The sequence below is a fragment of the Mastigoproctus giganteus genome, chromosome 4 (genome assembly GCF_048544385.1).
Source record: "Mastigoproctus giganteus isolate SK-2022 chromosome 4, ASM4854438v1, whole genome shotgun sequence".
Lineage (NCBI taxonomy): Eukaryota > Metazoa > Arthropoda > Arachnida > Uropygi > Thelyphonidae > Mastigoproctus > Mastigoproctus giganteus.
This window is the reverse complement of record NC_143578.1, coordinates 232,439,484-232,511,572: the sequence shown is the minus strand read 5'-3', so window position 1 is coordinate 232,511,572 and position 72,089 is coordinate 232,439,484. Positions and strand designations below refer to the sequence as shown.

The 72,089-nt window shown below is 37.7% G+C and overlaps 2 protein-coding genes across 2 annotated transcripts; one reads left to right on the top strand and one right to left on the bottom strand.

The window, feature by feature from the left end:
• The first annotated feature begins 12,357 nt into the window (after nucleotides 1-12,357).
• Nucleotides 12,358-14,501, top strand: LOC150087485 (trissin receptor-like). The gene is made up of 2 exons (XM_090372505.1): nucleotides 12,358-12,544; nucleotides 13,240-14,501. Exons 1-2 carry the CDS (start codon nucleotides 12,358-12,360, stop codon nucleotides 14,499-14,501), a joined length of 1,449 nt encoding a protein of 482 aa, XP_090228631.1.
• A 26,404-nt stretch (nucleotides 14,502-40,905) lies between these two features.
• LOC150087484 (trissin receptor-like) lies at nucleotides 40,906-57,240 on the bottom strand. Its single transcript, XM_090372100.1, has 3 exons — nucleotides 57,077-57,240; nucleotides 50,694-50,986; nucleotides 40,906-42,219 (listed from the first exon to the last, which is right to left on the bottom strand). The coding sequence occupies exons 2-3, from the start codon at nucleotides 50,923-50,925 to the stop codon at nucleotides 40,979-40,981; spliced, it is 1,473 nt and encodes a 490-aa protein (XP_090228226.1). The 5' UTR covers nucleotides 50,926-50,986; nucleotides 57,077-57,240; the 3' UTR covers nucleotides 40,906-40,978.
• Between the last annotated feature and the right edge of the window lie 14,849 nt (nucleotides 57,241-72,089).

Here is a 72,089-nt window from a genome sequence, read left to right as displayed (position 1 = left end):
ATATATATAAAGAAAGAGAACTGTTATTTGTACAAAAAACACTGGGCCATCTTGCACCTATCCTAAGGCGAATGAGAGAAAGCAAAGAGAAAAGCAACAAGAGAGAGAAGAGTAAGGTTGAAAGAGAGCCAGAAAAAGAGAGAGGGAATGTATGAAGAAGAATAAAAGACGGAAAGAAAAACAAAGAAAGAAAAAAAAGAACGAGTGCAAACGAATTATCGGCAGAAAGAGAGAAAAGGATAAAGAAAAACAGAAAAGGAGTACAGAGAAAGATTGAGGAAGAAGCCAGAATGACAAACAAAGAAAAGGAGAAAACAAAGAGAAAAAATAACGAGAGAATGAAAAACAGGCAGAATGGGATAGGACGACAAACACAGAGCGAATGAAGAAAAGAAATAGAAAGACAAAAAGTTCTGAAAATTGTAATCTATAGAAATTCAAATCTAATGTCAACAAGTGTCTTCTTTCATCTTCTTCAACCCACGCAGAGTACTAAATACTACACTGCTCGACAAAATTAACAGAGCACGTAAAAAACATGGTGTAACTCATAGAGCTTGCATTGATGGAATGGGATAAAATTTGGTTTTATGGTAGACCATGGAATGACGATTAAATGAGGAGACAGTGAGAATCTCGGACATTGGTAAAAGGGACATGTATAGGAATTGTATAAAAATGGTCACATGAGATCAGCACGGGGTATAAATCCCCCTAACGGCTAAACAGGCCTGACAGTGGTGAACCATGCTCGATATAAGGGTGTCTATAAGATTCTGTGGACAAATCCTATTCTTCCATCAGCGCAGACCTTAGCTCACCAAGTGACCGAGGAGTTCGCTTTCGACGCGCAATGCGATGGCCAAGGGCGTCCCACACATGTTCGATCGGATTTAAGTGTGCTGATCGTTCTGTCCACTGCAGTCGATGGATATTGAGCTCTATGCAGTGGCTTATCAAAAACATGAAGATGGATCATTGTTTATCATTGTTGATCATTATTCTGCCCCACACGAGAACACTGTCTCCACCGTACGAGTCCCTTTCTCTGATGTTCGAGGGATGGTACCGTATTCCTCGTTGTCTCCAGACTAGAATTTGTGTGTAGGCTAAAACAGGACTCATCCGAACAGAACTGTATCCCATTTGTCAGGGCTCCAAGTCACATGTTCATGGGCCCAATTTCGAAGAGCCCTGCTTTGGTTTGGGGTTAATGGGATACAAACCACCAGCTTCCTTGCGTAAAATCCACTTGAATCGAGTCTTCTTAACACAGTCCGGTTGGAAATGTTTTCACCTGTGGCCACAGAAACCTCAGAAGACAGTTGGAGACAGGACATTGTAGGGTTCTGTCTTGCTGTTAGAGGCAGATGGTGGTTTGTTCTGGTTGACGTAGCCCTCGGGCAACCTTGGCCAGCTCTTCTTGTAATGGATCCTGTCTCCTGAAACTCCTTCCATCGTTCCGAGACGACACTACGTCGCACATTACGCCAACGTGCCACCTCCGCCTGCGACTACCCAGATTCAACTCGTCCAACGTTCTTCCATCTCAAAGTATCATCTGAAGGACGATGACTTGCTATCCTGAGTACTGGACATGTGGCTATCCCACTGAGCAAGACAAAAAAACGGGAATGATGCGATACGGCCACAACTTGTGTTTTTATAGGCGTAAATAATTTGCATAATGTGAGGCATTGTAAGATGGTAGAGATCGATTTCTATTGGTTACTCGGTATATGAATTCCAGGATGCCTAAGATATCAAATAATCTACTTCTGTGATATTGTTCACAATAACTAACTACAGATATTGTTCACAATAACTAACTAACTAACTACAAAAAAAACTACAGATATGCGGTTATCCTTTATAAAACTATTGTACTGCCAATCCTTGAATTCAGTTCCCCCATCTGGAATCCTCACACAAAGACTTTAACTAACAAAATTGAAGCAGTCCAAAAAAAACTTTATCCGTTACCTTACGTACCGCAATCCTCTATTCTATCACTCAGTGTATTATGAATCGCTGTGTGATTACTTTCATCTAAGGCCTCTGTGCACTAGAAGAGTTACTGCTGACATCGCCCTCCTAGCCAAAGTAATCACTGGAATTTATGAAGCATCTGATATCCTGAGTAAAATAAACTTCAATGCTCCCTGTAGACAAGTCAGGAACCTTACACCGTTTCGCCTTGACTCTGCCAACACGGACTTAATGAAGTTCAGTCCACTGAACAGAATCAGCAAATCAGCAAATGACTCTCGCATTGACTTCTTTGACAACTCCCAATCACTGATGAACTCCATCCACAAGTTTGCCTCTTCACTTAAACTGCAAAGTGACTAGCTCACATCTAATTATTGTAGCTTATTATTTGTTATATTATTTTTCTATTCTCTAACGGATTAATTATTACTTGTTTTACCGGTAACTTAACTTAATACAATCCTCTTTTGTACATATGCTTTATTGTTTGAATTTGTATCAATGTTTATCGTCCTGTAGAATTTCACATTATTGTTATTATGTTTATTGATCTGATCTCAGATACACTGTTAATGGTTACCTGTTGTGTATCTTTTTATTAATAAAATAAAAAATAAAAAATAAATAAAAATAAAATATATATTTTGTTCTGTTAATTTTGTCCAACAGTGTATAAGTTCTAATACCTTTCGTATTTTGGGGTTTCATAAAAAAGAGCGAGAGAGAGAGAGAGAGAGAGAGAGAGTGAGAGAGAAAAGATTCCTTTCTCGGATCCATTCTAATTAATTAATCTCTGGTCTGGAAGAAATTAATAAGTCTTAAGCAATCTTTGCGTTTACTCTTTACTAATGAAGGATACATCCACAGAACACAATTCTGTTGAAGTATTAATAGAATGAAACCTGCACTTAATCATGTCCATATTTGTCATAATTAAGGCAATTATGCCATTGCCCTGGGTCCAAACAACTCACTGATGGTCCAGGAATCAATTTTCATCAATCTAATGAGAACACGCATCTTAAAAATACAGAAAAAGAGACTACCAATTAGTGAAACGAAAGCAAAGAACTGGAGACCAACGGAAGGGGGCACCACTGTCTAACATAACGTAGTTTGAAATAAAAAAAAAAAGTGTCCGCTCCTTAATTTAGAACATGCGCGGTATTTATGGTTCGTTGGTTCCATCAGATGAACAGCTTTTACAATGAGTCAAAAACTGCCAGCAGGAATGAAAGAAGATCTCAATACCGCATGTATTTGGATTTTGTGTGTTCCTTAATGGATTTGTGGCTAATCTGCTTGCAACATCATCAACCGCGCTAGCAGGACCGGACATAAAATCTTTCACTTTGATAGCTTATCTCGTAAAAGATGTCGGTTCAGTATCATAAAAACAACGTTCCCCTACACTCCGAAATCTATTTATGGTGAAACAAAAAGAAGTTTTCCAAAGAAATCAATGAACGCAGCCGCTACGATATTCAATCTTCCATTTGAAAACCTCAGCGTTTCAAAATCCATAACGAAGAAAAGTGACCCCATACGCCACTCAGATGCGAAAAATTTAAATCCAACTTCTACCTTTGATGTATCGTAACGACGTTATGCAAATGTCAAACTCATCTGGCTTGAAAAACCATTCTAACCTTCACAGTATGACAGCGCAATTGTATCATTACAACAGAACTAAATTCTTAAGCCAACCAAAGTTTGTACATTAGGAATCATTATGATAACATCCCATATTATAATATCCTTCACAGCAAGTTGCCTTCCTCTTCCCTGTTAAAGACGTCAACTGTTACTTATTCTCAGCTGAGTACCACCACCCATATGGTAGGTCTTGTCCACACCTCTGGACAAGACTTTACTTATCAGTTGGGACACAGCGAAAGATTTATCACTACCACTTTGTGATCAGTGATGGGGTACAGCAATGTTGAAATGGGTTTCTTGAATAAACAGAAGTTTTATCTCAAGTAATACCATCATCTTCCAATGAGTGTTGAGTATGGCATTGGGCAAAGCCCCGCACATCGAGAATGCATGCGTCACGTTAACTCTGACCTTTAAGTTTAATTTATTAAGATTGTTGTTGTTGGTATTAGGTTTAACGATACAAATGCTACTAAGGCCAAATTGTGTCTTTTATTAAGATAACTTACTACTTATCTTTATTAACTTACCTTTAAGTTATATTTAATAACTTACTTCTAAATTACCTTTAATAACTAATCATTAAAATATCTTTAATAACTTACCTCTAAGTTACCTTCAATACTTACTCATTAAGTTATCTTTAACAACTTACCTGTAAGTTGCATTTAATGACTAATCATTAAGTTATCTTTAATAACTTACCTTTAAGTTACCTTAAGATTATTTTTAATAACTTGCCTTTAAGTTATGTTTAATAACTTGCCTTTAAGTTACTTTAACAAGTTACCTCTAAGTCAACCTTAATAATGTATCTTTAATAACTGACTTTTAACTTTAATTTATTAAAGATAACTTCGGACTTATGCTTAACAGAACACACCGCGCTAATTCAAACCCTGAATTTTTTGGTGCTCTTTAGGGACTGAAGGTGCGTTCTATCTTAAAACTTTATTTTATCGCGGTATTCTGACAGCGTAAGTTTTGCAATGAGTGGACGCACGTGTCTGTAGCTCTAACTCGTTTCGTATTATATAACTGCGCTCATGTGCAAAAGTTAAAGAGGTCATTAGTTATGCAGCTGTAATTATATAACTTTTAAGAAAACAAAATTGCTAATCGATTCGTGTTCTTGATTCTGAGTACAGCTGGTGTTTACTTCGAAGGGATTTGATCTCGATAGCAATGGACCTTTGAGTTAAAGGGTAATTACCCCGGCAGAAGTCACTGCTACTGCATTCTCTATGCACAACACGATAATTGCATCTTCAAGGATTTTGAACAGACTTACTTGGTGATTTAGCAGGTTCTGCTGTCGCTTATGGTTTTTTAGCTTGTTACTGAGGAGTTATTTAGGAAAAGACATTTCAATGAAAGGAAAGTGGAATTCTGAGCAAGTATTTAATTATTTACAGTTGTTGTCAATTGACAAAACTCTAATACTGGTCCAAATAAACATAAAATAAACCTTATCTACTCTAAATCACCTTTTTGGATGGTGTCAACTTAATGTTCAACTTTTTGTTTACTGTTTAATAGATCTAAATAGCTGCGTTTCAGTGATTACTACTGTAGCAACTGAAGATGTCAAAACTTGGTGCAAAATCATTTCTGAAGTATCTGCTGTGTATCAACCAGAATTTCCGAATTTAATTAACCCTTCTGGTTACAACTGTCCTAATAAGTTACAGTCCTTATACGCTTGGTGCACCGGAGTTTCATAATTGGGTTAAGTTTTGTGGAAATCAGTTGAATCGCCTAGCACTGATGTACGTGCACGTATTCTAACTCTTAATTACCCTAATGCAGCCAATGTCCTTGTTCCGTGATGGCCCCCCAGCAGTTCTTGAAATCCTTAGCCCTTGCTTTCTAGGCTGCTGCCCCTCCCCGAAACTAGCAGTTTTCTCACCCATCTATCAGTGCCTCATTAGCATCAGCAAATATTCTTGTCCCCATTCTATTAATTTGGGTCATTCATCGTTCTTGAATTAGATGTTTTGATTTGAGCTCGGGTTTTTCATCCAAGAAAGAAAATCGACTATACAACGCACGCAAATTACAGACACTTTACACTTTACAACAATAAAGCCTTAGTGGTCGACGTCCCTAAAACCCCACAGCAACCACAATAACAAAAACAATTCAGAACACTGAAACAGATTGCGCAAGCAGTAAACATCAAAGATACGTTTTTCTTCAGTACTTCTTCAACCATTTTCTTCAGTTCGCCCTGATAATAAGTGCTTTCAGCGGAATTGATCCCAGGTTACGATTTAAAATTTGCTTCTTTGTATTTACGGTCAATTGCACTTTGCTAAAAGATAAAATGCTGAGTCTTGAAATTCTTTTAAAAGTTATGGCAATCGATATCTGTTTTCTTACTACGATTTCTCTTCCATTGATCGGATCGCAAGGTCCCAAAGAATTCTCCTTACATGACTATTGAAATAAATTAATCCAGACATGCTCCCAACATACGACAAATTTTTCAAGTATTTCTAAACCAATGGCCACGACCCTCTCACGCTAAAATGAATTTTGGAAGCGCTGATGTCTGACCTTTATTGAGAATTGGAATTCTATTTTATTCCTTTCATTTGTATAAACTATAGTCACAAACTTCCTTCATGTGTATTTTCTATCTATTAAAATTGCAGAAATTGAAGTCCAAACATAATTTCTCAATTTTTCTTTTTTTTTTTTTGAAACTTTGCTCCACTCTAAATGAGTTTACATCCCATAATTATTCATCGTGGGTAGGATAGTTGGTAGGATAGCTGTCCTCCCCCACACCGGGTGGAAAAGACTTTAGTTCCAATCCTGTTGATTAGCCGAGGAATTTTTATGGGCTTTTTCAAAACTTGGCCGAGTTAGTCGGTCTCGGGTAAAGGTAGGATGATTTTTCTCCCAGAAACTTAGATTTTTCTTCCAACAAACAGAAAATCGGCTACAGAACACACCAATTTACAGACAATACGGTTTTAGTTGCTGATGCTCCCAAAGAAAGCTATCTACAACAACATATGATAATTTCAAGGATCATTTTATGCACCTGCATTTTTTATATTCGTATTTTTCAAGGATTCGAAATGTTTCTGCCAGCGAAACCACTACCAGAACCATAAAGATGGAGAGATAAGCACCCACTTCGACTTCCTCCTAAATTAGCGACAATATATACGCAGATGGCGTAAGAATTAGAGGAAATACCAACAATTTGTCGATGCAGGTGTTGTCAATATTGAGGAAATATGCACGTTTATACAGATTTTTAAAGATAATTTATAATGAACTCTCTTCTTTTCGCAATGTCAGATTTCATTAAAGTCTCTTTATTGCCAGACACCAGACTAATTTTCAGAATCAAAAGATAGCTCCAAGGAGGAATCAATACCTTAAATCATAATTCGTTTGTCACTAACAATTACTGTCATTTCGATGGTGTTTGATATTAATAACATTTATGCCTTGGGCATTCATAATTCGATAGAAAGATCTTTCTTTTTCTAACTACTTATAAGGAAAAACATTTATCCCAAGTACTTGCGATTTTTCTCAAGAGGTATACTGTATCTCTTTGATTGCTAAGCTCATGATGATTGACATCATGGCTAAAGATGTTTTCTCCTGATGTTCTGACTTGTCTTTTTGTATTTGTGTTAGGCGCCAAAGCAACTAACACTATGAGGTGTCAGTATATTGTATTTAAAATGTTGTGCGTTCTATAGTAAATTTGTCTTTTTTGCCGGACAAAAAACTAACTCGAATTTCGAGAGAAAAAAACCAGCCATTTTCTGAGACCGAATAACTTGGGCACACTGAAAGATTTCCAATAAAAATTCCTCCTCGTTAATGACAAGATACGAAACTAGGCCTTTTACACTATATACATTTTTGCTACCTGCGAGGGCTTCGTGTGTGTTACAGGGATAAACTTTGGGAACACCAGTTTGAATCTGAATCCAACACTAACACGGCTGTCAGTGGAACATTACATTATCTCAGTATCCCTCATTTACAGCACTGTGATTGATGGTCTCCCTCACCGATGGATAAAGCGTTTTGACCTTGGTGTTGATTAAATTGGACAGGAGCTTGTACCGATTGCTGGTGCACATAGCTTCAAGCTCCTTTTCCTGTCGGCATTTTCCTTAACTTTAACTTGTAAGATGTAGATCTTACAAATCTAAGAAGATAGAAAGAGATAAAGGTGAGTAAGGTTCTATGTTCTATTCGTAATCTTGCAAGTGTGACTTCTTCCTTTCGGTTCGACCGGAAACTAGATGGCCAAGACTGGAGTTTCGGTTTAATCCGAAGAAGGAGTTTGTTGCCTTCTTGGTTTTGCCAGATGGTTTACCAGTAATTCATACTTCGCTTTATTATAAGACTTTATTATATAGTCGGTGAAAGGATTGGTTGCACAGTAGATTTGGCTGCCTGGTCATTACTCTCATTGCCTGGTGTGCCAACATGGCTAGCGACCCAACAAAATTTTACTACTTTCGTGTTCTTAGCTAGATCAGCCAGCAAGTTTTGAATATTACCAAGTAGGTAGTTATGATGCTTTCTTGGTTGCTGTAAAGCGAGAAGGGCACTAAGAGAGTCGGTAAAAATAATATTATGGGTATACTGATGCAATTTTATAGTTCTAAAGGTAACTGATTAGAGATTATAGATGATGGAAGAACAACAGCAGCACCGACACGGTGATCAGTTTTGGAGCCAGATATCAGGGAAAGTATTTTCTGTGAAAACCCGGTTATATAGCTGGACATAGTGAATTCACTATGTTTTGAGCTGTTAAGAGCAAGCCGTAGTTCAATTATGGTAAAGGGACAGTTGTACATTTGATGGTGGTCTATGTTAAAATTTAGGGTCTGCTTTTCAGCAAGGGACTTTAATTTCTGAAAGTTTGGCGAGTACAAGGATACGGCAGAGGTTTGAGCAAAGGATTCTCCGAGAGTGTTAGCTATGTCTTGAGGTAGTGAAACATCATTGCCGTTTACATTCAGTATTGATAGATGTTTTTTGCAGGATGCAAAAGGGAGGAGGGAGCTGAGATACAACAGTTTCAAGATCAGTGTAAGAAATGTCTTGGTTAGGGGAAAGATATAAGGAGACAATGGTAAAAGAAAAACGAAAGGATATTCGAGCAGCTACTGCTTCTAGATTTCTTTGTAACATTAATGGTTGGGAAGGGACAATGGAGCTGACTACAAGTGCAACCCCTCCATGAGCCGAATTGCTTACATGAGAGACTCGATCTTTTTTGTAGATAACATGATGTTTAAGTGAGGTAGTAACAGAAGCTGTTAAGTTAGTTTCTTGGGGCAAAAGGTAACTGGGTTATACTGAAGAAGGAGATCCCGAATGTCATCAAGGTTGGTGCGATACTCTCTACAATTCCACTGAAGAAAACTGGGCATTATTTGGGTGAAGTGTGGTCCTCAGTTTCTGTCCGAGGTACCGTTGGCTTATGCTGACCAGAATTTCTTTTCGGGAAGTACGATCTTCCTGTTTCCAACTCTTCTCCTTGGAAGAGATTGAGAACGGGTTCTTCGTGGTCAGTGTTTCCTTCCATTTCTTTCCAATCAGTTTTAGTAGTATCACCACTTTTTGAGTACATTGGGTTATTGGTAGTATGCTGAACAGTGATTGGCATGTTAACAGCCTTGTTTACACGGTTTAGAAAGGGGCACAGCTTCTAAAATTGACCGAGCCCAATCTCATATTGAGCTGTCTGGGGAAAACGTTACCTCAGTTTGAGTACTAGTCGTTATTGGTCTTTGCACAGTACTGGTTACCGCAGTTGGCTTTTGGACTACTTCTGGGTCGAGTGTTAAATTGAGCCCGTACAGATTTTTAGCTTCTTGGTACGAGATGTTTTTTTCGGCTATGACCCGTTGAATGTTTTTTTTTTTTTTTCCTTTTTCCATAGGAGCAAACTCTGGAGTAGGTAGTATATGGGCCATTACAATTTGAGCATTTGTGCTGCTCTGCTTTGCAGTCAGAGTGATTGTGCTCGCGGGAACCGCAATTAGTACAAGTGGCTAAACCTCTCTACACACGTTTTGGGAATGCCCAAATTTTTGGCATTTAAAACAACGTGTTGGGTTAGGAATGTACAATTTTATCTGACAATTCAGATAGCCTGCTTTGATGGATGCTGGAGGTTTGGGACTATCAAATGTTAGTATTGTATTCCGAGTTGGAACTAGAGCATTGTCTTCTTTTGTGTATATGCGCTTTACATGCACAATTCCCTGGTCTTGCAATTCATTTTTCAACTCTTCTTCTGAGAGATTTATGAGATCCCACTCAGCTATCACACCTCTGGAGATGTTTAGAGTGGTATGAGGGGAGACAGTAATCGATAAGTTAGTTGCTAAGGTTGAGGCAATTTGTTATGAATGTTAATGATTATGAAATAACGTAACTGTGGTGAAGGGGATAACTAGAGAGTAATTAAGGTAGAATGGGTGATCTATAATGAATATTATTGAGGCAAGTGGTAATACAGTTGTAATACATTTTGGTAATACAGTTGTAATACATTTCATGGGCTAAAAGCTAAGAGATATTACAAAATATATAAAAAAAAGTAATAAGAGTTGAAATGAGTTTTTCTGATGTAAGTGATAAAAATTGGTAATGTAAGAGAACTATTGAGTAATCATCGAGGATTCATATTTAGTAAGATACAAACTGATGTTAATAATATGAAAATTGAGAATAGTTCATGAGAGAGAGAGAGAGAGAGAGAGAGAGAGAGAGAGAGAGAGAGAGAGAGAGAGAGAGAGAGAGAGTGTATTGTACTAGTACGAATCTAGAATTTTCTGTGAATTTCAGTCGGATTTGCGTTTTGTGGACTGTTTGAGACCTCAGTAGGGTGGAGGTTTGCCAAAAAAGGGAAACCAAAAACTTAACCCCCAAAAACTGAATGCCTTTTTTGTGTGATTTTTTTCTATTCTTTCCAATCCTCTTTGGTAGTTTCGAAGTTCAATTAGAAGTAGATTTTAGCAGTAGAGGCCCATCGAAACTCAATTAAGAAGTTCTTTCCAAGTCCTTACCAGATTAAGGATTAGTCCGAATTAAATGTGTGGCATGCCGAAAGGCCATCTGGGAAATCAGAGCTCGTCTCCTCATATAACAAGAAAAACTGCAAAAGACGTTACACTCATCGCAATGGATGTAATCAGTGGAAAGTAATTGGACATCAGTTTACATCTTTGCAGGATGAATGACACAATACAAGTGTCCATGATTGCTCATGTTAGTACAACTTTCTAGAGAGAGAGAGAGAGAGAGAGAAAGATATTTGAATTAGCAATCAGCACCTACTTAGTTGCACGCTATCAGTAATATGCGAAGTATCCAAAAAGCTGCAATATTAACCGATGCGAATAATAGAAAGCGTCATTGTCTCTCACTTGAAAACAGTAACAGTACAAACAACCACATTCAACCTAGTCAGATTTGGAAACAGATTAAGAGATATAAACCGCATTAGACAGATCTCTCCCTCCTATTTAGGTTAAAATAGTAACAGTTATTACGTATCCAAATTTAGTGTATAATAAACATTAAGCGGCAAAGTTTTTCTCATTTTGTTCGCTTCAAAATCCACCTGGTGGCAACATTTCAGGTTAGTAATTTGGCCCTTATCTGGGTCTTCGTTTTACAGTACCGCAAAGCCAAAGATCAACTTTTAGAAGTAGTTATTTGATCATCGGAGAAATGGTTAGAAAGATCCACTCACGTGCTCACTGAAGCGCATGTGCACACACACACACAACTCGTCTTCTTAAGGAAAAATATTGACTTTGGACTTTGAGAGTATCAAAGACGAACACGCCTCGAAGAGTAGCTGTTAATTCTATTTTGGTCCTGCGCTGCTCTCGTCAATAGCATTTCGAAATTGTTGAATATGCGCAACGGTGCAGAAATCCCGTTGAATATTCTCCCTCTGAAACGACTACCTGACTTTCGATTATTACCTACAGCCCTAAATGACGTAAATCGATCTCGTTCCACGTATACGGAACAGGAATGCTATTACCATCACTGAGGTCAGACATCGAGGTTTAATTGAGATAGTTATGCCATAGTAAGCGATACTGCACGTTGTGTAGGTACAACATAGACGCAGTACAGATACAAAATTGTAAAATATGAAGTACCTCTAGCCGTTCCCTTCTGAGGGAAATTGAAGATGGAGAAGGTCATATTAGAGTCTAATAATCTCATTCGAAACGGTAAGAGATCATAATCGGATTTTGTAATTGCCCAACACCTTCATTCATCATGAATAATGAAGCTTTTTATGTAATATACACTACCATTCCAAAAATATAGATTTTTCTTTACATTTATTCGGTTTGTGGTTTTGTAAACAATATTTATAACTAAAGAGATTGTAAACTCATTGGCCAAATGATTAGAAACCGAAGTCAATCATAACCATATGGTCCTTGGTATCAGATAAATTCTGGGGTGATCTTTCTGATTTTCAGAAAGGCGTTATTGTTGGAGCGCGTTTAGCAAGAGAGAAAACAAGGAAATTTTGAATATAGGTTTCAGAATTTTGGCCAGTGAGTTTATAATACGCAATAGATGGTGTGGACTCTTCTTTATTTATGTACTTAGGATTTAAAGTTTCTTTTAAAATGCTTCTGTACATACATCTATTTTTTATAGATAATAACAATGGAGGAAGAAGAAGAAACTACAGAGACCGAAATGGGATACAGTCACGATTTTAATGGAAGCAAATTTAATGAGAGTCGCCTTTTCCTGAACCAGCCATCATCCACGGAATATATATTCAATCGTCCAGATGTGAGAGTGGCTTTAATTCTGGCGTATACCTTCGTATTCTGCTGCTGCTTCTTTGGTAAGTTCCAGGACTTTCATTAATGAAAAATTGAGGTATGAATTTATTATAAAATAATGAAAGACAGAGAGAGAGAGAGGCATCGATGAATATGAGGATGAAAGAGAATGGATTTATATTCTTCTCCATTAATTATCAGACTGAGAGAAGTCCTCCTCCCTAGAAATTGAATCGAGTTAGCGAAGCCAGTCATTGGGGAATTCTTAATGCTGGAAATGGTTAATAAGATTCCCTAAATTCTTCAGTGACTCAATTTCGAGAATCTTCAATTTGTTCACGTCCATTAATCTGGATGTGATAGAGACACAGTGTGCTGGTTTATTAATGTCTCTTACAGTCATCAATAATCCTTGGCATTTCTCCATGGTTTGCTTCCATCATACGAAGACGCAGAGTTTTCGGATATGAATTTAGAATCCACAGTTATTGTACGATTTGGAGCACTCACTGTTCCAAGATGCCAAAAATAAATCTCCGTTAGGTGGCGTTATGCATCCATTATTTTATGATATTTATAATCTTAAGAATTTTGTTTCTACTTCGAATCTGTTAATTTTCCACGAGATGGCTTGCCATTCTCAACTGACGTCATTACCATACTGATTGGTTCAAAAAAGGTGTGATTGATTGTATGGATGGTAAGAGTATCCGTGAAGTGTCGAATTTAAAACTCACACTCATTAATCTACTTTCAGGCAACTTGCTGGTCATCATGGTCGTGGCTGTTCATCGTAGGATGAGGACGGTCACCAATTTCTTCCTGACCAACCTGGCCTTCGCAGATTTCTGCGTGGGAATGTTCTGCGTCTACCAAAACCTGTCTTTCTATATCGCCACTCACTGGACATTGGGAGATTTTCTGTGTAAGATGTACCACTTCGTCCACAGCCTTAGCTATACTGCCTCGATCACCATCCTGATGGTGATTTGTATCGAAAGATACGTGGCCATAGTCCATCCCATGTGGAGCAAGCAAGTCCTCACTCTCAGAAGGCTGAAGATCGTAATAATTCTCGTGTGGGTGCTCAGTGCAGCGTACTGCAGTCCCAGACTTGTCATGTATGGAACAGTTGAGGTGCCTTCTGCCGATGGGGGTACTGAGCCCATCTGCATCCTCCGTAGATCTCTCTACAACTCCCAGACATACGATTTAGTCAACTTTGTCGTCTGCTTCTCGCTGCCTATGATTATCATCACGGTCCTTTACCTGATCATCGGAGTGCGACTATGGAACAGCGGAGTGCTAATGTCAACCCGGAAAGTCTCCAGCGACCTGGAACTGTGTCGACTACAAACTCCAAACACCAACAGCCGTGCGACCTTATTGTGCTGTGCGGGCAATTCCGACATGCGCAGTGTTGACCAACACAGCAGTCATATTGTCATCATCAAAAGCGATGGAAATATGTTTGTAGAAACCAAGTCTTCGTCTATCGACACCACCAAGATAACGTTCGTCAACAACTCCAAAGCGCCGTACCACACCCACGTGACTGAGGTCAAAAGTCAACACTCGCAGCACCGTCGGGTCAAGTTCAAGAAGACCTCTGCTCTTCGTCCAGTTCAAGAAAATTATCAGAACAGTGCCGCGACGACAATTCTGCACGCTAGACGCAAGGTGATACGCCTCCTGGTGGTGGTGGTGCTAACTTTTGCCCTATGTAACCTTCCCTTTCACGCCAGGAAGTTGTGGCAGTACTGGTCGCCACATTATGACGGCACCAGTACCACCGCATCTCTGTTCACCATCGTAACAACGCTCATTTTATACATGAACTCTGGTATTAACCCCATCCTGTACGCTTTCCTGTCAGACAACTTCAGAAATTCCATGAAAGATGTCCTTATGTGCCGACATCGCCAAAGGATTAAACGTCAGAGTTCCAGTCGATCGACCCTAAGGATCACCCAGACTTCATCATGGCAACCAGATAATGCTCAAATTGGCCGTGATTGAAGTTTCATTCCTTTTTGGTGCTCTTCTGCCCAATGTCTGGTGTTTTATTTTGAATCTTCAGTGGAATATTTATGAAAAAAAAAATAACTCTCTTTGTACGTCTGTGATCATCTAATTCTTAAAATCATTCTTAAAATAACCAAAATTATTTGCTACAAATATATAATGTTGTTAAGTATTTTGTTGTACCAGAAAAAATTCTATATTGTAAATATAACTATTGTTATTGTAAATAAAAATTATATGTTATATGGAAGTTATTAAATATGCTAATACATCCAGAAGTTACGCTCTTTCTTGTTGATGACGTCACTAAACATTCTATACCAACACTAGCGCCATTCTTCCAAAATATTGTTTCTATCGTGATATTAATTAATAATAATTTAGAATGTATTTAATAAATACGTTTTGAAAATACTGTATTATATATATTATAAGAAATAAAATAAGTTTAATGTATTAATAAATTATATTAATTAAAATAAACACTTAATTATTACGTAATTGTTAAAATTTTGGAAGTTATTAAATGTGCTAATGTATCCAGAAGTATTCTATTTCTTGTTCACAAAACATTCCATACCGGACACTAGCGCCACTCTTCTAAAAAATTGTTTGTATCGTGATATTAATTATAATATAGAATGTAATTAATAAATATGTTTTGAAAATACTGTATTATGTATATTATAAGAAATAAAATAAGTTTTATGTATTAAGAAATTATATTAATTAAAATAAACCTGTAAAATGAATCAATTTTTAAATAAACTAATTATTAAAATTATGGAAGTTATTAAATATGTCCAGACGTCATTCTAATTCGTATTGATGACGTCACAAAACATTCCATACATACCACACACTAGCGCCACGCTTCTAAAATATGTTTACATTGTGATATTAATATAATATGGAATATATTTAATAAATGCGTTTTGAAAACACTGTATCATAGTTTAAAAGAAATAAAATAAGTTTAATGTATTAATAAATTATATTAATTAAAATAAACAATTAATTATTAATTATTACATAATTGTTAAAATTTTGGAAGGTATTAAACGTGCTAATATATCCAGAAGTTACGCTATTTCTTGTTGATGACGTCACTAAACATTCCATACCGGACACTAGCGCCACTCTTCTAAAAAATTGTTTGTATGTGATATTAATTATAATATAGAATGTAATTAATAAATATGTTTTGAAAATACTGTATTATGTATATTATAAGAAATAAAATAAGTTTTGTGTATTAAGAAATTATATTAATTAAAATAAACCTGTAAAATGAAAAAAATTTAAATAAATTAATTATTAAAATTATGGAAGTTATTAAATATGTCCAGAGGTCATTCTAATTCGTATTGATGACGTCACAAAACATTCCATACCTCACACTAGCGCAACGCATATTATGTTTATATTGTGATATTAATAAATACGTTCTGAAAATAGAGTATTACGTGTATTATAAGAAATAAAATAATTTTAATATGTTAATAAATTATATTTATTAAAATAAACTTAAAAATGAAATATTTTTTAAATTATATTAATTAATGAATATGTTATTCATAGAAATTTAGGCTTAGCTCTCAGATATCACTTTACATACCCATTTTCTTTTCTGTAGACCCATGACACTTCAGAAATCTTATTGACTTTTATTCATTTTCGCTTCTCTGGGACTGTACTATTCGAAACTGCTTCTTGCTTTTGGATTTCTTTCTTTTTTTTGAAGGAATCAATAAACTTACTTAGTGTAGAAACAAGAGGGTATGTCTTGAGCAGCGTTCCTTGAACGCGATCGATGACTTTAGTGTCCAGATCTGCTCTTTTTAACCATCACATTGTTTTACCCTTGATGTGTCTTCTAGAATCAAGCAGTATTTAGGGTGAAATATAATTCAATTAAGTGGAAGTTCTTAAAGAGAAAAAATAGAATAAATAGGAAACCCAAGTACATTTTCTTCTCCCAGTCATTCGAACGATATGAGCTTGGCTTATGCAGGATAAAAGGTGTCACCGCGAACATTTATAAAGTGATTTTTTGCCATTTAAAAGGTTAAATATTATGCAAAAGTTACACTGTTTGTCCCCATAGACCTGGCACCTGACCTTTGCTGGCTATATATAATTTATAAAATCAGCTCAGAGTTTCAATCGAACCTGATTTCTGAATGCCTTCGTAAATTCCTTAGAGTCATCGCGGAGACGTAAGATGAATATTTTTCTGGTTACGCAATTCAGATGCATTCGTGAAATTTTCTACCTAATTTCATTGAACGCGTCGTCTATTGAGAATTTTTGTTTCGGCAGTTGTTTACTCTCTGTGCATAAAAGGCACCGACTTAACTTAATAACATTTTTCACTGTCAACTAGTTCGAAGGCATTCAAGAATTCTTCAAAAGATTCCAAACGAAAATACATTTTTCCATGGCATCCGTCTTGTTAGGCACTGAGCAAAAGAATCTTAGAGCGAATGTCTTTCCTTGTACATAGATTTCTATTTATACCGAGACCTGATCATTAAATTTGCTTAGATAGTTTGAAGGTCTAGCCTTATACAACTCTTGTGATTAAGAGTCTCCTGAAAAAAGATTTATTCAGAAAGGAGTTAACAGGATTGAAGGGAACCAGAATTATACGCCGTAACATAAATTTAGACATGTAGTTCTCAAGGGTATAATCTCACATATATAATTCTACGTAAAATACAATCTACTTTGAATTTCCAATACTCTGTCCGTCTGTCTGGTCTTTGATCACGCTCTTTATTGTGACTAACATTCACAAACATAGATAAACGAATAAATATTTAGCTTTCAAATTGTCTAGTTTTGATTTCATGAGTTTCATGGTTGGTTTCATTTCAATGTGACACCTGAGGACAACAAGTAGCTTATTTGTTTCTACCCGACTTGGGAGGTGGTGATTATAAGCACTGTGGTAACCGCAAGGTCTATAATATGATTTCAGAGATGCATGTGAATAGAAAAGTTTCAAAATACTAGAAGTGATACTGAACCATACAAGTGCTTTCAGTAAGTTGTTTGTTTGTTTGTTTGTTTGTTTGTTTCGGGATTTATTGGGCGCATCGGCAACTATGGCCATAGTGCGCCAACTTTCAGTAAGAATCCGAGTTATATGGCTACCCTACAATGATCTCACCACTGGTACGATATGACTCATAAGGTCACTATCTCCAAAAAAAGAATCGACACCCTTCATTGAAAACAAGACAGTTCTTTAGTTCAAGTAATCTTTTATCTGCGCGGATTTATCTGCGCAATGGGCGTTGAGAATAAAACCGATTTCTCCTTCGTTTTCTAAAAGTGCTCCATGAAATAGGCCATATCAAGTTTGGCCGTAAATTAGGTTAGATTGCTTTAACTCCAGACGAGTAGTACAGTGGTTATATAATCACCGTCCTCTTCACACCAGGTGGAACCGGCCTGGGTTCGAATCCTGTCAATGACTGGAGGAACTTTCATTGGCTTTTACCCATTCCATGTCTCAGTTAGTCATTCTCAGGCGATGATGAACAAGTTTTTCTCCCGAAAACTCGGATTTTTATGCACCATTTTCATAGCATGGTCAATTTTTCGGTTTTGGGAGAGGTTTACATGGTTTCATCTCCTGAAAAGTTAGGGTTTTTCATCGACGAGAAAAGCAGCCAAACTTACCAAAATATACTACCAATTACAAACTAAATTAATGACGCTCGAGCCCTAGCTGTCTTAGAGCTTAATAGGCAAAAAATTGCACCTCGGAGTTAATCTACAAGCTAGTCCCATTACTGTACCTAATACGCAGTTTTAAATGGTAAAATCTTTTATGTAAAGATGTAGCTAATCTTCTTTTAGCTGAAGCAGTGATTGAACGCTATTATAAATTTTGTCTCTCTAATAATGTTCGATATTTGCATAGATAATACAAAATTGCAATTATTGTTAATACCCTGAAGTCGCTGCATATAGAAACAAAAGCTTCTTGAAAGCATTGCGCCATGTGGTTTGGAGTTTAGCAGACTTAATGCACTCCAAAGTGCGCTGTCAATCAGTTTAGAAACAAAATTTAAACTTGATGTAGGCATATACCCTGAAGCAGCAACTGCAACCAAGTCTGTAATAACTACGTAAATTAATGTTAAGCGTCTTCACCTACATTGAAATTTAAGGAAAGGGAATAAACGCTCAAAGTCCATATTCTGAAAACAATCGGCTAATGAAATATAGTGTTCCTTACAGACAAACCGTCCACATATACTCGCATTTTCAAATAAGATAAAAGTACCTCAAGCCCTAAATTTTCTAATTTCAAATTCTAAGCAATCTTGGTTTCAGTGCCTAAAACTGTAAAGTTCCTTGAACTATTCATTGTGGACAGTTATGCATTACCTAAGCATCACTGTGGCAACTCTTCGGAAACTCTTCCTGTAAGTATCAACACGATAGTGCTCCATGTGATACAGCAACGACCATAGAGACTAGTTATGGACAGAAGCGTTGAAGGACTGGACTGGCAAGGGCGGATCTGAACTCTATCGAACACTTACGTGTCGCAAAACGTTTTGTTAGAGATTCAATCTTGAAATTGTCCTTAAGGACGAGAGAGTGGATTATTGATCAGAAGCAATTTTTCAAACAGATAGTTCCCTTTCAAAAGAAAATTGTTTCCTAAAATACTCATCTTCCATATATCCTAACAAAATTACAGCTGCAGCACATTTTAACTCATCCATTGAGGCCATGATCATGCATTCGCAGTCAAATCTAGCGAGTAGTCGGGGGATACTCTCCAGCACAAACACTTATGGAAAAAATTCAAGCCCTTGAGCACAACAGAGTTCGTGGGGGTTGCAGGACAGTAGAACCATATGTAAGGTAAAAATATTGTTCCTATTCAGGAAAAACCACAACAAAACTTTAAGACCATTACGGAGTGTAAACTTTAAGATGAATCAAGCAAGGTTTTCGAGAAAACTTGATTCAATGGAATTCCACCCACCGAACACATTTCTTTGGGAAATTTATGAACATTAGAAGTCTTTCCAATTTAAATTGAATATTTTAAGAAGCTTCTTGATTCTCTGCTATGATCTAGACAAGCCCATTACTCAGCCAACCGATCATCGCTTCGGATAGTCACCAAGGTCATGTCACATTGCGACTGTAAATTTGTACATTTTTACTTATTTAGAATTAATGAAAATTTGAGAATTAGATTTTAAATTCAGGTTGGTACAGTATAAACTCCATGTAGAAACATGGAATTTATACTGAATATAGCAAGGTATGATGATATTTATTAAGAATCACTCTTTTACCACGTGGATCATGTGGTTAAGGGGCTCCGTGGTTGTAAATTTGAGAAAATATACTGGATCCATATGGCAATTAATAGGCTAATGCGATGTTCGGGAAAACTTTGGCTATTTCAAGATGGATTTCTTAATTTCTGCATGAACACAAGATAGTGGTAGAATTGATCCAATACAGAATGGGACAGTTACAAGTTATTTTTTGTATCGATAGTTTTTGGGATTTGTTCGACAAACTCCTTGCTCTTGTAAGAATACTTGGTAGAACGAGGTTTGAAGTGAACTTGGATTCGCACAGGAAGTTGCAAGATGGTCGGCAGAGTTCAAAAGAGGATGGAAGTCAGTTAAAGATGATGCAAAGTAGGCCATCTGAAGCAATCAGTTCATCGTTGAAGAAAAAATAAAAAATAATATAAAAACAGAAGACCAGAAACTTCCATTCATAACAAACATTGGAGGATGGAGCCATCAAAAGAGAATTTAGAATTAATTCTTGATGATCCAGATTTATTTTTATCTCTTTTGGTGATAAGGGATCGCAAACCCCGAAAAAGTTTTTAACCCATCTTTCAGCTGGAAAACTGTTGGCCTCAGTTCACTGGGACACAAAAGGATCGTTGTTACCTGATTACCTTGCACAAAAAACCATAATAAAAGGTAAATATTATGCCACCCTTATGTTAAAGTTAAAGGAACTCATTTTAAAGATGGCAAACAGTTATGAGCATCTGTTGAAATTTATTTTCCTGCCCAAACTGAAGTTTTTTTGAACATTCAATACAGTGAATGTATTGAACTTCGGTGAATACTTTTAAAATAGTTTCAACAAAGGCATCTGCTATGTTGCTAGAGTTGGAAAGATCTTGTACCTTCCAATTTCAAATTAAAGAGGGAATCGGAGGGTAATTTTGTTCCAGATCAATCTGCAGTCCAACTCTTTTGCGTTGGTGGAGACGTATTTTATCCAAGAGTCATTTTTGCCTTACGTTAAATTTTCCCAGCACTAACTTTACATATCTTTTAATTTAGTATGAAGATGATGATGGTGGTGCTGGTGGTAGAACACCTACGAAACAGATTCCACTCTTTGTTCTTTTCCTTTGTTTATTTTAATTGCAAGATCCTTCCACGAATGTTTAGTATGTTTTCATGAAATAATTGCGATATTGCAGAGAAGGTTGTATTTAATATCTGGCTTGATGTTACACACTCATAAGCCAAAACATTATGGTCATCCAACCTAATAGCGTGTTGGGCCGCATTTCGCCGTGATGACCGCTTGCACCCGGTGTGGCATTGACTCCACTAGACCATAAACGTTTCCTGTATCATAAACGATTGCATAGAGTGATAAAGGATATATCTTGATTGTGGGGACACCGGTTATCTGGCGCCATCTGTTAAAGATTTCTTTGGCAAATTATTGGCAGATTTCAAAAGTTGTCTTATTTGCAATTAAATCATGTTCATTTACAGGAGCAAAATGTTGAGACGTAGTTGAGATTTGTTGGCGAAGGTCTTGGTAGACTGAGAAAGAATCCGTAGAAATGAAATTAAACTGTAAGAGCTTTGCATTCAATGATCCATGTCCTGTTATTAAGCAAGACGTATAAAGACTAGAGAAGAACCATTTCTGTACAGCGCTGGAACAGGTAAATGATTATTCAGGTAGGTAAAACTTAGTAACAATATCTTTGGTACACAAGGACCACCTGGATTACCAACAGTTGGTGTGTAGATTCGAGCATTTCTCTTTTCTTTCTTTGTGTCAACAATTGGATCGACAATTATATTTCAGAAGGTACCTCTTTCCCAATACACTGCTCGACAAAATACCCAGAACACAGAAAACGTGGCGCAACTCGTGCAACTTGCAATGAAGTGGGACAAATTTCGGTGTGGTGGTGTACCATAGAACAACAATGAAATGAGAGGACAGCGAGAAACTTCGGACAGGTATAAAGAACATTTATAGGGGTTATGTAAGAATTACCAAAAAGATCACATTACAGAAGTCGATACAAGATGCTCAAAAATATGGTCACATGACATCAGTACAGCGTATGATCCTCTCCAACGGCTAAACAAGCCCTGGTTGTGGTAAACTATGCTCGATATAAGGATGTCTAAAAGATTGTGTGGCAACAAATCCCATTCTTCCACCAGCACAGAGTTAGCTCGCCAAGTGACCGAGGAGTTGGCTGTCGGCTTGAAATGCGACGCCCAAGAGCATCCCACACATGTTCGATCGGACTTAAGTGTGGTAATTGTGCCAGCCACGCCAGTCTTTGGATAGCTACAGTTTCAAAATATTCCTCCACCACTTGAGAGCTATGTGCAGTGGCGTTGCCGTGCATGAAAGGAAAATCTGAGCCAACCCGCACTTCTAAATATTCGCACATAGGAATCGAGGATCTGTTCCGGGTAACCCTGCGCAATTACGGTACCCATATCAAAAACATGAAGAGTTGCAGTCATTGATCATTATTCCACCCTACACGAGAACACCGTCTCCACCGTAAGTGTCCCTTTCTCTGATGTGTGAGGGATGGTACCGCATACCTCGTTGTCTCCAGATGAAATAACGTCCACAACCTGTATGGACGCTAAAACGGGAATCATCAGAGAACATAACTGTACCCTATTTGTCAGGGCTCCAAATCACGTGTTCATGACACCAGTTTCGACGAACTCTACGGTGGTTTGGGGTTAATAGTATAAAATCACTGGCTTCCTTGCGTAGAGTCCACTTGAACTGAGCCTTCTTAGCAGAGTCTGGTTGGAAATATTTTCACCTTTGGTCGCTGCAACCTCAAGAGACAATTGATGACAAGAGATCGTAGGGTTCCGTCTCTTAGAGCCAGATAGCGGTCTGTTCTGGATGATGTAGTCCTCATGCGACCTTGGTCAACTGTTCTTGTAATGGCTCCTGTCTCCAGAAACAGCTTCCATAGTGCCGAGACGACGCTGCGTGATACCTTAAGCCAATGTGCCACCTCCCTGGCTTCAAGTTATGCAACGGCATGCCATCCATCTCAAAAAAATCATCTAAACGATGATTATTTGCTTGCCATTCTGAATACCGAAGATATGGCTGTTCCACTGAGCAAGCCAAAAAACGGGAATGAAGTGATGTGGTCGCAACCGGGGTGTTTATAGGCAAGAATAATTTGCATAATGTGCTGCTCTGCAAGGTGGTAGAGCGATTTCTATTGGATACTCGCAATTTCCATGGCAGGGTGCTTATCATAACAAATATTCGCTTTCGGCGATGCCTTTCCAATAAAATATTAATGAAAAAAATTTTGTTCTGTTAATTTTGTTGAGCAGTGTATATAACAGCAGAGACCTTTATAAATAACACGAAGGTCAGAGAGTAAGATTCCTGCGGCAGCTTGTAGCGCTGGTGTGGAGACTGAATGGCATGTGAGTAAAAAGCCAAGAGAAAATATCTTTGTATAATTTGCAGTTGGGATTTTACAGTAAGAAGGCTGGTCCTTTGAAAACCAAATACAGGAAGCATATGATAGGATTAGGATAAAGTTGTTATTCCTTTTAGAGAGTAGGCCAGACGGTCATTTAGAAGGCCATTTTGTGTGCCAACACTAAAGGAAGCGATTTCCTTGATATTTATCAGTGGCGGCTTGACATAATTTATCCTTTCCTTGAAGTTCTTCATTTTTGTTTTTGTCACCGGAACTTCGAACTTATTTTGAGTGACCCAAACAGATGAGATTATTCTTTACAGAAGTTTCTAAATCTCTTCAGGAATTGCGTGGATAAGAATGGATGTCATCGGCCTAAGCTATTTGCATATTTAACAAGTTATCATTCAGGAGAAGCCAATCATTTAGGACTAACTAGGGTCCCAAGAATACCTCAAGTTAAATGTCTGGATACAGATTGGTGTTTAGACCCCTGCCTTCCTAGCGGCGTAAATCATCTGCAGTGAGATGCGTCCACTCGTGGGACGTTGTGGTCGTAATGTTTTGGCTCATGAGTGTATGTTTTATAATATTAATGGAATAAAATCAGGTGATTTGATCATCGAAAGAGTAGTAATTATACCAATCTACTTTGGAAATTTTCCAGTGTTCCATGGGGAAGACATGAAGCTGTCTGGAATCTACACGTAATTGGAAGATGATCACTATTATGTTGATCATTAAGTATTGCTAAATCTGTACTTGGATATAAAGCGGACGAAGCTAGAGTAGGCTTCAAGGTTCCATGTAACGTGCTGCGTCTTCAGTTACGATAGTGATCTTCAATTAAGATTAAAGAGCCAAATTGAAAAGACTTATTGATGCAATAGTAAAATCGCTGCATTCTAATGATAATCTTTATATCTAATATATGGTACTCTCAGTGTCTGAAAAATTAGAAACCTTTTTTCAATTGGCGTCAACAGATAATTAAACATGCAATATGCAGATGTCAGTTGCCACATGGTATGATTACAAAGGAAGTTTCCTTTGTATCGTATCAGATACTCTACGCTTTCTTGGAGCATCTTAGTCGGTCCGGTCATGAGGAAGACAAATTCGATTTTTAGAAAGGTGTTATTGTTAGAGCACGTTTATCAGGAACCATAATTGGTAAAACAAAGGAAATCGCTAGTGAATCGAAAGCAACCATCTGAAAAGTAGACAATGAGTGGAAGATGAAAGAAGAATGCAACTCGGTATTCCAAGAATGAGACCGAAGGAATTTAAAGTGAATTGTGCGTCAAAATAGAAGGTATAGTGTGCAGAAAATGACTGAAAAATTCAATTCAGTCAAAGAAAGACCAATTCCAACCGAACTATACCTTCGTGGGTAGCATAGTTGGTAGAATCGCTATCCTCCCCACACCGAGGAGGACGACGATTCTACCAACTATGCTACTCAGGTCTTTTCCACGATTCAGGTGGAAAAGACCTGAGTTTGAGTCCCGTCGATGATGTGAGGAATTTCTATGGACCGTTTTCACAACGTGGCTGAGTTAGTCTGTCTCAAGTGAGGGTACCGTCGATGATGTGAGGAATTTCTATGGACCGTTTTCACAACGTAGCTGAGTTAGTCTGTCTCAAGTGAGAGTACCATTGTTTTTCGTCCAGCAAAACAGAAAATTGACCAGAGAAACACACAATTTTCAGACAGTATTAACAGCTTGAACCTCATGAAGCCATAAGGTTCAAGCGGCTAGAGGCTGTTATTTTGAATTTGGCCCTCTCTTACGTTAGAAGGTCATGTTACCTCCAATGAATATCTCTGTCATATCGGACCCCAGTTTTCCCCCTTTTACTCAAAGCCAAAACAAGACAGGGGACATCCCTTGTAATCTCTTTCTCTTCCACTTTCTAACCCATCTGTTTTCATTACTAATTGAAGATTTCCGAAAAAAACCGATGCATTTTTCTCTTTGTTAAAACCAAGCAATTTTCTTAAATCTTTGCAGAAGATCCAAACGGATTTTAGCCTTTCTTATTAAGAATGTAGTGCTGCCATCTCCCGTCTGAATATTTTATTAAATATTTGACTATTTAAAGTCTATCCGAGGATTCATTTATTCTTAGATAAATATACGTTCAATTTATTTAGCCCTTGAAGTTAATTGACAACAACTTGGCATACTACTCATCTGTGAATAATTTTCAAGGAAAATATGGCTTCTGTGGCTGATGATAACCTCTCCAATTTATACTACGGGGGCTATTCAAATGGAACCTACAAAAGTTGTAGAAAATGTTTCTTAGTGTGCTTCAAAAATCACTACAACCCCTGTTACATTCCACGCTCTCCAATATCGAGCTAACGAGTGATATTTCTCATCTTATCATTACGTCAGCACCTTAAGAAAACGTGCCACAAAAGTTCCATTTGTTCAACTTGGTTTTCGAGTGGACCCAATGCGCCTTCTCTTTGATCCAGATAGAAGAACTGAAAGCTTTTAAGATGTTATCAGAGACTTCTAAGAAGTATCTATCTGACTTCATTATCAAGTGCTCTGAAATCAATTAGATGTCACTTCCAGAACCAAAGTTTGTGAAATTCTTAATTCAAAACGTCTTTAGATTTGTTTGAAACGTTGGTTTCGAACGTGCAAGACGCTGCTGATGTACAAAGCACCTTTCTCACGAATTCCTTCAGGGCAATTTCAGGATATAATCATTCCTGAGATGTATCACAATTTATAAGAGAACATTTCCCTTAATTCTTGATTCCAGAAGTAAATATGCAATAATACCATATAAGATTTATTAACAATGTTTAACTTCTGTACAGAACACAGTATTAGCAAAAAAAAAAATTCACCAAATTGTAGAAACCCTCTTCGGGAAAATTAAAATAAAATCCTTAAAAATGCATATTGTTTCTTCTGTAATAAGTTTAATCCTCTCGCACCAAGAACCAGATATATTTGCCCATACAGATTCATCCCGCCTTCACTGATACCTCTTCTCCAAAGTGTCCTGATGGAATCTTTCTCCATGGTCTTCACTAGCATTGCCCACTTAAATTTCCATTCTGTTCTCCTACAGAGTTGATCCACTAACCTGCTGTCCTAGACACAGAGAAAGCAGAACTCAACTTAATGAAACCACTTTGAAATCCCAAAATGGGATTTCAAAGGATGGAGAAGTCCTGAGTTCGAATCCCCCTCAATAACGAGAGGGATTTTTATGGGCCTTCTTCATAATATGGCTGAGTTTTTTATACTTCCTTGTTTTAGAATAAGAACCAATATATTAGAAATTTACTTAAAAAGATGAGAACGTTGAGATAGAGAGATTGATCATTGAGAAAACTTCTCTTATGGATTATGTTTATATTTCTGACAAACTACTTGTTTCTACAACGTAAAAAAACTTTGCTGGTTTCTTCATTTCTGTTTCGTGTTGACCAAAGAAAATGCGCTTATCTCTGTATACATTTTAAAATAAATATTAATCACAATTAAAGTGATGAAGAAATGTTTCTTAAGTGGAGAAAACCTTCCTCCAGCTAAAAGAAGTTTCTTCTTCGCTTATCTTTTCTAAAGTTGAATTTAGAATGATTTGTTGGGCTGGTATAAGTGGAGCTTTTAGATATATTTCCTGGAGGCATATACATATTGAAGCATAGTGTGTTCCGGGACCAGGAATGTCAATATTGAAGCTGAGGCCTCGACATTAATAATTGCTAGCAGTGTGTTCGGATTGCTTCCGAACGTCGATGTTCTTGTGATGGCATATATCCATTTCTTCTTTATCTGCAAATAATGCGAGGATTAATTACTCCTGTGATCGCATTCCTTTAATATTCATTTCTTTTTTTTGGAAAAGAGTGACTGATATTATGTTTTCCTATCTTTTTATTTCTTTAGGTGAAGGGTCCGTTTTTTGGGACTCAAATATTGGCTTTCTTGCTCTCGTGACTGTGGCAAAATCAAAGATTGGAGAATAAAACCAATCATCTATGGATATGAGAATGATTCGCTTGATGGGAGAATTATTTTGTCTGCGATTTGAGTTTTTTATTGGACAATTTCAAAGACAACTCCTATAACAATAACCCAAGCACCCTGAAAGAACTGAAGAACCAGTTGAGCTTGCAATAAGAGGTTTAAAGTTTAATTGTGTTCATGGAGATGTTAAAAAAGAATGTTTCCAAGCAGATCTTCAGAACTGTTTCATTCTAGATCATCTCAAAGATGCATTTACAGCATAAAAGATACCAATCCATATGTTACAAGTTGTTTCATGCCAACTGATAAAGTACGTAGGAGAATGCACTCTACGAAAATCTCTCGATGTTTTCTTCGAGAAGACTTTCGATTATTTTTTACTTTTCTTAATGGGTTTGAGATTGCCAAGGGACAAAGAATGTTCACTTTATTTCTTCACCTGAAAGACAGATTTCTTTTTATTATTTCAACTATCGCGACTTCTCTTTGAATTAAAAGAAACCTTACGTTGATATTTCTGCTAGCCTGCCTCCCAAAATAACTTCAGCAGCTTTTTGCCAAGTCACCAGGGCGGTTATAAACGTGACATGAGATCCAGATATGTGTCAAAATGGCTCTGCCTTCAGTCGTTGATGAAATCTCAAGGGAATAAATGCCAAGAACACCTGTAGCTACAGAGTTGCTAATGTACACAATTAATTTTTCAATCTTTGACCTTTCTTGTTTTATGTTTTGCCATCCTAAGGGTAAAACGCCACCCATCTGAAATTGTTGATCAATTCTTTCCGGTTTTTACGATTACAAGCCTTTCTTATTAAAATTTACAAAATGGAAAAATCCATTTGAAAAGCCTGTCCATCAGAGCCCAGTTGAAAGAAGTTAATTTCTAAAATACTCTAACAGAACTATTTTTAAATGGAAAAATCCATTGGAAAGACCAGTCCACCAGATCCAAATAGTTAAATACAGAGTTTTGTGAGATGGATATATTGTCCAGAAAAAAAAAAGAGATCTTAAACCAAAGAATCGCTTCGAAGGTACCGGACATCCTTTCCCTTCTGCAAAATTCTCCTACTGTCTATAAAAGCCATGAGATTTAACCAATACCACGAAAAACATACAAAAATCATCTGCTTACCATCACTGTGCTTGACAAGTGTAATGCGGTAATCCACTTCTAAGGTCTGCTGTTGAATTAAACTGGTTTCTATTAAACTTACATTATATGTGTCAGAGATAAATTTGATTGAAATGAATAAATCTGAGATGTGACAAGGTACATATCCATTGTCGTATTTTAGTTAATTAACTTCAGTTATAAGAGACAGAGATGCGATTATGAATACCAGCTGGACGTTGTTAAGAGATTATACCGTCAATGAGTTTGATCATTTAAGTGGAGTGAATTAGAAGTGTCAGTAAAGCTAGGATCCTGTATTACAGAGCAACAGCTATTTTCATCCCGACACAAGTCATCAGCAATAAAGCAATACATAGAAGCTACCTTGTCTATGGGAAACTCGTCCTATTCTGCCACACACAGCATGTTTAATTCAAATCATTATCCAGATAACTGGATGGACCTCATTGCCAGATTCCAAACCAGTACCACGCCTGTGGAATTATCTCTCCAACTCTGAGTTTGATCCTATTGATGACTTCTCTGCCATTTCTATCACCAGACAGCAATTTATAAATGCTCTACAGCTCAGTCCTCTCCACACTGAGGATTCCCTGCTCAATGGAATAAATACTCCGTTAACCCACTTACAAATATTCAAGCGCCAAAAAGCCCATATGATTTCAGGTCTATTTTGACTTCTTTTGCCCTCCTCAAAAAACTACTTGGAAGCACAGTTATCCATCCTTCTTGGCCATCGGCCATCGATGCTAAATCTGAATTAGCTATTGTGTACGCTAACATTGCATAATAAAGAATAATCAATGAAGAATAATCATAAAGTATTAACGTAACTTTTGCAGAACCTCAGGGCTTGGTGGAACCCCTTTGAAAACCACTGCTCTAGATAATTCTGACTAAAAACACTGCTAATATATTTGAACAACTTATCCCAAACTTTCCTATATCTCTAAATGGATCAAAATGTATTGATCTATCATATCTCTGCAACAATATGTATTTCTATAAGAAAGAGTACATCATTAGCTGGACAAAAACGAAAAAATTCTATGATGTACCTTCCATATGTGATTGCAAGTAAACGACAAGGCCACCACCTCGAATCACAGTCCCACCCGTTGGCTGTTCGTAATGGGTCTATAATGGATGAAGCAGTCCCATTTGGTGTCAATCCAGATAATAAATGTCATAGCTATGAACGAACTGTGACCGGTCATTAGCCAAGAGTGGGTGACTTGTTATTTTCTTTGACACAAACAGGTCACGCGATCCTAACCCTCGCCAGAAGTAATATACAAAAACAGAAGGATTTTTTTGACTCAAAATACACTATTATTCTTTGTTTCATCAGAAAACTCTGAACATGCGTACCACGAAAGAAGGTACCGCTTTCTCCAATAGCTAGATGTGCTTCCTGTTTGTTTTTAGAAAACAAATATTAGTTTTCAAGATAAACTCCACGTTATATACCCTTTGAGCTATAGATTATTGGGTTTATTCTCCAAACCAGGATTCTTTCTAGGCTGTTTTATAATCTTAAGTCGTGTTGGCAAACAAAACTTGGCATAAGAAATAAAACTTCAACTGCGGTGAAGATGCAGAGCAATGAAATGGAAAAAAACAATTTCCAAAGATCAGTAGTGTATGGAATATTTGCAATAATTATGAAAATCTTCTAGATGGAAGATTCGTTTATCTTCCAAGATAATACTCTTCTAATATAAAATAAGCTTCCACCAGAACTTTACGGTGGAACACATTAATACTGTGATCGCTGAACAATGAAAGAAAGACAGCATATATAGGTTAGACTACAATAGTTCTTTAAAGCTGTTTTGAAACACCACAGGTGTCCTAATTTGGGAAAGTTCCTGGAGAAGTAGCACTTCTATATAAGGCAAATATAGTTGGCGGCTATTTTTGAAATGATGTAAATGAGATCATTAGAAAGTATTGTGAGAAATGAAAGAGTGTTAAGAAATCCTATCCTAGATAAAACCTTGCAATGCTCAGAAGCACGTGCAAGTTGGACACTCCCCTCTCTCTCTCTCTCTCTCCGTCAAATGTTTACAAATAATGATTCTTTCAATGAAAGTAGTTTCCTGGAAAATTTCTTTGAAGCAGAAAGTGTAAGTTCATCAAAGACCCTAGAGTATTTTGGAGTTTGTTGAAAATTATTAGAATCTGTCAGCAATTCTAAGGAGCATCAAACAAATTGGGTCAACCGTGTGGTACGATTTATCAAAAGGTCTATTGATTAATTCTTCCTTAACATGCATCATACAGGTTGACCATTTAAATTAGAATCCACGAAAATTCGAATAACTTCGATTAGGAAAGTTACAAGCAGCAATATTGCAAGAGAAGAGGATGTTCGTGGAACATTACCTCAAAAAAAGGTCATCTAAAACTATTCAGCGTGAGGGAAGCAATTTCGATGTTGTAAAGGATGGAAAATACCGGAGCTGGAATCCTGTCAGCGAAGCAAGGAATTTTTATGGGCCTTTCTCAAAACGTGGCTGAGTTTTAGATCAAGTTTTTGCGTGGTGTTGGTCTATTCGTCTTGCGGGTTGCGTTAAAATACTTCAAAACCTTTGTCCACAATGCAAATTTAATGGACTTTTCTCAGAAACTGCAACAACATTCACATTTGCTCCAAAGAGCTGCTAGCAATGAGAAACTACAGATTATAATTAATTCTACGAGCTTCTCTTTGAAAGAAATGGAAAAATCGCCACAGTGATTTAAGATTATGCTGCGAGATGGCATTATTTATACAGAAGCAGCTGGGGAAAGTGTTAATGGAATTAACGGACCACAATTAATTTGTGTCGGAGTCTCCATGGTAAACAACAGTATAATTAAAGGTAGCTTGCTGGCTCTCACTAATTACAAAAGCGGCAACATCGCAATGTTAAATGTTGTCGTTTGGGGCCTTATTCAAATGAGATTCAGGAAAACTTAAACAACCAGCACTTCAAGGCCATACCAACAACTTTTTATGATCTTTGATTTATTAGTTGTCCAAAAATATGTTTCATTTTCTTTCAGGAACACTGTAGCATAAGTCATGAGTTTGTCCAAAAAAAACCAATGGTCCAAGGCCAAAGCATGAAAAAACAGCCTTAGTCCCTCTTCTGAGATTCTTGGCAATTTTAACATGCAGAGCCAGTAGCTGTGGTCACATTAAATTGAAGTTATTTTCCTGCTCTGATGCTTAAATAAAATTGCTTCTGGTTATGCATGGAAGGTCACTGCTCCGAATAAACACAGCAGTGGTCCTGGAAAAAAAGAAAACTAATTGGAGGTAAATCTCAGTTCACGAATGGAAAAAGAGCAATTGGCAAAGAGAATTTAGGGATTAAAGTTCAACGATCCCAGTTTGTCACCCGTTATTTACAATTGATCAAATCATTAGAAAATAAAACTTCCTGATTAACTAAACGGAACAAAGTTCACCAAGGTTTGTCGTAATAAACAGGAATATAATCCAGTGACGAAGGGAAAACAGTGCATAATTATAAGACTATTTTTTCATTGCCATTAATGAAGTTTGGCAATCTTCCTACAGCTCTGGATTTGATCTTTGTTATACTGGGGATGAACAAGATGTTTCTGGCTGATGGAATACTCCCATAATCTATTTAAGTGGTGCAATAAATGATAGACGAGAGCAAATTCCATCGAGCTGCACACTACAGAGTGGAGAAAAGAATAGAGAATGCTCAAGGATTGTCTTCATTTTATGTATTCCTGGCGAATCTACAAAGTTGAAACAGCCAATGAGATGAAATTGTTTTAATGAAAACAGAGAGGTAACCTGCAAGATCGAAGTTATAAAGATCTTTTATAATATTGCCAGGAATTTTACAGGTTCTGATGATATTTCTCCTCATGTTCTCCAAAACCTGTGCACCAGAACTTAGTAATTTTGTATCGCTTTTTTAATCCAAATAAATTCATAGATATTTCGTCTGCTGCACGGAATATTTTTGCACAATCAGTTCCATCAATTAAGATGGGTGACAAATCTCGACATTCCAGTATCGCTTCAGTACACTTACTTTCTCTCTTTCCAAAGTAATGGAGAAATCTATCACTGCCAATTCTGAAACTATCATGGAAACCTTCCGTCTGATCAATGATTGCCTAAATGTATTCCATCAAAGTCGATCTAGTGGCGATATATTCATTTATGATACTCACCTTTGGACAAACTCAATGGAAAAGTAGCGTTGTGAAACCCAAGAAGTTGCTCTTCGCATTGAAGGTGCTTGGTATAAAGGTTTTCTAAATTAACTCCCATCCTATTGCCCCTTGACGTGAGCACTGTGCTTGATGAGAGGACGTCCCAGTGAGCTGCTGGTCTTAAAGATTTACAGATTAGCAGGCATGGTGTCTAAGTGGCCCTGGCGTCCGGCCCCCAAGCGCATTTATTACTGCTGGAATAAGTACCAAAGGAGTTGTCATCTATTCGTTTTTTCCCTGACTAATTCTAAGCTTTTTAACTTTGGGTCCTTGTTTGAATATTAAAAGCACATAATTTATCACTGTCTATTAAACAAAGACCTTTCTCCACGGATTTCTAGTTTTGGACTGTTTCCCTGGGGATGAACCAAGATTCATAAATAATAAAGATACTTTTAAAATGTTTCAAAATTTCTTGCGAAGTCTTCCTTCTACAGAATAAAAAAATCCTGGTAACATTTACTAATAATTAAAGATCCCTTACTTTTCATGCAAACTAATCAAGAATGCTCGCAAGATAAATGGCTCCTGACCTCTTGATGGAACCTTACCCGATCCGACTTAGTGAAATTGTACATCTCACATTTCACTAATAGAATATTTGCTTCGTTTTACACCATCTGTTAACCATTCTACCAACACTAAGATGGTCTGTGATAAAATCCGGAAAATGAAGGGATTATATAAATTTCCTTCATCGATCCTAGAATATAATGAATGCACCATTGCAGAGCCAACTGTAATAGCCAGTGCTCTTGGGAAAACATTTACTCAAAATTTCCAAATCTTTGCGATATCATCTTATTCCCCAGAATTTCTGATCCTGAAATATAAAAAGAAAAAACAGATCCACTATGTGCCATTTAATTAGACTGGAAACATCCATCTGGAATGACTTCCTAAATCTAGACCATTTGATGCCAGTGCTCTTTGACATGGAAAAAGTGTATGGTACAACTTGGAGATTTGGTCATTTAAAAAAATATATATAGACACGGTTTTAGTATTAGTATTAGTAATGGCCGCATGGTGCAAAAAAGCCTACGGCTTATGCTGCACCAGCCAAAAAAATAATAATAAATAAATAAATAATAATAATTAATAAAAGAAAAGGAAATTAAACCTAACATTCCAAGCGCTTCCCTCACCCGAAGGTACTATCCAGATGACCTTTGAATTTCCCCAAACTGTCGGCCTCTACCACCCATGAAGGCAACTTATTCCAGTAATTTATAACTCGCTGGCTAAAATAAAACTTCCTGCAGTCCAATCTAAATATTTCCCCCCGTAACTTGAATTTATGTCCCCTAGTTCTAGCATCATTTATAATCTTGAAAATTTTGTCCTCATTCATTTTACTGATGCCTCTCAGAGCCTTAAACACCTCAATCAAATCTTCTCTAAGGTGTCTAGTTTCCAAACTCTGCAACCCACATATTCGAAGTCTTTCTTCATAAGGACGCCCTTTTGCCGATCTCACCAGGCGAGTTACCCTTCTTTGCACCCTTTCAAAGAAGCTCGATGTCTTTCTTTAGGTGCGGTCTCCATACTTGAACACAGTATTCCAAGTGTGGTCTAACATAGGCCTTATATAATGGGATTATCACGTCCCTATCTCTACTTGCAAAAGTTCGATAGATCATCGATAGGACACCATGGGCCTTCCTTGCAACCTGTTTACAATGCTCAGAGAATTTCATGTCTGACCGTATCGTAACACCCAAGTCCCTTTCCTCCAGTACTGGGTTTAGTTGAACTCCACCAAGTGAATACGTTTTTTTTGGGATTACTGTTTCCCAGGTGTAATACCTTACACTTTGTTGGATTAAAGCACAGCTGCCATTTTTCTGACCATTCTTGAAGTCTCTCTAGGTCTCTCTGAAGAAGCTCAGATTGACAGTTATCATTAACTACTCTACCAATTTTAACATCATCTGCAAATTTAGACATCACGCCCTCTGTCCCTTCATCAATGTCGTTTATGAAAATTAAAAACAACAGTGGTCCTAATACTGATCCTTGGGGAACCCCACTTCTTACATCAACCCAATCTGAGGAAAAGCCATTTATCACAACCCTCTGCCTCCTGCCCTGAAGCCATCCTTCTATCCATCTAAGGATTTTCCCAGTGATTCCAACTTGTTCCAGCTTATAAAGCAACCACTCATGTGGGACTGAGTCAAAAGCTTTGCTGAAATCTAAATAAACAATGTCGAAATTATTCCCTAAATCCAGCTCGTGAGTGACCCTTTCAAAATAGCGAATCAGATTTGTTGAACATGATGTTCCCTTTACAAAACCATGCTGAGTATCCTTGAGAATTTCAATTCGATCCAAATGATCCCGAAATCCACCCTTCATCATTGCCTCCCTGATTTTCCCTACCACTGAAGTCAGACTGACAGGTCGATAATTTCCCACTTCACTCTTAGAGCCACCCTTATGTATAGGAGATACATTTGCACTTTTCCAATCCAAGGGAATCTCCCCAGAGTCTAGTGATGCTCGCATAATTAGCCTCAATGGTTCAATGCACTCGCTTGCCGCCTCCCTTAAGATTATGGGGTATATTCCATCAACTCCAGGAGCCTTACTTGTCTGTAGGCTCGAAAGTTTTTTGATTAAATAATCTTGCGAAATTTCAATATCATTAATTACATATTTTTTAACTTCGCTCCCACAATTTCCCATTGCCACAAAAGGCTTTTCATTTGTAAATATCGATGCAAAATAACTGTTGAGTTCATCTGCAACGGCAGCTGGTGTATTTAATACTATCCCCTTTTCCTTACGTAAAGGTCCGATCTGGTTTCTTCTGCTCTTCTTGGCATTTTTATATGTGAAGAATTCCTTATCCATCCCCCCCTCTTTGCTCTGTTTGCTAGTGATTTCTCATAAACTGCCTTTACCTGTCAAACCTTTTCTGTGGCTCTATTACAGATCAGCTTGTAGCTGTTATAGGCTTCAGTACTTTTTATTACTCTGTAACCTTTCCATGCCACCTTTTGCTCAGGTAATGTGGCAACTTCACTATTCATCCAACTTGGAACCCTCCTCGTGGAGTATTTTTTTAATGGTAAATACTCATTCAGAGGACACCTCCTCGTTTTTATTAAAAACATTTTAACCAAACGACTTTCCAACTTCATTTGGATCCACACCCTCTTATCCTTTTGTCAAGAGGAGGGAATACCGCAAAGAACAGTTTTAAGTGTCACGATTTTCACCATCTACGCAAATTCCATCACAGAACAACTTCCTCCAACTGTAAACAGTGCTCTCTATTTCGATGACTTTAGCATATTTTCTCAGTCATGCAACATGAGGGTTATTGAAAGACAACTACAACCTGGACCTTTCCACCTGGGCATCGATTAATGGATTCAGGTTCTCGCCTCAAAAGGGCATGTTACTGCATGCGACTTTTCTCTCAAGAACTGGATAGAGTCTGATACTCCATCATCTGTCTACCTGCAGTTCTATCCAGCACACCGAGCTGACGTTGTGACTTCTTGCCAATGTCCACAGACGGCTCGAAATCAGAATTATGTGTAGGATCTGCTGATGCTACACATGATTCTGATATAGTAGTGTCTTTCCAGACACTACTATATCAGAGCAGATTACCTGATTACCGATATCCAAGCAGATTGCCTGATATTGCAGCCAAATCAGCAGCATCCACGAATAACCATGGCCTGCCAGTTCCCTATACAGACTACAGAAGATATACTCCCAATGGTAGGATTCATGGAACAGGCAGGCTTCAAATAAATTCCATTAGATAAAACCTGTAATTGAACCATGGAAAAATTTGTAAATAAGTTGTTCTTTCTCGGCTCCGCATAGCACACAATCCTTTTTGCTGAGGACCGCGACCTTCCTGTGTGTGAGTCCTGTGGCACCATTTTATCTCTCAAACATATTTTAATTCACACGTTTTGCCGCTATTAACCACCTGACTGAGCATTCCTCTTTTAAAGATTACCAGGACATTATATAACCTTGTCTCGACGCGTAATAGCCTTTGTCGTTAATTAATCCTTTCATCATGGACGTGTTCCTTCGCAAACTACACTGCGTCCTTGGGGAGAAAATAATTTAATTCCAAGTGCAATAGAAACAGCTAGTCAGCCACAACTGTAGAGCAAAACCTGATTTGAATTTTTGTATCCATTTGTTTGATTTAGCGAAGTCGAAGAACTTCTTGCGCCAGAAGTTCTAAAATTCAAGAAAGATTCTGATACATGGAGCAGGTGATCCACAAGGCTGATTGAAGGTATTATTTCGTAATTTACAATAGTAAAACTAAGAACTCTTTTCAAAACTTAACAGGATTAATGCTCAATAATCATGTTCCCTACCTATAAGTAAACAGAAACCTTCAGTTTACCATGAATCCAATTCCCGTAACTCTTTGAATAATTATCATCTCGGAACGCTCTGCTTCTCAACGATATAATCAATGTCTTATGTTGTACAGAATAAACAGACTGCTTGATTGCCATCGGTAATTGCCTACGAGTTCCCGATGTTTGCATTTGGGGATTGGTTAATATTAATTGCTGGTCTCGCAGGTTGATAGCGTGTATACCTGTCTGTGAATAGCATTCGATTCTTTAATCTATCCCGCCTTGTAATCATAAAATTACAATCCAAATAATTGATTTCTTTCATCGGCTACTGTTATTATTACAGCATAAATCATAAATAAATTAGATAATAATAGAGAATATTCATACTGTTCCTATTTCCATATGGTAAAAATCCAGTTCCTCTTCAAACTTAGCCAAAACCGCTGCTTCTGCCACTAGGAAGGCAACTTATTCTAGTCTTGTAAAGAAGAATCAGACGCGCCAGCAACTTAGGCCATATTGCGTCGTATATTGGGTGTTCTGTGGTCCATTTGCTGTTTGGTGGATGAAAAACCCATGTTTCCCGAAGATAAAACCATGCTACCCTTGTCTGAGGCTGATTAACTCAGCCAAGTTGTGAAAAAGGCCAATAAAATTACTGCATACATTGAAGGGATTAGAACTGAAGTCTTTTGTCCCCAGTATGGAGGAGAACGATGCTACCCATGAGGTCAGGTATAAGACGTTGTTGTTGTAGGGTTTTAGAAGCATCAGCGACTAAGGCCACATTGCTCCGTGTTTATTATCTGTGTTCTGAGGTCGATTTTCTGTTTTCTGGAAGAAAAACCAGAGTTTCCGGGAGAAAAAATCACGCTACCCTCGTCTGAGATAGACTAACTCAGCCGCGTTGTGAAAAAGGCCCATAAAAATTCCTCCCCTCATCGATGGGACTCAAACTCAAGTCTTTTCCACTCGGTGTGGGGAGGACAGCGATCCTACCAACTTGTGTTCCCCACGAGGGGGTATATGACGTCCTCATCTAGCAGAAAAGGATCCTATAAGTCATAGACAGGACATCATGTAAACATAAATAAATCTAAATGATTACTACAAAATAAAAGTTCATCGACAAATCAAAGATGTGTAAGTTTCTTATAAAAAATCGAAATTATAAATTATAAATGAAAGCCCATAAATAATCAACATCATAAAGGCTTAATAATAAAAATCATAACTAAAACCCAATATAAATGAATCAAAACCATCAAAATTTTAATCTAAAGAGTGAAAGTTTCTAACATTTGAAGCGAATAATTTGCCTAAGTTTTCAAGTGTCCCTGTAATGTGAGCGGCACACCAGGACACCACTTCACTATGTGTTCTTGATTGCATAGTCCAGCCTCCAAACTGTCACAAAAATGTTAATTCAAGTTGTTTAACGTAGGCGTAATTTCTGTGTGCCTGCTCTATGATTCATGTTATTTTGGTTATCTTGCACAACTCAATCGATATTTCAACAAAAAAGTTAATTAAAACCTATTGTAAGCTTCCTATTTCATTGTGTCTTTAATCAATGAAGCCTCACTTATTTCCTTAGTTTAAGAAAATTCTATGGCGATATTTATGCAATGGTGTTTTGTGTTGTTATCGAGGTTTCCAGAGGACTCAAAGGCATTTCAATATAAAATACCACCAGCCTAATCCGAAAATTAATTACGCTTGAAAGACCAAACAGCATTAATCTCTGAAGTGCTTAACTTTATCAAGGTGCAATTATCTGGATATACGTATTAGTAAGTGAAGACTGAGCACTTGGGACGCTGCCATCGCTAGAGAAAAATAAAACTCCTAAATTGTAATTCGCAAAAAATGACATTGGCAAAGTCGAATTCATTCAGCTTTTTCCATTATACGTTTCGGATGCAAAAGTAAAGAAAATCGGTAAACAACTTTTGGATTTTTATTCTGTGATGGAATTTATAAATCACCAAAGTTACTTTAATGTTTGGTTTTGATTTGATTTGGGTTTTTATGTTCCTTAATGTGATTCGGTTATTATTGCGTTTGCGAATTACAATTTGCGAATCAACAGTTCAGAAATCCGTTTCATCTCTTAGAGATGGAAGTTACCATGACAACTACAAGATATTCATAGTTAAAGTGGGATGCAGCCAGTACTCATACTTGGAAAAGTCCCCGATAAAATGGAGATGCACTTCTTTGACTTAATTGGATCCATCCCAAATGGCGCCATGATGAATCAGTGATTGGCAATTAGATCTAATTACCACAAATACCATAGAATGCAAAGTGTGTGGAAGGTATGCGCGTGACCAAGAAAAACTAACGCATAACGTGAATTAGCCGTTAGACAGGAGAGAGAGGGAATTAATCTAATATTCCGTAATGGGTCGCCAAGGTCATCCAGAGCTGTTCGTTGGTCCCATTTGGACTTGTTAACTCTTAAGTGCTCCTACAAACCCAAATGAAATGGAGAAATTCAGAGAAACCGGCGACGCTCCCTCTTTCATATGCAGATTATGCAAATGACTGCATATGCGGAAGTGGAATTTTATTTTCGCCACGAGTTCTGCGTGTACTCTAAATGATGAAGCCACTTTCCTTTGGGAAGAGTTTAATGGACACTTCGAAAACGACGCTGCGTCGCTTGATCTGAAGAAATAGCTAAGAGGGTGCAAGGGGGAATGTTCCACTCCAAAAGTTTACCTAAACTTATCACAGCATCAAAATCTGTTTACTACGACTTTAAAATTTTTCATTTGAAAGAAATTAATTAGTGCACTGTCGTCGACTTCTTGGAGTGTTCCCCATGCCCGACGCCTTTTCAAGAGAAAGACTCCACTGAACCTTTAACTTGATCCATGGAGCCTTAGTTTTATTTAATAAACAAACTATCGAGAGGGAGATAGGGATGTTTATGGATATATTTAGCCAATAGCCTAAATAGCTCCCTAAACAGAATTCTACAATTATCGATTGTACCTTTTCATCAGACCCAGTTCCTTCTATGAAAAAAATTCCTCGAAGTCTAATTTATTTATACGTAACCGAGTGGTCAGGAGAGGAACTGCAGTAGCACACGCTCTTTGAGTAGACCGGGGTTCAAGCCCCTGACTGCTAAATACGGTCAATCTGCCAACCAACACTGGACCAGAGTGGTAAATTATGGTCCATTTCCCTCAACATGAATCGTTGAGAAGATTTGATAATAGCTGCAGTTTACCTTTTTTCACTGCCCTCGCGAATAGCACAATGGTTATGATTATCCTCATTGAAAACCATAGAGATGAATCAATGAGACTGTAGAAGGGTTTAGGATAGGTTGCATATACCCAGTTATTTTGAGTGTATCAAGCCATTAAGGTTAATCACGAAGACTAATTCGATTCAGAAGTGATTCCTTGGATTGGAAAAGTGTCATATTATCGCCACGCGATAGAGGTGGTGTTAAAAGCGAAGTTGATAACTATAAACCGGGCCATCTGATTTCACTGATAGGGAAAATCATGAAAAAATGTCTGAGACAGGAATTTTTAATAGAAAATTCCTTATATGCATTAAATAAATACATTCCTTATCTAATGCATTGTTTCTTTTTCGTTAAGTTTCCAGATGTCTTCCTGTCCACCAGAGGCGCTGCTGTAGGAAAACCAAAAATGGATTTCTTTAATAGCTTTAAAGCTGTTTCGTAATTATCTTATTATGAAATTTTAATAAAATGTTTTATACTAAAATTTATATATTTTACTGAGTCACTTTAAAAAGTATTTTTGTTGTTTGATTACAGTAAGATTAATTTTAGAAAATTAAAATAAATTTTCGATTATTTCAACATCAGAATGGCAGAACAATTGATTAAAATAGAACCACATTGATATAAACAAAGCGATCATATTTATTGATTTTTCAAGTTACATGGTACAATTACAGAGATTATAATTGAAGTTTCTTCAAGGAGTATTTGGAACACTTCGGGCCCTATTGGCTGGAGGATTAGCAAAAAATGAGTGAGAATAAGGGCCAGTTGAGCGAATAGGACTGGGAAGATTTCTTCTTCTCTTTAAGCGGCACATGATGACGTCTGCCATGGATTTACGGAACTTATCCGAAAAGAAGGCATATAGAAATGGGTTGGCTCCCGAATTCATGTACAAGATGAGGGTTGTACTGATCGTTAAAATCGCCGATCCTGAGCTAGTGCCGTCATATTTTGGTGACCAATATTGCCATAGTTTTCGGGCGTGAAAAGGTAAGTTGCACATAGCGAATACGACGACAACAGCGATCAATAGACGGATGACCTTTCGTCTGGCACGCAGAATGGAGTTAGCTGAATTATTTGAAAAGGAGTGTTGATTTTCTATCGGAGAATTGAAATTTCTACGAGTCGTAAGCGTATGGGAGTATTCATCTTGCTTATCAATCCCCTCTGAGTCTTTGCAATCGTACACGACCGTGCTGTACCTTGGGGTAGAAAGGTAGCTACACTGGAGCTCGCGGTCAACTACCACAGAGCATTTCGTCAAGGATCCTTTGGGGTCACAGTTGACCACAGTTTTTAATTCCCCGAAAGAATCGAAGTGCAAACAAGTTCTTTGTGTTCTGGGAGTAAAAGAATGCTTTGATGGAGTCATTGTTCCAGGTAGGTGACTCTTCCACAATCGGATGCAAATGATGCAATAGAGGACTGTAATTACAAGCAGAGGCACTAAAAAGCACACAACAAAGTTGATTAAGTCGTAAATCTTCGAGTCGTATAATGACCGCTTCAAAATACACAAAGTCTCCTGGTCGCCATTAGCCGAAGGTACCTGAATGGTAGCATACATGATCAATCTAGGACTGCAATAAGCTGCAGTGAGTACCCATACGCAAATAATAACGATTCGAAGTCTTCGGATTGTAATAGCACGTTTACTCCACATCGGATGGATGATGGCCAAATATCTTTCGATGCACACTACCATTAGGATCTCGATGGATGCCGTATAGCTGAGGCTGTGCACAAAATGGTACATTTTACAGAGAAAATCACCGAAGGCCCAATGAGCGATGAGGTAGATGGATAAATTCTGATAAACACAAAATAGTCCCACGCAGAAATCAGCAAATGCTAAATTAGTCAGGAAGAAGTTGGTGACTGTGCGCATTCTCCGATGAATAATGACTACTGTTATGACCATTAGATTCCCTAAAAAAAAAAAAAAAAAAGACGATTTTTATTAAAATCTTATTTAAAAATATATTATGGTGACAATACTAAAACTATAATTTAAATGATTTTTTTTTTTTTTTTTCAATGATCGCTATGTATTCTTAGGGCCTACTTGTAGTAGGGACAATTTCATTTCCGCCATCTGGTGTATAAATATAAAAATACATGAAAAAATAAGTTATCCGATGCCCAGAATCATTTATTTTTATATCAGTGGTAGCCATGATTTAAATATCTTTCGAGCATTATGGTCTGTACCTATAAACATAGGTGTAAAGACGAATACAGTTGACATATTCTTTTGCCAGGAAATTAATATGGACAGCTAACTACAGCCTGATATCAAAATATGGACAGCTAACTACAGCCTGATATCAAAAAAAACGCGATATGTTCAATTTATTTCGTTCTTCAAACATAAAGCAATTCGCCTTCGGACAGGTCATAATTTGGCTGTCAAAAATCCTTTCGAGTTAGTTTGGACAGAAAATCGATGGTGTCTGGAACTTAAAATGGTTGTATGGATTTATAATACTCGAGAGAATTAACTGCGCATCATTTGAGTATTTAATATGCAAAGTATTCCACAATAAGAAAATTTAGACGATACACAAATTAATAAGACAAAAATCTTAATTATATTTCGAATTTATCAAAAATATTAAATTATTTTAATTAATACCACTTGCCAAACGATTACTGCATTTACCAATATCACAAATTCTGTTATTAAAGTGTCACTAGCCCTCTATCGGGGTTCATTTATTACTGCTAAATATGTTTATTCGTAAATAAATTCTCCCAACATATTTATTATTAAATTTAAAATATCAGGGTAAAGATTTATTAAACGAAACTGTCAATAACTTTGAAAATATATTTTGCTTTTTAATAAGATAAACATTAAATCTGACTTTTGACGTCATAGCGCGTGACAGCTATGAAGGTAAATCTAATTTAAGAAGCAGACGTCATCTAAGTACTTTTCCATGGATTGTAGACGCCTAACGGACGAAAATAAAATGCAAAAATTCTTAGAAAATTCAAAAAATCAAATAAAAGTTAATTTATTTATTTCACAGTCTGTTAGAGATATAACATTTTGAATTATTTCAGAAATCACTAAAAATAATGTTTAGAAAAAAAAATATTGCTTTTAAAATGCATTTCATGAATTTAAAATTTCAGCAATTAAATTATTGTTATATATTTTTCGTAAAAATATTGCTAAATTTAAAATTCTCGTTAAACAAATCAAAGAAATTTTAGAACATCTTAGTACGAGCTATAACTCGTCCTAACATGTTCTAATACAATCTGTAGTAAGAAGATTGTGAGCAACTTTACGAAATCAGACATTGTTTTGATGATGATGATGATGAATATCTTTATCTGTAATCGAAAATACGTTCATACCTTTTCATCCCTGCCCACTACAATACACTGTTTTTCCTTTCTCTGAGCGAAAAATAACTAAGAATTTTGAATAAGGAAGTAAAATATAAAGTAGATTGTGAAACAGTTTTACTTTCTCTAAAATTAGTTTTAGAGATATCGGTATGTACGATCTGCTGGTATAATTCCCACGTTGCCGACAGACCGCAATTAATTTGTAAAAGTTATAGACTATTAAAAGCTGACAGCAAAAGTCGGAAGAAAGAATAATTTAGTTAATGAGTTTAAAAAGAGAAATCCTAATGACTTTCGGGTTTCTAAGAAAGATTTAGATAATAAGAATATTTCGAAAAATTACATATCCCGTTCTACGTGCTAATATTTAATGGGCTTCTGGTAGTTTTTTCTTCCAGACCAGAAAGGAAGACTTCTAATGATTAACAAAACCATCATCATGGTACACTACTAAGGAAAAATGACATTTTTCTAGAAATTCTCTCAGTGGTAAGTCCTATTAAGTAACAAATTGTTCATGGGAAGAGAAATTTTTTTTACTAACTTTTCACATGGAGGAGCTAAGGTTCACACTAAGATGACTTTGAGAGTCTTAGAAATGGCAATTAACTCGTCGTCTCTCTACGAATTATGCTGTCATTAAAAGAAGCAGTTCATTAACTGCGCACATTTTCTGCTATTCCAGACTAATACACTAAGTAATTTTAGATCCTTTTCTTTAAAAAAGGATTTAAAAAAAGATCTAATCACGTTGAAAGTCTTAAACTCACCAAAAACTTTCGCCTTGGTCAATTGCCTCTAATTACATAACAGAAATTGAAAAACCCCTTTAAGTTTGATTATAATCCCTGATTATTAGTGGTGTATATTTTACAACCAATGCTGCATCGATTAGTTTGTTCATTATACTGAATTTTATGACACCATATTTGTTTGAAACTAGTTCAGCCAAAGATACATTTAAAAATTTAAAATACGATACTTTAAGTTTATCATCAAATCTACAGAACACCGATTTAAAACATATAAAACAATGCGCCTCAGATATAAATATACATAGAGCTGAATTTGTACAATCAAGGAACTGTTAAGGAGTAGTTAACACCTTAACAAAAAGTTTTAATTATTCTTGTGAGTTAATAAAAACATCATACAAGATAATCAACTCCCTTAATGATAAATGCATTCTTCGATGTTTTCTTTTCTATTTTGATCGGGAAACAGGAAGTTGATATTTTCGGTCACTCATCCCTGAAGATCGCAGTTACATTTGTAAACAAAACATTGAAACGATGGCAAATTAAAATTATTGATTTGGTCATTAAACCAGATCAATGACCCTAAACGAGTCGTTCACCAATTTCGTTTACAAAATGGCTCGTCCTGTTCCTGGCTAATGAGCTGTCAAAGCCAATTAGTCTGACCATGGAAAATTAACAATGGGGTGATAATTAAACTGACATGGAATATATTCAGCAAAATTATGATGGAGAAATTGGTATTTAGTGCCAAAAATAGCGAAGAGAGTAGCGAAACATTCTACTTTCTCCTTAAAGAAATGTGAAGGAAAATCGATAAAAGATCGAGTAGTGCCAAAACACTTCCGCTGTTTTCAGGTTGAACGAATTTTGCGCGTCAGATTATCTTTTCTTCTTTATCCATTATCTAAGATCTTGTCCAAACATATATTCCAGTGAAAACCTCTTCGCTTTTATATATGTATTCTATATCAAACATGTGCAAAGTGCTTTCTGCGGTTATCTTCAGCCAAATGTATTCACTTCTTTCCAAAAATACTGAGACCCAGTTGCATCAAAATGAAATGGCATGTCAGGACAGGTTACAATGACCACCTATCCTAAGCCATACACGCCAATCACAGACATTGTGGGCCGTAGAGAAAAGATGATCCATTACAAAGAGACATGATAGTGGCGTAATAAGTAAATATTAAATGCTTAATTTTCCATTAATGCTTAATAATGCTTAATTTCCAAAGAAATCATTAAAATTAAAGCAATATTTTAACTAAGAGGTTCATTTTTTGGTTTGGATATAAATTAAAACTGAAAACCTTAAGTAATTCTGAATTTAGATAACAGCTTACAATTAAAGAGAGATTTGATGAAACAATGTTTTCAAGTCCCATCATATCCTAATCAACTTTTTATCAACTTTTTATCAACTTTTTTAAAATTCTAATCAAAAATTAAATCAAGCATGCATTTGAAAGAAGTATGTCTATTGATTGAAAACATCAAGTAGGGTCAGGAAAAGAAACTGAAATTTATACATCAAATTGTTAGAATTTCAAAAGAAAAGAGAGATTTCTATCGAAGAGAATAGAAACTTACGATTACATTTCGAAAGCAATGTATACAGTAACAGTAACTTTAAAAAACTGGAACAGCTGTTGTCGTTGTAATAAGGTTTTAGGAGCATCGGCGACTAAACCCGTATTGTTCCGTGTATACTGTCTGTAAATTGTGTGTGTTCTGGGTCGATTTTCTGTTTGCTAGACGAAAAACCCAAGTTTCCGGGAGAAAAAACCATCGACGTGATTGGAACTCTGGTCTTTTCTACCCAGTGTGGGGAGGGCGGCGATTCTAACTGGAACAGCCAGCTGTTCTAGTTTTTAAAATAGTTCATTCAGTTTTATAATGACTAGCTAGCTAGCTAGCTACGAAAAGCTAGGTACTTCTTATTCTGTTCATTCAATTCTGTTTTAAACAAACCAATTTTCTACCCGAAATTTATCGATATTTTCTTGATTAGTATTACCGGTCAATGCCTTCTTAGGAAGCCTTTTTTGGTAATTACTGGTAATTAAGGTTCCCCTTACCATTAAGGTAATTTACAATCTCTAAAGCTCTCTTGAGTTAATGACTTTTTACAACAAACTTCTTTTTCCGTTCACCAAGTCATTTGAATAAACAGGTCTCTGCTGGTGTTTTTATTATCGTCTCTCTCTCTCTCTCTCTAAGCACGTCGCCAAACACTAAAGCACTATGTCTATCTTCACGATGCTTTGCAGTATGGCATGTCTTTAACTGCCAGCGCATAAATCACTTTTATAAAACTGCCAAAAAGCAGGCTACTTCCGAAAGTTTTTAAAAGAAAAACCTGAGATATCAGTGTCTCCTAAAGGGCAAAAGATGATTACTTGCAATTTTCAGTTTGTCAGCTATATTTGTTTTATCTACAACGATAAAAGTCAATAACGATAGATCGTTTACTGGGGAACTACCACGAAACTTTTGCAATCAAAGATGTGATAAATTTTATCTATCTGATTATAGCCTTGTCTAGACAATTTTTTAATCCTTTAATAACTGCTATTAATAAGAAGATCTGCTTATGGCAGTTATCTTGACAAGTTGGATATAAAATTATTAATTTCAAAGAATAATCCTTGGGAACAGAATAATCCAAAAGGCATTTATTTTTACTCATTAGAATATCCTATTTTTTATTGGTTTCAAAGTACTTGAATTTTTGAACTAAGGTTGTATTTATTCTAATTTCTTCCTACAAAAATCCATGTCTTTTCATCACCTTTTATTGGAAAATGACATCTCTCCTCTTAGAACTTAAAGTCTTGGACCATCCAAAAATTCACAATGAACAAGTTCTGGTGAGTACCGAATACAGAACAAGAGTTCAAAAAAAACTTCATCTGTTATATTATCTCTCTCTCTCGTTTGCTGTTCCATTTGAATCAGCTTCGTATAATTGTTTTTATTGTTCTATAGAGGAACTGGATTCCATTTGTAAACTTCCTATCCAACGTCTCCTTTAATAACCTAATTTTCTTCCATTGCTCCCTGAGGAAATATATAAGACTTAGCAGGGAATTAATGACCCGGATGTGCTGTGTTTAACTTTAAGAAAATGGCGAAAAAAATTCCATTAAATAGATTAGTTTCCTTTCTCGTGAAATGAATACATTTGCCAAATTGAAAGAATTCTCTCAAAGTAGGTCATTATCATAAATTGCAAAACTTTTGTTAGAAAATTTTAAGAAATCAAAAAATCATTTGCTCTTTCGATTATTTCAACAACTGAATAGCACGGTGGATAAATTGTTATGCAACCAGTGTGTCCATAAACGTCAAGACTGAAGTTATATAACGAAGGAACAATTTTCTGTCTGGTTTTTAAAAGGAAACGCTAAAACTTTAGTCAAAACAAATGAATACCCAATGAAAGTTCTTTTATTAAGGCTAGTTCCTTAAATACCAAACAGTTAAATGAATTCAAAATTATTAACCATAACCTAGGTTGCCTTACAAACTGAAAGTGCAAATATGTTTTTAACTTGATTTTCTTTTTGTCCTTTAGTTTCTGGGCATTAATTAATTTATTTACACTGATCAAAACAATAAGGAATCACTGGATAGATTATTCAGTCCCGAGGTCTGGGAGGAGTTCCTAAAGACCACTTCAAGGGGCTGTGATTAGCAGATTTCAGTGGGGTTTCGGTCACATGACATGCAGATCGTCCCTCGAACTCACTATTGCCTGTATAATGCATAATATGGTTAAGCTGCTAATGCCCCTAAAAATCAAAGCAGTTCAGACAACGAGTTTCTCTGGTATTGCGCTACCTTTAAACAAATGACTAATCTACCATTTATTTACAAGATGGGATACTGTTATGATGGCCTCTTTCAGGACTTGGTCTCTCATCAGGCTTGGAGTCTTTAAATAAATGAGAGAAAAACAAAACAGTTGGTCGTTCCATTTGTTTTGAAGTAGAGCAATAACAGGCAACTTGTTACTGGTCTATGGCAAAGTCTCTTAAATAAATGAGCAGTTGTCCACTTGTCTGAGTTGATTGTGGTATTCTTTCTATCTTATAAACTGAGATGAGAAGAGCTCATCGAAGATACGTGCGGTAATATGAAAGGAAATTCTGGATGCTTTTTGTTCCTGGAATTTTATGTGTTGTTTTTATTGTGGGAAGAATGGCTACTTAGACTATATTGCACCTATCAACATAATTGAGACTACATATGATGACTCCTATGGGAGCAGTCAAAAGAGGACATATAGTTGAATTCCTTTCAGAAAAGAAGAAAAAAAAAAATCAGAGTTTGGGTCATTACCTATATTATGGCAAAGAGATAAAGGTGCTTGTAGATCTGAGAGGAAATTGCGTAGGATCATTTCCTGTAAGATTACTCCTATTGGTACTGAAGCTAAAGGTGCATTGATTTCCCGGTATGCCAGTGTCTGTGACAGAACAAAATATAATTTGCCAATGTTTATGGAGACGCATCAGCTTAGATCTGACGTTTAAATCTCACAAGATCATCAGAGCAGCGATATGAATGGACAGTGTTCGGAATACTGTTTATTTATTTTGCAAATAGTGTCAAAGTGTTGTGGACCTTCTTGTATATGAGAGAGAGAGAGAGAGACTACCGATAGTGGACTTGGAAGGGTCTGTCTTGAAGAAAATGTTAAATACAATAAATTCTCTCATATCAATAGAATGGACATCGCTTAAGATGGCATTTCATCATGTGGTATCATAATTAGATTAATTATGATCTGCTTTTCCGAAAACCAAATTTTTTCAGATTCTTTCCTAAAGGGAAACGAGATTAGTGAATGGAACAAAGGGTTGCTGTAACCAAGAAAGGCTTAAGTTCTGCAAATTGCGGCGTCTGGAAACTAAGCACCTGCGCGGTGATCTAATTGAGGTGTATAATGCCTTGAATGGATCGAGAAAGCTCAATGCTGATGGGTTCTTCCTCTTGCTCAGATTACTCACCTGAGGAGGCATAAATTGAAATTGAAGAAAGACAATTGTAGAATAGATGTGCGGAAATTTGCCTTTAGCCAGCGGGTGGTTGATAGTTGGGAAAAACTTCCATCGTAGTGGAGTTCGACAATTTAAATAAGTTCAAGGCAGAACAAAACGAGCATTTGGAGTGAATGAACTTAAGATACCAGATTGATGGTGCATCATTTTATCCATAGTTTTATTCAAGCAGCTTATAAGAAAAATCGATCAATAATTATGAAGAACAGAATGATTTTTCTGGTTTGAGGATTGCAATTATATAGGGATTATGCCAGGAACTGGAAAAGGAATATTCAGAAAAGATCCGATGGGAAACATTTAGCAGTGAGGATAATGATTTCTCTATGGATTTTTGATCGATATGTTGGAGCATTATATAGTAAATCCCATTAAGACCATGGACTGATCCTTGAGGTGGTTATGGAGTCAGTGAATAATTGGTTACAGGTAAGGAACTGTTTCTTGCTTTGTTATATTTTTCGTTCCACCAGTGATTAACAAGTCCACGACTTCTTATTTCAGACTGAAGAATGAAAACCATTTCAGCTATTCGTATTTTGAGTTGCGAGTTGGATAAACTGGTCGTAAAAAGAAACAGTATTTTTGTGCAATATTTCTAAATTTTCCATTTTTTTTCGGGGTTTCTGCTGTTATGGAGTGAGGAGTTTTAAATTTTACATATTAACAGATACTGGTTGCTGTCGAAAAGGTTGTCGAGTGTGGTCCTCTCAATAAATGGGAAGAGAATCGGAGAGCAGATGAACAGATCTATTGCAGTGGTTGATAACATTTGACCCTATTGGAAAATGGATGTAACTGGTTGAGAAATATTCAGTGTTAAATACTGTCTGCCGAGTAGCACTTCAATGAGCTGTCCTCGTCCATCTGAGGAGGAGGAACCCCTTAATGGATGATGTCCATTAAAAATCTCCTAATAAACAGAGGGGAGACGGCATTTTCAGTATAAGGGCTTCAGTTCTTGAATTGTACATGGATGGAAGATAGATTGAAACGAAACGAGTGCTGAACGACTCCCCTGGAAAGGTTATTTGAACGTTTTTGACAAATGATCGGAAATTAGATTCAACTACATTATGACAAATAAGTGCCACTGTGTTCACAAAACATCATTTGCACATGCTGTGGTCCACTAATTGTTTTGACCAGTGTAGTTAATTATTCATAAGTAAATTTATTATTTAACTGCACCGAACATCCGATGACTTACCAAAAAAGCAACAGCAAAAGACAAAAGAGTATGCTATCACTAGACATACTCTGACATACAACTTGTTGAATATATAGTCACCAGGGTCACTGCTGGAAAACAATAGTGTTGTTTCACTAAATCCCGTAGCATTTGTATCATTAAAGAAGCTTCTTAGCGAACATACATCGCACAATTTATCTTCCAAATTGTTTTCTCCTCTACTGTCCAGCAGGGGCAATGGTGGAAGCATTATGATGCCACACGCCTTTGTATTTTCTGAATCTGGATGTCCTCCTAAAGTTTATTGAAATCTGAAACAAAGAACAAATAAGAATTAATTAAAAATAAAATATACCTCCGAAAGATCGCGCTGTTGTCCCCTGAAATAGTAATTATATTAAGGGCACAATCCAATGAATCAACCAACAGCTAGGATCATTGATCTTTACTAACAACTTCGAAACTCTTTAAATAAGCAAAGCAAATTTATACCAATTACGATGAATAGTTCATAAAATGATGATGCATGTGAAGTTTACTTTTAAATGTTGGAACTACGTAGTGGTTGCTACAGGCAACATTGGGAGATGTCCTCGATAAAATATTGGCAAATCAAAGCTGTTTTTTGCTGATCTAAAACAAATGGAACTTGCAAACCATTAGTACAGTACTTTGCTGACTCTAGACTCTTTCCTAACTATGAATAAAATGTTATTTTCTACGTAGTTAGGAAAGATGTAGAAATAATAAAATGGAAAAAATAACCAATAGGAAGCCAGTTGCAGAATCCCACCGTATGTTGTCTGATCGAACACACATATTGGATTGATAATTCTTAAATACACTAAAACTGGTAAAATATATTCAAGGGATCGTTTTAGTTGGAATTGATTTTTCTCACCCTACACACTAGATATTCTCACTGCTGATACCATCACCTTGCCCTCGTGGTTAGCACAGTTGGTAGAATCGGCATCCTCCCCATACCAGATGGAAAAGATTTGAATTCCAGTCCTGCCGATGACGTGAGCAATTTTTATGGGCCTTTTTCACAATTTGGCCGTATTAGTCGGTCTCAAGCGAAGGTAGCGTGGTTTTTTCTCCCGGAAACTTGGATTGTGTGTCCAGCAAACAGAAAATCGACCACAGATCTCACGCAATTTACAGACTGATCCTTGAGGAATATGGCTTTAGTCGCTGATGTAGGGTTCCGCAGTCTTTTCTCTATGTTAGTTGGAAACAAACCCGCAAATAAGAGATCCACTTCACTATCATGATAAAGTTGATTTTATTTCTGGGTTTGATGCCGGTTTAAAATCGTCAGGAGCAACTTAACAGTAGAAACAGAAAAAGAAATTTCCTGAGGACGTTAGCCTTCGTGACATTAGCCTTTTTCTTCATTTCTTTCTCTCTTTATACAATCTTAAACCCTCACTCTACTCCTTAACTGGCTCTAATGTCCCCTGAGAAATTCATATCGCAAAGAAAGAGTTCAGTTTTCTTCATCAATTGCTCTTGCAGATTTTTAGAAAAAGCCATTTCGAGTAATGTGCTATTTGATCCGTAGAGATTATTTGTTCTTAGTTAAAGCTTCTGTTGTCTTTGAATTCTGATGGTAAATCACCGCATAATAAGAATTTTTGTACAAGACCTTCCATTATGGGTAGTTGAATCCCATTGGCATTATTTATCTAAGAAATTTCTGTGTAGCTATGTTGTTTTGGCAGAGAAACAGGCGTAAGTAAATCGTTGCAATTCTAAAAGAAACTTATTCTATAAAAACATGATCCACCAGGATTTTCTTTGAGCGCAGATGAATTGCATTTTAATGTAGATCAATACAAAGTACCCATCATTTACTATCTCTGTAATGGCATGATTATCCAGGACATTTAAATAAGGAGTGGAGATGTCTGTGGTATTAGCATTTTTCAAAAGTTGACGCATTTTTAAAAACAAAGTGGTTAAATCTCAAAATTATCATATTTGAAAGAACTCCATCCTTCACATTGAAGAAATAACTTGAAACCACTGCGGCTTAAGATGGTTATTGGAATATATAGTATTGGCATCGCTCCAGATGAAGATATCCTAAGGTCGTTTATTCATTCATTTCATCATACAAATAGCTAGTACTAGATTTTTTATTAAAATTTAAAAGAGGCTAAAAATACCACAGACATTAGAATGGACTGAAAATGGCGAATGTTTTCTTGGTATATTGGCTATGTAGACAAATCTTCCATTTTTGTCCATTAGTAATGTCTTTTGGCTCCCAATTTCAGGAGATGGTGGTATGGTTATAGTACTGGTTAGGTTAGCGTGGACAAATTTCTGATGGATAACTTCCTTGAAAGTGAGAATATTTTCCCAGAGTCCTCTATAAATTCCTTCTTCTCCTCCCACAATGGAATTCAAACCCTTATCCCATTGTGTGATACTCAAAGACAACAATTTAAAGTCGTCAACCGTCTTCTAGGTTGCTTTCCCTGGAAGAAGTGCACTTCGGTGTCAACAGATCAGTACAATTCTAACCCCCTGTTAAAGGAGGTAGGATTATCACTGACAGCTAGGAATAATTCCTCTTTTGGATACTCAAGGTTATTTTACAAACTATTGGGATCATCAAACTCCAATATTCTTTTATAAGCGTATGCAAATTCAATACGTTGACAACATATCCTTAAATACCACAATTCCAGTTCGCAAAAATGTAAATCTTTAAATTTGCTTTGGAATCTTCAATTTTCTTCTTCATAAATTAACTTAAATATTAATGCAAAACTTGAATTATGCTTGTTTGGAATCAGTACTACCATCAATATGCTTTATTCCAACAGGAAGAGACTTATTTTTTCTCGCACAGAGATTAATATACAGATTCCTCAATAAATAAGGAGCCTCCATCATAGAAAATCCATAACAGAGTCTCTCTAAGGTAGCAGCTCAATTAGTTCTGAGCTCGAACAGGACATCGTAAACCTAGCTTCCAGACTCAGCGAACAACTGATTCTGCCAGAGTCCAATCGATAAACTTGGCCAGTTCAGCAATAAAGTATTTTAGCTGACACTCACAAAATGGAGATATCATTAAGCCACGACTACATTCCTCCGCAGGCAATATATATCATGATAGGAGTTATTAAATTACATCAAACTCCAATGATCTCATCTATGTTGTTAGCAGTAGCCTAAAGGAGAATTACAGTAGACAGGAATATCTGTTTCTAGAACATCCCTTCAATGATGCGAGGAACTTATGGATTTTTTCACTCTGTGGCCAAGTTAGTCGGTTTTAGGCGTCGTTGGCTAGGTTTTCCCTCCCGGAAACAGACAAATCGACCAGAAAAAACACGCAATTCACGAACATAATAAATTAACATTACTGGCTAGCTGGAAGAGCAATTACCATAACCTGATCTTTTCAGATTAATGTCTAATACCGATGGAAGGTCACAGCTGTCTTTCAATGGTCAGATGGTAGATGATATAACAAGCTGTACAACGTTACTTAGTTCTACAGTGTCGATTGACTCTATGCTGACTGGAGTCTGGTTTCTTAGTGGATTCAATTACCTTCCATAGCCTCACTGCTGGAATGAATCAAAAAAAAAATGTGTCTAACTATAACTCCAACAAATGAATTCCAAAATACTCTCAACAACTTGAGTTAAGGAGGATACTTCAATGTTTACTAAACCCCTTTATAAATAAGGCCAATTTTTGTCTTCGGTTTTTCAATGCTGTACATTTCTTACCAACCCATTTAAGAGAAAGAGAGATTTACGTCACCCGTGCATCATAAGAAGACTGCTGGAAGTTGATAGCTGATGCTGCTCCTAGACGTTTATCGATTGACACTCTCATAAACGGCTGGGCTGAACTTAACTCGGTAATAAGCCGCATTATATATATACTCACTGGCCAAAAAATTAGAAACAGTCTGAGGGAGTTTAGCTTCACATTTGACGATTCTTCCATCAGGATAGATTTCAGCTGCTGGATTGTGGTCGGTAGAGAACTTCGAAGACGGGCTGCGCTTTCTGAAATACAAGTATCCCAGACTTTCTCAGATTCAGATGTGGAAAATCAGGCGACCAGGGAGATGCTGGAAATCTTGGAAATGTTTCTTGAATAATCGGAAACAATATTTCCACGGTGGACAGTTGAGTTTACGTCATGAAAGAAACAATCGTAATCCAGGTAAAAATGAAACTTTTGCAGGAGAAGTTGGCCAGATATAATAGAAATATTCATTGAAGTAAACACAACCTTCTAACAGTTTATTTGGTAAGGACTGAGCGAACCCAGTCCTTACCAAATAAACATAATCCGTATACTGTTATATCACCTGCAGAAGCCGCCCATCTAGTCCCCTTCGTGCCATCACTCAAACTGTGGCACAAGAGAGTCTAGGCTTCATAAGGATCCCATTATGTATTTACCCACAGTTGCTGCAAAAAGTGTAAATCGAGACTCATCCCACCACTATCTTTTTCCCAATGTTCCACAGTCCATTGGTGGCACCACTCCAGCCCAATCATCGAAGTGGCACTGGATCTTTCCTGTTGATACCCAATTAGCTTTAATGTATTGTCTCATTCCTCAAGATCGGTCTTCTCAATGACCAGGTCGACTAGGAAGTCCCATCAAAGAGTATGGTATTTATCTGATACCAAGGGACCTGTGATCATACCATGTGATCGCTGATTCCCCAATCGTGATAACCTATAGATTTGATTATTTTTTACTGCATATACACTATGCTGGTCATTTTATTAGGAGCATGTCCTAACAGTGACTAAAGAAACCTTTACTGTTCCCATAAACATCTTTATCGAATTCTGTAAACCCAAATGTGTTTGATAACATTGACAATCTTGATGACCTTGCTTTTGCAACCTCTCAGAAGAAATTTCCTTGAGAGATTTCGTCTGATTACTTGGCTCATTGTCTTTCCTCACAGCAAGCTCCATCAAGCTGAATATTTAATAAAGTAATTTGAATAACGTCCTGCGTTGTTGTCATTAAAGTCCCGGCACTTTGCCAAGTCTTGGAATTATTAATAGCATTGCTGAAAGAAATCTTGGAAGATTTTTCAGCAAGAACACGTTTTGTATTAAAAATAAATGAAGGAACAAAAAACATCTTTGGGATGAAGACAACTGAAAGGTTATCAAGACATTCACTCATGATTCATTAATCTTGAAAGAATCCGTTAAATGCCACCAATGCAATTCGACTGCTCTTATGCATGCTTTCTTAAAACTGATAGGAGCAGCACTAAATACTGCATGCAGGGAGCTTTCAGTAGGAAGGCGAAAGTAATACTGCTTATCCAATAATTGAGGTTTGTAAACAATCTTATAATTATTATAAATGCTCACCCTAACGATCAGAAACAGTTATTAGGCCCACTATGATCAAATTTAGAGTCAATAAAGCATATTGATAGGGATTAACCGATCTTTCTGCCATTTTAATTTGATTTTGAGCTAAATATACAGCGGTGGACAAAAAAAAATTCACAATCCCTGGAATTTTGAATAAACCGCTTATAGCAAAACAATTCGTTCAATGAGAAGTTATTTTAGTGATATTTTCCAAGAGTGCGTCGTATGGTCTGTAAAATACGGTAATTTGAAGAATTCTTAAATGAATTTCAAAGAATGTTTTGTAGCTTACAAAATGAGTAATAGCCTCTCTGGTAAATTAGCCTTTAACATTCCCTAATCGCTCATTAGAGGAGATCTGCACCAGCTTTTAATGTTAGGGGAATATCGCATCCTCTTGGAGCCATTATCTTGATGGAACTGCATGCTGAATTACGTTTGCTACATTTCCAAAGACAAATATTTGAAGATGCTCCTTAACTGTCGGATAACCTCCCCGCATTGAAGATTTCAACAAAGATAATACAGAATGACTTCTCTTTTAAAATAGTGCGATCATTAGGGTCGCTGACCCTACAGAACTAAGTCCCCAATAATATTTGAGGAAAAGAAGCCTATTGAGGTTTGTTTCCCTTAAACACATATAAAACTTTGTAGATAGTTAAAGTAAGCACTATTGAAATTTTATAAAAGGGAAATGAAGTCTCATTTTTTCTCATTGTAGGTGATTTTTTTTCTATGAAAGAGTACGTCTTATGGTCTGTAAAATACGGTAGCTATTTCATGCATAAAAATCAAACTTTATTGCCAGCTTAAAGAAATATTAGAAGTTAAGAATATTAAGATTAAAAAGGGCAAATTTTATAAAAATAAACGGTAAAAGACAGATCGATAGAAGATAAATAGATAGGGATCAATTTCCTTGTTGCAGATGTACTTCCTAAAATAGGAATTTAGGAAATATGAACAGGAATTAAAGCTAAAAAACAAAAGGGGATTTTCGCTTACCCGAAGAAGAACTCAAAGAGCATCCATAATGCCAATAAGAATGTTTTATAGGCACGAAAAGGAACAGAACACAATATTTCCCTTCTCAGCGATCAGCCAACTCACTTGAAACTAAAACTCCCAAGCACTGACATCCCTCTGTTTCTGTCAGTTACTAGACACAGTGAAAGCGTGCGCAAGCGCACATCTAGAGCAACTTCCCTCGTGCGATCGCCGGTCCAGGATGATGTTCACACTTTGGTGTATGCTCTTACCAGCGCCATCTACGATTAGCATTTCAAGAAGCACGCGCGTACGTTGATGATATGCCATAGAAATGTTTCCATCAGGGATTATAAGATAAAGTGGGAGTTAAATTGTTAGGGTTCATAGAGCATATTAATTAACTATAACGTATGGTTAAAAAAAGTGTCACATTCCTCACCCACAGGGGGAATCATCATCTGCCCTTAGCACAACAACCTCCCCTGCGCAGATCGACTGCCAGTTTGATTACAGGGTTCATCTAACGATGCAACGTCAGCCAGTTCATTACCCTTGATCCCAATGAGGAGGGGATCCAGCAGAAACGGGTGTAGAATGCACATTTAAAAAGAGTGCAATATCTGCTGGACCCGGGTCAGGTATGGATGAGAATTATATCACATCCCCGATAAGCCATATTAAAGCTGTATACAGCTTTGATAATTGTAGGTTTTAATGTGGTCCAAGGCTAGTTCTGCAGCATACAACTCTACTGAGTATATACTGCATTTATCGGGGATTTTCTCAGATATTATTTCGGAAGATGGTGACAGCAGACGCTGTTTCTAGTCGGTGCATACACCTGGGACCCGTAATATGCACGGGCCCTTTTGTACACCTTGTTCCAAGTAGACTGTGGGTTTTAAGAATATCAGTCTTTTAACAAGTCCCAGGAATTTTTTTTAGGTTCTATTGAGATCGTGTTTTGTCCGAGCTTTAGTTTCGGATCAGAGAGAAGGGTCCACTTCTGACGAAAGTGGACTCAAACGGTCTTCTAAGATGAAAACTGGGATGTTGTGGAAAGAAAAAAAACTATTCATAGGTGTTGTTAGCGTCAGATTTGACGCTAACAACACCCATACCACTGTCCTAATAGAAGAACTTGACCTTTATCTTGAGAATATTGGCCTGTCCATAAACCGGACCAAGTCAGCTCAAATATCTTTCACCAGCTTGAAGAACACAGACATATACATCAACATTAGGGTTCAGAAGGTCTCGCATCACACTGATCAAGGGCTTAAGTGGAATGAAGACGTGACCTTCCAACAGCACTTCGCCAACACTAAGGCAAAAACTGTCAGCAATGTGCCAATAAGACAGAAAATTACTGGAGTAAACAACCACACACTTTCCACTCACTACATACAAACGTGTCTTGTTCCAATTCCCATGTATGCCTCGACGATCTGGTCCTCTACTTCCCGCACTAACATCAAAAAATTCATCGGTATCGAGTACTGGATTTTAAGGTGGTTGAACCGTGTTAATGACCACTCTTTCACCATCTCGAGATCTATAACGTATGCAAACCTTGATTGCATCTATGGGAATCAGTTACCCGTGGCAGAAAACCTGCACAACCTCTGTCAGCTCTTCATCGATCGTCTTGACGCCACAAATGCCCAAAATCTTGTTGCGGGCCCTAGGCTGTCTTGTGTCCTTTGCAATGACGCGTGGATTCCCCTAAGAAACTCTTAGAATTTAACCATGCTTGGATTTTTTCCAGCTGACCAACGTGAAGAAAAATGGACGAGTTCAGTGATAAAGCGTTCCTGATGAGCTCCTTCAGGATGGAATCTCTGTTCAATCCTACTTTGATCCTCTGATGAGGAGAATTAATACTGTCCAAATTAATAATTAATACTGTCCAAATATATAGGCACTCTTCCCTAGCTGAATGCTGTTCAGGGGTGAAGCATATGCAACAAATTGAATTGTCTTTCAATAACTGTCACGTTGCATGACTGCGAAAAGATGCTAAAGTCATCAATGAAACATTTTGACAGCTAAAAGCGTTAAACTTTGGACTGATCCTTGAGGAACTGCTTTCTGTTGGCAAAATGGCCGAGGGAGAGTGGATCTTACACGAACGTGGAATGACCGGTTTGAGAGGAAGTTTTTAATAAAAATGGTAGCCTGTCCTCTAAGACCAAAGTTGTAAACATCTTTTAAAATTCCGAATCTCCAAGCCGTATCATTTTCCATATCGAAGAACCCCAACACCTGGCGTTCGTGTTCCAGGAGAGCATCACGAATAGTTTTCTGAAACTTAAGTGGAAAACTGAGCTGATCTCTTATCGAAATTACTTTCTTATGAAAATTTCTCTTCAGAGTCAGCTCACAATCGAATATAATGCAGACTGGAAAAATACGTCCTCGGGCCCATAAATAATTAGCTTACACAATCCTAAATCTTAAGAGGAAGTAATAATAATGGCACCTTTGCATAAACCAGTCCTACTCCACGGTATTATTAATCACTTCCTTCACGTTATGTTTAGGTGAACGAATGTACCAGTGACCTTCAAAGACGCTCTGATGAAATTCCAATATCTGGTTTGAGTACTTCATGTATTAGACTGCTGATGAGAATTGGAAAACGAAAGAGGTGGCTTTTCATAACAGAACCCTTTATTTTGCGAAAAAAAAGTCTTCTGTGGACAAACAGCCTGGAAATTATTCGATGAACATTGGCAAATCTATACAATTGAACTTGCTAATCGTGTCCCATGCCAACTGATGATTTCGTAAATTATTTCTTAATTATATAAACGCGTTCTTTGGTGCCCGTCTTTATAGAAAATGTTAGTTCCAAAAGTATTGCTGTTTCATTAGAAGGATCTTCAATATTTTGTGGGATGTTGAAGAATCAATTTTCTGATAACGGCGAACTCCGGTACATGATTTTTGATGTGGTAGTTGCAATTGAGAGGGATAGACTCGTGTTGTCATAAATGCATGCCTTTTGATATTCCTTCTAATAGAGAGAGCATACTCAAGCAATCATGATGACTGCTACTTTTGTATGCTAGATACATCAAAGGTTAAAAAGCGGATCGCAAACTACTGCATCCAAACATACCATGCTCTACTGTTCTGGTGTCACAAAACCGACCAATTCCCAATCTAGCTTTCAGAGTACGGTGTTTAGAACTGAATGATGAACAAGATAATTGGGATCAACCCCAGAGACCTGTTCAAGTAATGAGCCATATTAAAGTAATCAACAAGAATTGGATAACTTCTTAAGGGAGTTAGGTCTAACCAAATCCAATGCAGAGCTCTTAGCATCTCGCTTAAAAGAGGGGAATCTTTGCATGTTCTTAACTCCGTTATTACATCCTTTGACCGGTTTGTTTAAAGATGGAATTCCATGGGTGTAGTGTTCCACGTTGATCCATGGTGCCATATATGGTACTTTATAGGATGCAAGTGTTGCAATGATTGAATGTTTAGCCTCTTGGTAAAATTCTGGGATGCCAATTTCCAGGAATCAAGAAGCAACTGACAAAATAATTCTTACTGCATAAATGATTCAAAGAACTGATGTGTTTTACTGGATGCGAGGATGAACATTATTAACGAATGGGCCTGCAGTACTGGGGTCCATAGTTTAATATACGTAAGTTAGTTATAAACCAGTTATACAAATAGATTAACAACAAAAATCAGTAGCTTTCGGGACGCGTGTCCCTTTGTCAACTGACAAATTAAATACAAAATTAAATACAATACAACGAGCAAAGTGGCACGTTAATCATGCGTCATTGTTGTTGCACGGATGTGCGCTGCTTTCTACTCCACTGATCATCCAGCAATAAAACGGTTGTCGCTAGGATGGGATGTAGACGCATGCCTTTCTGCCGATTTAATGCCTTTGCATTGTTTACTATGTTGAGTGATTCTAGCCATAGGCGGTGGCGAAAGTGTCGTGGGTGGTCTACTATTTCAAAGTCGCGTTTGGGGTCAAGATGGTGGTTGGTGGCCCAAAAATGTTCCGCGACCGCGGACTGGTCAGTTTCGGCCAGCCGGATTGCTCTATCGTGTTCCGTGAGGCGATCTTGGAGACGCCTTGATGTTTCTCCTATGTAGCAACTGTTACAGTCTCTACAGGTGATGCAATATACCACATTTCTGCGTAAGACAGGTATGACAGGGGTCTTCACGCTGGAGACAAGTGAACGTAGGTTCCTGCAGGGTAATTGCACACATTTGATGTTGTAACTTCTAAGGACCTTCGAGATCCGTCCTGACACGCCTGGATAATAGGGAATGTGGGCGGACGATATACCGACTTGGTTCGGTGGTCTTGGGTGGGATGTGAGTTCTTCTGCCTGTAATAGGTCCGCCTTCACACGGGAGATCTCGTTACGCCTAATTGTGTCGGTGCTGGAATGGCTCCAAGCCCTGGAGAATAGGGTGCGGGCAGTGCTATTGAGATCGCTTGGTACGTGGCCGGACCTGTAGTTAGTGAATTGATCGCACCACATGGGTTTGCGGTATACTGAGGTCTCTAGATGTGGGCCTACGCGATGCACTAGGATGTCCAGGAACGGGAGCGTACCGTTCACCTCTGATTCTATGGTAAACTTGATGAAATTAGATAGGGAGTTGAGGTATTCCAGCAGTGCAGTTTCAGAACCACATGGTATTACGGTAAAAATATCGTCAACGTATCTACACCATGTTGTAATAGGTGTAGGTGGGTTATGGTGTATCTGCTCCTCCAGATCTTCCATGGCGATGTTAGCTACTACGGAACTGAGGGGCACCCATAGCAGTGCCATGTACCTGCTGGTAGAGTGAATCCTCAAAAGTGAAGATGCTGCTTGATAAGCATAGGTTGAGGGCGGTACAGATGTCATCAGTGGATAGTGATGTCCTGGATTGGAGGTTTAAGTCGTTCTCGAGGAGCCTTCTGGCGCAGTGCACGGCCTGTTGGACGGGAATTGAAGTGAATAAAGAAACCACATCAAATGATGCCATGACAGTGTTGTCAGGGATTGAAAGGTCCTTAATGAGGTGGATGAATTCACTGCTATTTTTAACGGTGTGCGATGTATTATCTATAAGAGGTGAGAGGAGGCGCGCGATATGTTTGGACAGTTCATACGTTGGGGCACTGCAGCACGACACTATAGGTCTGAGGGGAATACCCGGTTCGTGGATCTTTGGTAATCCATAGAATTGCGGTAGTTGGCAGCCAGTAGCACGTAGAAGACGCTGAGTTGTGGTCGAGATCTTCTTATCTTTAAAGCATGTGTGGACGAGTTTATTGACATGTGTCTCTAGACGTTTCAAGACCTTAATGGGTGGATCAGATAGAGGTTCATATATTTTTGGGTCTAGTAGTAGGGTTAGGGCTTTCTCTCGGTAGGTTGACCGGTCCAACACAACGGTCCGGCGCCCTTTATCCGCAGGAAGTACAACGATGGAGTTGTCTTTTCTTATAGATGATCGGGCGGCACGCTGACGATGGTTAAGGTTTGAATACGCTTTTCGAGTGCTGCGGAGGATTGCGGCAGTCCTGAAACGGATCTCGTTGGCAGTTTCTTCGAGAAGGTTGGTAATACTGGCTTCTATACCCATAGCAAGCTATGTGAATGGACGTTTGGATGGTATAACGGCGAATTTCATGCCGTTGGATAAAACTTTCAGCTGCTCGCTGGATAGTTGTTTGCTGCTTAGATTCAAGACGAAGGAAGTTGTGTCATTTGAACGTGTGTTCGCCTTTAAGGAGTTAGCTTCTATGCTTAAGTTTATGAATTTGCGCTGTTGGCGTAAACGGTAGGTATCAGAGATCTGATTAGCCCGACGGCAGATGGTATGTATAAGGTTCGTAAATACGATAGGCGAGACCTTACCTTGTAGATGTTGTAACAGTCTGGACTTGTTGTAGTCAGCGCTCTTGATTTCACGGTGGAGATGGCATCATTTGATGTGGTTTCTTTATTCACTTCAATTCCCGTCCAACAGGCCGTGCACTGCGCCAGAAGGCTCCTCGAGAACGATTTAAGCCTCCAATCCAGGACATCACTATCCACTGATGACATCTGTACCGCCCTCAACCTATGCTTATCAAGCAGCATCTTCACTTTTGAGGATTCACTCTACCAGCAGGTACATGGCACTGCTATGGGTGCCCCTGTCAGTTCCGTAGTAGCTAACATCGCCATGGAAGATCTGGAGGAGCAGATACACCAGAACCCACCTACACCTATTACAACATGGTGTAGATACGTTGACGATATTTTTACCGTAATACCATGTGGTTCTGAAACTGCACTGCTGGAATACCTCAATTCCCTATCTAATTTCATCAAGTTTACCATAGAATCAGAGGTGAACGGTACGCTCCCGTTCCTTTACGTCCTAGTGCATCGCGTAGGCCCACATCTAGAGACCTCAGTATACCGCAAACCCATGTGGTGCGGTCAATTCACTAACTACAGGTCCGGCCACGTACCAAGCGATCTCAATAGCACTGCCCGCACCCTATTCTCCAGGGCCTGGAGCCATTCCAGCACCGACACAATTAGGCGTAACGAGATCTCCCGTGTGAAGGCGGACCTAACCAAATGTGGTTATCCATCCCATGTACTAAGCAGATGCCTATTACAGGCAGAAGAACTCACATCCAACCCAAGACCACCGAACCAAGTCGGTATATCGTCCGCCTACATTCCCTATTATCCAGGCGTGTCAGGACGGATCTCGAAGGTCCTTAGAAGTTACAACATCAAATGTGTGCAATTACCCTGCAGGAACCTACGTTCACTTGTCTCCAGCGTGAAGACCCCTGTCATACCTGTCTTACGCAGCAATGTGATACATTCCATCACCTGTAGAGACTGTAACAGTTGCTACATAGGAGAAACATCAAGGCGTCTCCAAGATCGCCTCACGGAACACGACAGAGCAATCCGGCTGGCCGAAACTGACCAGTCCGCGGTCGCGGAACATTTTTGGGCCACCAACCACGATCTTGACCCCAAACGCGACTTTGAAATAGTAGACCACTCACGACACTTTCGCCACCGCCTATGGCTAGAATCACTCAACATAGTAAACAATGCAAAGGCATTAAATCGGCAGAAAGACATGCGTCTACATCACATCCTAGAGACAACCGTTTTATTGCTGGATGATCAGTGGAGTAGAAAGCAGCGCACGTCCGGGCAACAACAATGACGTTTGATTAACCTGCCTCACTCAGATCGTTGTATTGTATTTAATTTGCATTCAATTTGTCAGTTGACAAAGGGACACGCGTCCCGAAAGCTACTGATTTTTGTTGTTAATCTATTTGTATAACTAGTTTATAACTAACTTACGTATATTAAGGATGAACATTGTCCAAAGACGTTAGTTATCTTTGAATGTTCTAAAGTTACGGTAAAATAGAAAATCCAAAAATCAAAACCGGAAACAAAATTGAAATAGAAAAAGACATCTAGTAAAATAAATTGACATTTTAGATGTCGAAAGAATAAACAGGACACGCGTGAGTTTAATTAAAACAAAGAGCGTCAGTTTTTCAAAGGATTGCGCTTTAAAGACAAGTGATGGTTTCAAATCCTCCGTTATAAATCTGTGAGCGGAAGTCGTTAACAAGTAATTAAGCAAGAAAGCGTATCCTCTTGTCTTCCTAAATGATTAACGGTATGTATTTGACCATCAAACGTCTTGTAAGAGTATGCGCGGGATAGATCTCCCCGGTAAACGAGCCCTTTCAGAGAACTCGTTGAGAATACTAAAAATAAATCGATAGAAGAGAATACGTTGATACGGAAGTCGGCTACCCACACATGAAGTGCCACGCGACCCACATCTCTAACCCAAGCTTCGTATAGTTGTTTATGTTTCAAAGTTGTTCATTCATTTATTTTACCAAGAACAGAAATGCGAGTCACGATTTTCTTTTACATTTCCATTTCCTTAGAAGTGCAATCTTCGAAAATAATAACTGCAACCTGAAATTTGGATTTATTGATTTAAAAAATAGCTTTAGCTGAGTTGCTCCTAGCACATGGGCTAGGCTGGCGATGATTACTTTGTCGAAATCAGGAACTGCGCGTCTTTTTCTCCACTCTAACAAATGGTTTTTCATCCTGCTAAAGATCCATCAAACAAGCGCGATTTATAGACATATTATTCTATCGTCTTGGGCCCTTAGGTCTTTAAAGAGTGGATAATTCTTTATTGGTTACAAATGAATGATCACTGAAGACAAATCGTAAATTTGATTAATAATTTGTAGTTGGATATGAAATCAAGACAGAGGAACTCATTGCACCTTTTGTAGTTTCATTTCTTTGCCGTTGTGTTGTGTGCCAAAAGATGCTGCTTTCCGATCAATACTTCTGCTATTTGGTCCTCCACACCAACCTTGACCTAACCACATAGAAAACACAGGTCGCAATGGCAGATATCCAGCTGCTCGCTGGAGAGATAAACGCCCCATCGATTTCAAACAAACTACCTAAACTTGGAGAGACAGGCACGCAGTCGCTTGGGATCTTCACTGCGGCCTTCTGTCAATAATTTAGCGTGTCTCAAGAACATGTTCCCATCTAACGCAATTTGTCTCTATAATGGTCTCGACATAGGACCCTTCAAATTTTGTGATAACAGCAGTTAAAGGAATCACACACTGAGGAATACCTGCCAGTTCGTTGGTATATAGCAGAGCACTTATCTCTAATATGGGACAGGCTGCGCTTAATTGCGAGGGCCACCTCTTCATAAAAACTTAGGATGCTCCTGACAGACTACCAGTGTTAAACGCATCGTGATGCTTCCATTGCGCTTTCAGAAAAGGTGTTAGTCAAAATGCCACATGAACATGAAAGAACTGTATATAATCCTAGTTGAATGCAACACGTCACAGAACCTACTATAAATATGCACACTGGGCTTAGAATAGACAATTGCAAAAGTGGGCATGCAAGATGACACATTCAACAGAATTACCTCAGAATTGATCACCTCAATAAATGCTAGACTCCGTTAACATGGCGTAAGAAGTGCGAATCCTGGACTGTAGCGCAGTGGAAAACAGTCCTATGGACAGAAGAATCGAGGTTCGCATCTACCAGTCTGATGGTCGTTCCTGGGTGTGGCGAATGCCAGGGGAACAGTTCCCTCCTGATTCTATCTTTCCAACAATGAAGTTTGGTGGTGGCAGTGTCATGGTATGGGGACCCCTTTAATAGTTTGGCTTGGGCCCATTAGCCGTTATCGACAAAACCATGACTGTTGCCCAATACCTGAACAATTATGCACTTCGAACATTATGGCAATACTTCCGGGAATGGCCATACCTGTATCAGCAAGACAACGCGCCATGCCATACTGCTCGGGTCGTAACAGTCTGGTTTGAGGACATGGTTGTGGAAAAACTTGGATTGGGCAGCCCAAAGTGCTGATCTGAACTCTACTGAGCACCTTTGGGATGTTTTGGATCGTTAGGTACGTGCACGTCGAGATAGCCCAAAGAACAAGGCCGAACTAGTGGCTGCGTTAAAGGCCGAGTGGAGGAACATATCGCGTGACATTTATAAAAAGCTGGTTGAGAGTATTCCGCGCAGGTTGAAGGCCATCATAAAAGCAAAAAGCTGCAGTACAAAATATTAAATAACACAATAAAAGCTCTTCTTCTGTGTAAAATCAGGTGTCCGGATATTAATGGTAGGGCAGTGTATATCATGCTGAGTCCTTTGCCCATGTCGATCAATACTTAGTTGTAGTAGTAGGGTTTTAAGAGCATCAGCAACTAAGCCATATTGCTCTGTATATACACTGTCTGTAAATATTTCTTGTGTTCTCTGGTCGATTTTCTGTTTACTGGAGGCATAGAAAGTCTGGAGTCACAGATTTTCCTGGAGGAAAAACCATGCTACCCTTGCCTCAGATCACCTAACTCAACCACGTTGTGAAAAAGGCCCATAAAAATTTATTTCTCACATCATTTGACGAAACTCGAACTCAGGTCTTTTCCACCCGGGACCACGGTGATCCTACCAACTGTGCTACCCCTGAAGTCCAATACTTCGTATGGACCACATGCCAAAGCATCTTAATGGACGATTTGTTTTTCATGTAAATGAAAAATGATTTTAACCTGTTTTCAAATATTTGGTTTAGAATTTATTTTTCTAAAACATCGCCTTTCTCTGTATTCCTTTTTTGGGATGTGACCTGTGATGCCAAGGAACCGAAATTAATAATAGTTTGGAGTTTACTTGGCAAGGCTTTTTTTACATACACCCAGTTTAAAAAATAGTAGGAAACCCCTTATACAAACTATCGCATGGGTTTCTTCTGAAGTTTTAATAACTGCTAATTTTAAGAGTTGGAGTTCCCTCTACTCTCAGAAAGTTCTCCACAACTTTACGGTTGACGTCCAGAATCTGAGCTACCGAATCCAGTCTGAAAGCCGATGATTAACGACTATTTTTGGAAAAGACAATTCTTCAGAAGCTTAGGATCAATATTTCATCGAAGAGAGATTATTTCAACGGTCACTTCATCTTTCTTCACCACACGCACCAGGAATCTATGTCGACAACGTCAATTACTCTTTTCACATTCATGTTCTAGTATTACCGATTCCAACTGAAATGGCAGTGTGCTTCATGAGAATTTAGTACAAGGATCACGTTCTATTAAAGAAAAATAAAGTTAATAAAATGAACTTTAAGCTTCACGAACTTACAATAACTTTCTTCTGTCTCTCTCGTCTTTGACTGCGTTACGATCTTCAATTTTCTACGAAAATGTCTCATAGCTCACATCAGAATTTCCCCTGCTCCCAGTAACAAAAGTTATACCAATCTCCTTGGCCGCGACAGCCCATAACCATTACCCACCGAAGATCTTCCAGTTCATCGATTTCGTTTTGTCTCCTGGCAAAGTCTCTGTGAAAGTGTGCGATAAAAAGTTTGAGCAGCATCCCAATGACCTTCTCAACAAATATTACTTGCCAACACACACATCGAGCCCTTATCTAATTCTCACAGGGCTTCTTAGAAAAGCCTACATCAAAACTTTAGCAAGTTGCATCGTTAATAATGTCATTCTGTTGAAAAAGGAAATAATTATCATAAGGGACCTTGCCAAAGTCTCATTAAAGGTCATGGATTTTCTTTCCTTGCTGTTAAATCTCAGAGAGAGCTTTTATAACTACGTTATTAACAACAAGTTGATTTTAAATAATCAATTTTCATAAAAATTTTACCGAAATTGTTGTGAAAAAGATCACGGATTCGTGAAAGACTATTTGATGTTATTGATTTATCATCAGAACCATCTTCCCAGTAACTACTCTTTTTTCCTTCTGAGAAGCCCATCAGGTGATGGAGAAAATCAGAAAAACTATAATTTCCTTAACCAGCTCGATGATTGGTGATGTGATCTGCAAATGGGAACAAACTGGTGCTGGAAAAACGTCCGGTTTTGTTCGACCATTAAGATCTTTTATTAAACTTGCACCTCAAGAGCCTGAAGCAAACGCAGAGAGAGTTAAGACAGAAAATTTCTTCGTCTGAAGTGAACTGAAACAAATTTAAATTATTAATTGGGGCTGGTGTTACTGCTACAAGGACCACTTTTACCGTACTCTAAACAAGTTAACCAACCAAGTGTGAAACCACAAGAGCTCAACCACGAAGAAAATTTTATTCTAAGATAAAGAGAGCTGATCGCGTATCCCCGCATCTTTAGAAACTCAAACTTCTAAAAATAGACTCCATCCAAGACGCGATCGAAAAATCAATAACGTTTTCCTTCTGCCATAAGAAAAACACTTATATATTAGCAAATCGAGGAGAATTCAAAAAAATCTATGTTAGTTCGGCAGTCTAATGTCTTTATGTTCTCTGAAAGGATTCCAATTGCATTTGCCATTGCGCATCTCAAAAAAGGAGAAATTCAGCTAACTGCGAACAAAACATGGAGTTGATTCTTTTTTTTTCATTCAAATTTAATTAAATCTCTTGTATCATTTTCTCAGAAATTCGTGAACGAAGTACGTTTCTTGAAGAAGGTACACAATCAATTTTCTTTATGTTGAAATCTTTGTTTTGTTCGTAAGAAGACGCTGCCTTTTTCTCGTTTCATTTGCATTAAAATATTTGTTTTGTAGGTTAAATTGATCGCGAATATTTTCAACACCTTCATCCCAAAGTTTTAAACAAAATGCATCAGATCATCTTCCAATTGCCTTTGATTGTGAAAACCTTTGCTGTCCCCGACAACTTGACCAATATGACCATAAAGAATCCCAACTCAAGATCTTCTTATTAAAATATATGCAATCTCAAATTATCCTACAAAGACTAAGAGTTACAGACTGGAATCAAATTACTGCTAGCCATCCTAATCAAACGCTTACCAATTTAGCTTACTTAGCAAAGGGCAAACAGAAACCATACAGGAAATGGCAAACAGGGGATCTAGCCGACTACTAGCTCTATAGAAAAACATCGGGCACGCTTCCTAAGCATACGGAGGATAACACAGAACGACCGGATTGCACCTGGAATGAAACTTGGGAAAAGGATCTACACCAACAACAACCACCAGTCCCTCATGACCACTGCAGTCTTCCTCGTGTGGATTAACACGCTCGAAACTAAGTCTCTGCCTGCCCCCATCCACTTTATTCGAGTTAATCCACCAGGTAACCAAACATCACTAGATAAAACAGCCATTACAAAGGAACGCCTTATTGAGGTCATCAACAGTCTTCCCAATAAGTCGACCACTGGCGGGGATGGATTACCTGTTTTTATGATTATTTTATGCAGTGTATATATCACTGACCTCCTGCTTGACGCATACAACTCCATCCTCGAAACAGGAGCTTACCCTACCATCTGGAACACATGTCTCCCGTACCAAAAAAGTATAACACAAAATCGTCTAACGATTACTGACCAATTGCAGTAGGATTCACCTTCCTCAAAATCACGGAAAAAGCCATACTCCCTGCTCTCACCCATCATATGTTTGGCCACCACCCTCCATATTGTACTACCTGAACAATCCACAATCACCAACCTCATGGACACACTTTTCAGAATTGAATGTACCTTAAGCAACAAAGAGCAACTTGATAGTGTTCCTCTATATCAAGCTGGCTTTTGACCATCTGCCCATCCATGCATTATGTGCCATACTGTGCGATTATCTCAAAATCTGACCACATATTAGTTCTTAAGACACCCTACAGTCCAGGACCCTATGCATCAAATCAGAACCATCACAGGAATCTCTGCTCCAGAGGAGCCCCTAAGGGGATGCTCTCTCTGCCGCCCTCTTCGCCGCATCTTTAGAACCCTTCCTCGAAAATCATGCTAACTTTACCACATATGACGATGATTTAAAGTTCATCGTTACAAAAATGCCCCCAGTCTCTCCAATTTAACACTATGAGCTCCAACTGACAGCTACACGAACTGTAAAATTTCCTTCATGCTATTGGGCTCTCCATTAACAAAGAGAAATCCTCACAACTGTCACTAAGAAGAGAAATATCAACGATGCGAACATTATAGCGAACTCCCAAGTTAAAAAAGCATCACCCAACATAAGGATTTGGTCGTCAACTTGGACAAAGACCTCACGTTCTTGCGTCATTTTAATGCCGCTCGAATGAAAACATATGGGGCTTTGTGGGCAGTGATACAGGAGATTTCCAACTTTCATAATCTTCATCTTATCGTCAATTATATTCTTCGATGTATAATCCAAATATCTTTATATGCCTCAACTATATGGTCCTCTGCACCCTCATCTTACCAAATCAGGTTATAATCCCTGGAATACTGGATTTTAAAATGGCTAAATAAGATCGCCGATCTAACGCCTACAATCTCAAAATCTGTTCTGGCCACTAATCTTAATATGCTTCCTTGGAGGTGTCATCATCTGTAGGAACCTTGTTACCTTCTCCCAGCTTCTATCCGGAAAACTGAACTCGCCTGATATCTGGGATATCATCGACAGCCCATCAGATCGAAACAGATGCCAGACCAAGCATCCTCATACAGATCTAAGCTGCGTAGCATATCCTCACTTGACCCCATCGAAATATTTAATAGGTTATCCACAGACGTTTAGAAGCTCTGCAAGGACAAAACCTACAGATCTTCCACTCTTGCAGATATTTATGCCCTCGTCATGCTCCAGGTGAGCTTCTTGGAGACGCAGCTCTATACACAATGCATTTGTCTGCTGCCATTATTTAATTTCTGTATGTAACTCGTGTCCTCTAGCTGCAGAGGGACATTTCTTCGGAAATAAATTGATGTCCTGCATCTATCGACACATATTTAGCAATCTAATGCAAATTCTACCTTTAATTAAGTCGACAGAGACCTCAAAGCAATGGAAACTTTAATTATGACCATTCTGTAATCGTGGTTTGCTTTGTTTAATTAACTCCTAACTGAACAGCGGATGCTGCAAAGATATTTCTTCTTTTCAAAACTTGCTTGTCTTTTTGTTCGTTGAACAATCTTAAGGAACAGCGACTTCTTATCGGCACGTGTGACAACAACACCTTTTTGGATGACGTAGGAAGATAAGGATCGAATTACTGACAGAGGAGATAATAGATGAAGAAAAACTCAAGTGTTATCTAGAGAGAGAGAGACAAAAAATGTCACTCTAGAAAAACACAACATAAAGGTAAAGAAAGGTTCACGGATAATTTGTTGAAAAACTTAAATGAAGTACTTCAGCCAAAACAGCTGTGCCCATGAGAAAATCCATCATTAATTACATCTCGGACTTGATCACCTTCCAGCCCTGACATTTCAGTACAAATTGGAATGAGTGGATAATCTGGAGTGTGAGCGAACTCCCAGAATACTTCAGGATCTTTACAGAAATTTGCAAAAAAAAACCCTCTGATTAACCATTCGTGTTTTTAAAATTTCCCTAAATAGCTTGAGCATATTGAGATAGTTATCAATGAAAT

Bases quoted from the DNA above. Each gene is read 5' to 3' on its own strand.
- LOC150087485 (XM_090372505.1), top strand. From the start codon at position 12,358: ATGGAGGAAGAAGAAGAAACTACAGAGACCGAAATGGGATACAGTCAC. The intron at 12,545-13,239 runs GTAAGTTCCAGG...ATCTACTTTCAG, and splicing joins ATTCTGCTGCTGCTTCTTTG to GCAACTTGCTGGTCATCATG.
- LOC150087484 (XM_090372100.1), bottom strand. From the start codon at position 50,925: ATGCTTCCACCATTGCCCCTGCTGGACAGTAGAGGAGAAAACAATTTG. The intron at 42,220-50,693 runs GTAAGTCATCGG...TTTTTTTTTTAG, and splicing joins CTTTTGCTGTTGCTTTTTTG to GGAATCTAATGGTCATAACA.